General features: G+C 48.7%; 1 protein-coding gene across 2 annotated transcripts; it reads right to left on the bottom strand.

The window, feature by feature from the left end:
* Window positions 1-26,614: 26,614 nt before the first annotated feature.
* pld3 (phospholipase D family member 3) lies at window positions 26,615-55,534 on the bottom strand. Of its 2 annotated transcripts, none has more exons than XM_070867940.1 (12): window positions 55,395-55,534; window positions 47,159-47,226; window positions 43,654-43,722; window positions 42,275-42,438; window positions 40,808-40,991; window positions 36,813-36,930; window positions 35,453-35,580; window positions 33,956-34,156; window positions 33,172-33,311; window positions 31,006-31,171; window positions 29,606-29,705; window positions 26,615-27,999 (listed from the first exon to the last, which is right to left on the bottom strand). In XM_070867940.1, exons 2-12 carry the CDS (start codon window positions 47,183-47,185, stop codon window positions 27,797-27,799), a joined length of 1,500 nt encoding a protein of 499 aa, XP_070724041.1. In that variant the 5' UTR covers window positions 47,186-47,226; window positions 55,395-55,534; the 3' UTR covers window positions 26,615-27,796. The 2 variants fall into 2 exon arrangements, with proteins under 2 accessions (XP_070724041.1, XP_070724043.1); XM_070867942.1 differs by having other exon boundaries at window positions 55,399-55,534.
* Window positions 55,535-72,089: the final 16,555 nt, after the last annotated feature.

The following is a 72,089-nucleotide window of genomic DNA, read 5'->3' as shown; positions in this document are numbered from 1 at the left end:
CGGCAAGACTTATCAGACAGAGGATATACATTCTCGATCGAGCGTACACACTCCCTACGGATAAGTGACGTTACATTGTCAAGGCACGATGGTTATACATTTTCGGCAAAAGATAACAAGATAGGGCTAGAGTGACATCCCAGCTCAGCCCATCTCTTTTGATCCCTCCTTCCCTTTGTCCACTCATAAGCCGACCCAAGCACGGTCCGATTTTAAACAAAGACCTTCTGTCAATGTTTCAGGTTAATAACATGATTTAATAAGACCTTGAGGTTTTTCTGCAAGCTGTGGGTTTTGTTTCAATATGTGTTAGTGTTGTAACATTTCGCAGTCTCGAGTCTGAGATGTCATGGCTATTCCTCCATGAATTGTTTGTTAGCTTATACTGTCCCTATACAATTCCCACGTTCTCAACTTCAATGTCTCTATACATTTTTAAACATTCACATAGTGAGCATGGTGTCTAAGTGGGTGACAGCACAGTCACCAATTCCAGCAGCTACCCTGTCTCGCTCTAAATCTTCATTGTGGTGAACACTCTGAAGCATCTGATGAAGATTTTTTCTGACGATGTCTTTGTCTTGGGTCAGTCGGAGCACTCTACCTAAACACATGTACAGAAAACCCCTCTCTGTTGGATACAGGCGATAGGTGTGAATGCTGTTGGCCATTTCTTCAATAAGCTGGGCGATCTACACCTTATCCGTGATTGCCTCCAGAGTTTGGGACAAAACCCCCAACAGTTTCTCTTCCCACTCATTCTGGAGATTGGACTTGTGAATTCTGCTCAAGAAAGTTACATAAAATGGGGAATTCCTTGTCCCATACTCTCACTGTTGCTGGGTGGATGTCCATTGCCAGGAGATATAGTAAGCCCAGAGCAGGAATACTTCTGCCTCTTCCATGACACAGAGAAGAAGACACAATCAATAGAACAGTGTACGAGGCTCAGGAAGATTTGGATAGTCCTCGTAATTAAGAACAAATTGTGTATCGCTGGCCATCAATCTCTTTATTCCAATGCAGTATGAGGAACCGCAGACTATTGTAAAGGCATACTTCATACTTTTCTGTGATCGCAAACTCCAATAGGTAGGACCAATTGGTAAAGTTCTCTCCATCAATTTCAGCAATCCTTCGCACAATCTCCTTAAATCCTTATCCGTAATCATGGCCGCCATTACGATGCAGAGCTCCTCTTCGCTTTCAGTACTCCCCGTTCTCCTCAGTGGGCAGAGCACACTGTTGGATGCTAAATTCCACAAGCTACTTTCCTCCCTCTAGATCCAAATAATTGTGACTGGCCATAGTGTATGTCACTTGGGCAACTATTAACTTCATTTTTACTCTCAGATGAAAATGCTGGTTGTACGCTAGTCAGAATCTGATTTTTTTGACTCTCCATGTTTGAAGGGACAGTATCGAGAAGGTACTTCAGCACGGCCAGTGCCCCAATTTGAACTTGGTCATTATCAACTGCCAGTTGCATCTGAAGAAACTTTAGTATCTGGTTTGTCAAAGCTGGAGCTAGAACTCTGAAGCAGTAAAGGATTTCCTTTAGCAGTTTCTCAGAAAGAGGGTTGCTGGTTGTTCCATCACAATACAGATCTGCTTCTGTAAACTGATCAGCAGACTCAGCAGTTGTGTTACTAATATGTCACTGTCCCTCTCTACACTGCAGACACTGAGTGACACAAAGATCGGGAGAGGTTTCCTGGTACATGGAGAGAATGGTTCGAATTAAGTAGGGGAGCTCCTTGTGCAGTTTGTTATCAGGTAGTAGGTGGATTATCCAGGCTACTGCTTCTATTACTGCTGTACTCACCTTGGGCTCTTTCATGGGCAGTCATGAATTCAAAAGAAGATCGTAAGCTGCAGAAATCTCATTGAAGAACAACTCCTTCTTCAGTTTAGCTGTTGGGTTCCCCTCTGTGTTGGACAGGTACATTAGAATGCTCTCGCTAAAAAGACTCCATGCAGCACAGAGAGTCCATTTCATTTCCCCATCGGTTATGCTATTAAATATGGGGAGCATGTTTTTCAAAACAGGCTTGAGCCGAGTTACTGTGCAATGCACGTTTGCTCTACACAGTCTTGCCAGTGTCAGCACCATGTATAAATGTTCTTGGGTCCATGACCCAATACACACTGACTATGTGTTTGAAAATTTCAATGGGAAACCCGGCACCCAGACTAACCAGAAGGAAACTTGCCGCTTCCTGATGTTCAACATGCTCTGATCTGGTCATGTCCATCAAAGCCAAGTTGGTGAGTTTTTTAGCCAGCTGTATGTGTAAGTGTTGACTGTTATCCTTTATCACCAGTGTCATAGCCGTTAGTAAGGTCGAACGTTGTTCCGCCGGCAACTTGTTTTTGCTCAGATACTTACGACAGTACGTAAGTACGTATTTATGATTAATCTTTCCTAATTCTTGCAGTGACTCACTTAATCCAATTTGAACAAATTCATCTTCATCAGAAAACAATAAGAATTGTTATATATGTAAACTTGTATTTACTCTGTACAACCACCAGAGGGCTCATTCCCTGGAGTCCCAAGGGATCCCATAATCCCTTGGGAGCACAGGTATTTAAGAAGGCTTCACAGGTGGGAGAGGCACTCTGGAGACCTGCAATAAAAGACTACGGTCACATTTTACTTTGAGTTCACAGTGTTCAGTCTGACTCTTTCTCCATACATAACAACTGATGACGAGATACAGATAGCGAACCCAAAGATGCAGAGAACAGTGGGCATCCTGGAGAAATTTTCAGAGGGAGATGATTGGGAAACTTTTGTGGAGCGACTCGACCTATTCTTCGTGGCCAACGAGCTAGATGGGGAAGAGAGTGCTGCCAAACGTAGAGCGATCCTCCTCACCATCTGTGGGGCACCAACGTATGGCCTCATGAAGAATCTGCTCACTCCAGCGAAACCCAGGGAGAAATCGTACGACGATTTGTGCACACTAGTCTGAGAGCATTTGAACCTGAAGGAAAGCGTTCTGATTGCGAGGTACCGGTTCTACACCTACAAAACATCTGAAGGCCAGGAAGTGGCGAGTTATGTTGCTGAGCTGAGATGCCTTGCAGAACATTGCGAATTTGAAGGACATTTGGAGCACATGCTCAGAGACTTTTTCGTACTTGGCATTGGCCACGAAACCTTTTTTTGCAAGCTTTTGACTTGAGTGAGGCCATAGCGGTAGCACAGGCGTTCATTGCCACCAGTGACAAGACTAAGCAAATCTCTCAGCACACAAGTGCTGCTACAAGTACTATGAACAAAGTGATGTTGTTTTCGAATCGTAACATACAGGGCAGATGACACATACCTGCAGCTACACTTCCACAGATGTCTCAGAGTCCACCATCAAGGGTGATGAATGCAAGGCCATTAACACCTTGTTGGCGCTGCGGGGATGATCATCGTTTTCATTCATGCCGATTTAAAGGATACGTTTGCAAAGGTTGTGGAACAATGGGACACCTCCAACGAGTGTACAGGCGAGCTGCTAAGCCTATTAAACCTGCAAACCACCACGTTGCAGAGGAGGACAGATCCACGGAGGATCACTACGAACCAGAGCCTCAGATAGCGGAGGCAGAGGTACATGGCGTCATGTTTGTAACCTTCACATAACTATAACCTTTATGTAACAACACTGTACACGTATACACCTGAGAAATGCACACCTTGACCGCATGGGGTGAACTTGTGGGAGACACTCCTCATCTGGTCATTCAGGTATATAAAGGGAGGTCCCACGCAGAGTCATCACTTCTTGGTCCTGTGAATGAAGGTACAGGTCACAGAGTGACCTTGTCTCCAGTATGTGCCTCGTGTTGATTTGCTGTAGTGTGTAAGGTCACAACATTTGGCGACGAGAAACAGGAATCAACAACTCGAGAATGGCCACCGGTTGCATGGAGGAACTGTGTTGGTGAGGACTGGGACGATTTTGTTGAGAGGCTCCAGCAGAGCTTTGTCACGAAGGACTGGCTGGGAGCGGTAGCAGCTGACAAGCGGAGAGCGCATCTACTGACCAGCTGTGGACCTAAGACATATGTGCTGATGAAAGGCCTGCTTGCACCTGAGAAGCCGGCGGACAAGACCTTCGAGGAGCTCAGCAAACTGATCGGTGAGCACCTTAAACCGGTGAGTAGTATACACATGGCCCAACACCGATTCTATGCGCACCGACGTCGGGATATGCAGAGCATACCGGACTTCGTTGCAGACCTTCGGCGCTTGGCCAGCCTCTGTAAGTTCACAGACATCTGCAGGGGGGAGATGTTATGGGATTTCTTCATTGAGGACATTGGTCATGCTGGGATTTTTAGGAAGCTAATTGAGACCAAGGACTTGACCTTGGAAGCAGCGGCATTGATGGCTCAAACCTTCATGGCAGGGGAGGAGGAAACCAAGATCATATACGTGCGCAACTCTGCTCCCAACGTGGCGATGGAGCAGAAGGTTAACATGGTAAACATGACTCAGAACCCCGCAGGCAGGCAAGGGCAATTCGACACCAACCAGGCAGTAACAGACTCTAGGGTGGATCCTCAACAGAGACAATGGCAGGTTGAACGGACATTTACACCATCACAAGGGACAATACGTCCCGGGATGGGACCATTGACACCCACAAACAGAGTGCTCAAGAGTAATCAAAGAGACAATCAGAGAGGAATGCCTCCTAACAGCTCTCTTGTTCACAACAATCTCAGCTCATGCTGAAGTGCAGGGACAAACATGCTGCGAAGATCTGCCAGTTTCAACAATTCATCTGCAGAAATTGTAACTTGAATGGACATTTAGCTAGGATGTGCAGGAAGACCGCAGCGAGGCTGGTTTATGAAGTGGATGAACCACAAGAGGGATCTGCAAGGCAGGGGTATGCCTGGGACACAGCAATGGACACTGAAGTTCAGTGGGTTCAGGTGGCAAACATCCACAGCTCATACACAAGAACGCCACCTATGATGATGAGAGTACTGTTGAACGGCATCCCAGTATGCATGGAGCTGGACACAGGAGCCAGCCAGACACTCATGAGTGTCCAACAATTCGAGAAACTGTGGCCACTCAGAGCTAGCAGACCCAAACTTGAACGCATTGACACGCAATTACGGACGTACACCAAAGAGATCATCCCAGTGCTAGGCAGTGCAATGTTGGTGGTCACACAAAATGAATCTCAGAACCGGCTGCCACTCTGGGTTGTCCCGGAAAATGGTCCTGCGCTTTTGGGGTGGAGCTGGCTAGCCGAGATGAACTGGAAATGGGGGGATGTGCACGCCATTTCATCTGTGGAACGAAGTTCATGCTCACAGGTCCTACAAAAGTTCGAGTCATTATTTCAACCTGGCGTCAGGACTTTCAAAGACACCAAAGTAGTGATACGCATCACCCCGGATGCCACACCAGTGCACCATAAAGCCAGAGCTGTGCCGTATGTGATGCGGAAGAAAATTGAGAGTGAGTTGGACAGATTGCTAAGAGAGGGCATAATTTCGCCCATGGAATTCAGCGACTGGGCAAGCCCCATCGTCCCTGTTCTAAAAACGGATGGCTCGGTCAGGATCTGCGGCGACTACAAGGCCACCATCAACCGAGTGTCCCTTCAGGATCAATATCCGCTTCTGAGAGCGGAGGACCTTTTTGCCACGCTGGCAGGCGGCAAGCTGGTCACCAAGTTGGACCTCACTTCGGCCTTCATGACCCAGGAACTAGTCGAAGAATCCAAGCTACTGACCACCATCACCACGCACAAGGGATTGTTTGTCTACAACAGGTGTCCGTTTGGCATTCGTTCAGCAGCCGCTATCTTTCAGAGGAACATGGAAAGCTTGCTCAAATACATCCCCGGAACAATTGTATTTCAGGATGACATCCTTATCACAGGTCGAGACACCGAGAAACACCTCGACAACCTGGAGGAGGTGCTACGCCGACTGGACTGGGTAGGCCTGCGACTAAAGAAGTCCAAGTGTGTGTTTTTGGCCCCAGAGGGTTGCCGCAGATGGGATCCGACCTACTGAATCCAAAACGGAGGTGATCCATCGCGCGCCCAGGCCCGGCAACACATCGGAGTTGCGTTCATTTCTGGGACTATTGAACTATATCAAGAACTTTCTGCCGAACTTAAGTACATTGTTGGAGCCACTACACGTGCTCCTGCGTAAGGGTTGCGATTGGTTTTGGGGGGACTGTCAGGAACGGGCTTTCAATCAGCCGCAGAACCTGCTTTGTTCTAGTAAGTTATTGACCCTGTACGACCCCTGTAAGAAATTGGTTTTGACGTGATGCATCATCCTATGGGGTTGGGTGCATGTTGCAGCAGAGTAATGATGAGGGCCAACTCCAACCTGTGGCTTATGCCTCCAGGTCGCTCTCCCAAGCAGAAAGGGGGTATGGGATGGTTGAAAAGGAGGCACTCGCATGTGTCCACGGGGTGAAAAAGATGCACCAGTACCTTTTTGGCAGAAGGTTCGAGTTAGAAACGGACCACAAGCCGTTAACATCCCTGTTGTCCGACAGCAAAGCCGTTAACATCCCTGTTGTCCGACATCGCTGTATGCGTCAGCTCGCATACAGCGATGGGCTCTCATGCTGGCGGCGTATGACTACATCATACGGCACCGGCCAGGCACCGAAATTGCACTGACGCGCTCAGCAGGCTTCCACTGGCCACCACTGAGGGGGCAGCGGAGCAAAGCGCGGAGATGGTCATGGCTGTTGATGCCTTTGACAGCGCAGGCTCCCCCATCACAGCCCACCAGATCAAAACCTGGACAAACAGAGATCCCCTCCTATCTCTGATTAAGAAATGTGTCCTGACCGGGGATTGGGCGCCCGCACATGGAGCATGGCCTGAAGATGTCAGACCGTTCCACAGACGGATGGATGAACTCTCCATCCAAGCCGACTGCCTACTATGGGGCAGCCGAGTAGTCATGCCCCAGAAGGGAAGGGAAGCATTCATCAGGGAACTCCACAGCGAGCAGCCAGGCATTGTGTTAATGAAGGCCGTTGCCCGGTCAGATGTATGGTGGCCGGGAATTGATGCAAACCTGGAACACTGTGTTCACAGGTGCGCGACGTGTGCCCAGCTGGGCAATGCCCCCAGGGAGGCCCCACTCAGCCTGGCCCACCAAGCCATGGTCACGTATTCATGTAGACTACGCGAACCCATTCATGGGAAAAATGTTCCTCATTGTTGTTGATGCGCACTCGAAGTGGATCGAGTGCATCATATTGAATTCGTGCACGACATCCACCACAGTGGAGAGTCTGCGTGCGGTCTTTCCAACCCACGGCTTACCGGACATCCTAGTTAGCGACAACGGCTATGAATTCCGCGAGTTTATGTCGGATAATGGCATCAAACATGTCAGGACACGCCATTCAAACCAGCTTCCAATAGCCAGGCAGAACGTGCGGTCCAAATCATAAAGCAAGGCATGCTCTGGATTCAAGGACCCTCCCTTCAATACCGTCTATTTCGCCTTCTGCTGGCCTACAGGTCCCGACCGCACTTGCTCACGGGAGTCCCGCCAGCGGAACTACTCATAGAAACATAGAAAATAAGTGCAGGCCCTTCAAGCCTGCACCGCCATTCAATGAGTTCATGGCTTGATCCAGTCTTTCTTGATATATCTCAGTCCCGCCATCCCGGGAATCAGTCTTGTGAACCTTCGCTGCACTCCCTCAATAGCAAGAATGTCATTCCTCAAGTTAGGAGACCAAAACTGTACACAATACTCCAGGTGTGGCCTCACCAAGGCCCTGTACAACTGTAGTAACACCTCCCTGCCCCTGCACTCAAATCCCCTCGCTATGAAGGCCAACATGCCATTTGCTTTCTTAACCGCCTGCTGTACCTGCATGCCAACCTTCAATGACTGATGTACCATGACACCCAGGTCTCATTGCACCTCCCCTTTTCCTACTCTGTCACCTTCAGATAATAGTCTGTCTCTCTGTTTTTACCACCAAAGTGGATAACCTCACATTTATCCACATTATACTTCATCTGCCATGCATTTGCCCACTCACCTAACCTATCCAAGTCACTCTAGCATCCTCCTCGCAGCTCACACTGCCACTCAATTTAGTGTCATCCGCAAATTTGGAGATACTACATTTAATTCCCCTGTCTAAATCATTAATGTACAATGTAAACAGCTGGGGCCCCAGCACAGAACCTTGAGGTACCCCACTAGTCACTGCCTGCCATTCTGAAAAGTACCCATTTACTCCTACTCTTTGCTTCCTGTCTGCCAACCAGTTCTCAATCCACGTCAGCACACTACCCGCAATCCCACGTGCTTTAACTTTGCACATTAGTCTCTTGTGTGGGACCTTGTCGAAAGCCTTCTGAAAGTCCAAATACACCACATCCACTGGTTCTCCCTTGTCCACTCTACTGGAAACATCCTCAAAAAATTCCAGAAGATTTGTCAAGCATGATTTCCCTTTCACAAATCCATGCTGACTTGGACCTATCATGTCACCTCTTTCCAAATGCGCTGCTATGACATCCTTAATAATTGATTCCATCATTCACCGGAAACACGTGGACCAAATCAAACTCAGATTCACGGATTACCCTGAGCAACCCACCTTGGACCCTACCTTTTTTGATCCCCCAACATACACACCAGTGACAATCGACACCACGGTTGACCACGAATCAGAACCCATCATCCACAGCAGCCCTGCAGGGCCCAACACACCAGGCAGCCCAGCAACGCCAGCTGCACAGCAGCCCAGCGAGGGCCCAACTAATGATTCAACATCACCAGATTTCACACCGAGACGATCAACCAGGGCAAGGAGGGCCCCAGATCGACTCACATTGTAAATAGTTACACTATTGACTTTGGGGGTGAATGTTGTTATATATGTGGACTTGTATTTACTCTGAACAGCCACCAGAGGGCTCATCCCCTGGAGTCCCAAGGGATCCCATAATCCCTTGGGAGCACAGGTATTTAAGAAGGCTTCACAGGTTGGAGAGGCACTCTGGAGACCTGCAATAAAAGACTAAGATCACACTTTACTTTGAGCCTACAGTGTTCAGTCTGACTCTTTCTCCATACACAATAATCATAGCCATCGAATGTTTTATTCTGTTCATCACCATTTTGCTGGAATTCAATCAATTCTGTTGTTTCAGACAATGTGTCCTAGTGATAACAACTCTCTGCTTTTACTCACGGATTATCTGATATGTTGTCGATTTGATATTTCGACGTTTATTTGTCTCCGCCCTAACATGGGCTCTTTCTCTCCTGTGAATGGATCTTCCCACACAAACAGATGTCCGTGCTTTTCTTTGTAGATTCCTAATTCGATGGTCTTGAACTAGTTTAATGCTTTAAAGCGTTTGGTTGATTGCTTTGAAAGAATGTCTTTGGAAAACACGCTCCCTCCTTCTCCTCGTGGTCAAACACAATGTTTAATTGCTAGATGACCGAGCAGCCGACAGCTTTATTTGAAAAAGGTGCTGTGTCATTATTTCCTGCTTTTGTGAAGTCACGAAATACATTATGACGTCTTGTGACTCGAGCTGTCACATGACCTGCTAGGTGATGACCTCACTGGTGAAGGTGACCTCACAATTGATTGAGTCGTGTATCTATGGGTTGATTGTAAAATTATTTTTCAGAAAGCTAATGATAAATAATACATATTGAAGTGTAGATTGTGTGAATTTGTGTTCCTGACCGGGTGCACTGACCCTCCATGCCCCAGATTCCCATTTTGAGCTATCAACGGGTGAAAACGGTGGTACTGGTAGGAGTGAAACATTCATGCTGGGGACTAAAGTTTATTAGCCCAGAGCTACATTGACCGTGTAATGCCCTCCTGTGGCATTAGTCCCGGCATCAGTCCTGAAAATGTGTCCAGAAGCAGTGTTGCATTTTCTAACAGCCTCTGGAAGTGAGGCTATGATTATGCTCGGCATTGAAGGACATTAAAAGGGCAATGCATCGTCGTTTGCTTAAAAGGGCAGTGCTCTTTGAACTGATCACAATAGAAATTAAGTTTTAAAAATGCTGTTTTCAGCCCTTGCAGCTCTACTGCCTTTTTAAAAAATTTAACCGTTGAAAAATAATTCCCAAATATAAGTCTTCAGCTCTTAAAGGTGAATCGCCTTCCGCACCTCAAAAAAATGGGAAAAGTGCTGCAGTTGCTAACACAAATGGTTTAGCAAGCCCGGGAATGGGCACCCAGGGTCTCGCACGCAACTTTGTGCAGGGGGTCAGCACTGCAAGAGAGCCCCTCTACCCACAGGGGCCAGGAGGCCCTCCAGAAAGAATGACGTGGGTCCACATCACTGAGGCCGTCACTGCCAGCAGTGTTGCCCCCACCACCTGGCTCCAGTGCCCAAAGAGGTTTCATGGCCTCAGACCACTGGTGAAGGTCAGTGAATGCATCTTCAAAAGCCATCTCCTACCAACTGCAGCACTGGCCTCACACACTGCTCAGTGCGCAACTTACCCCACAATCACTCAGATACCGACAATCTGTATCAGTCACAAATCACATCTCCCTTTCGTAGCTTCACCTCACCCCCTTGGAGAAGATGGTGCAGGCCATTCCTGGCAGGGGCTTGGCTGAGTCCTTGGCCAGCAGCAGAGCTGAAAGGGTATAAGATGCTGGTATCCTCATACGTTCTTCTCCGTCTCACATGCACCTCTTGCTTTCCCGCCCTCCCCTCACCACAACTCCATCCTTCTGCCTTCCTCAGTTTACGCACCCAATATATGCAGCCTGTCCAGCCAGTGGTTGACCAGGAAGAGGGAGAGGACAGTGAATAAGAAGAAACAATATCACTAGATTTCATACTCCCAGCCAGATGCTCCTCAAGGTCGACTAGCAAGGCCAGTTCCAGTGTCCCCTACTGAACATCAGCAGTCTCCCAGCAGCCACGCTGCAGCCACTGGGGTAGCACTGCATGGCATCAGTAGGATAGGCAAAGGCACACACAAGACACACACTAAGGGAATGCACAAGGGTGATGAATTGATTTTTTGATGTAATATTGGATGCATATGTGGATAAAGTTGGATTGGAAAGTTTGCTTTGTGGTGGCCTTTACTTCAGCATTGTGGCCAAGAGCACGCTGTGATGGTCAGTAAAAGAGGGAAGGGAAGGTGTGGGACTATATTGAAAGGGGAATTAGGATTGTGGTGACTGATACCGCAGGCGATGATTCTATCCCGGCCTGAAAGGGGCTGTCTGGATTGCATCCTTCCTTCTGCTTCTCCTCTTCGGCTTCGACTTCTTCTGCATCTTCCTCTTCCCTCTGCGAGCGGATGCTGTAAATCTGAAATAAAAGCAGAAAAAAAAGAAGAAAATACTGGAAATACTCAACAGGTCAGGCAGCATCTCGACCTGAGACTTTATTTCTCTCCCCACGGATGTTGCCTGACCTGCTGAGTAATTGCAGCATTAGAGGCCTTCCTTTACCATCCGAGGCCTTGCAAGCACCCAGCAGCACTCCCTGCACACTTAAAAAACATTTAACATGTATTGCACAAAGCCACCGCTTCAATAAAGAATTTTAAAATCCAATCCAAAAGCTTCAATGCAAACTTACCTGAAAGATGTGTGTGTCCCTTTAAGAAGTGCTGGCAGCGCCTCTGTCAGTCTGCTGGACGCTGGGGTTTCAGAGCGAGTGTAGGACCCAGCACTGAACCCAGCGCTAAGGTCCAAGTTCGCCGAGGTGACGTGATCTCACCCTCTGCCTAATTTAAATTTCTACTGCCATCACTTTTATCGGCAGCGCTGCCAGGCCTCGGACAATGGCGGATGCCGCGGGACCGGTCACCAGCCGGTGAAACAGCAGCGGCCGCCGTTTCTTCCTACTATTTTGCCTGCAACGGGTGGTGGGAAACACCAGAAATTTTAGCCCAGAGAGTAAGGATAAACGGATCATTTTCAGGTGGGCAGACTGAAACTAGTGGGGTACCTCAAGGATCAGTGCTGGGCCTCAGCTATTCACAATCTAGATCAATGACTTAGATGAAGAGACCGAGTGTAATGTATACAAGTTTGCTGATGATACAAAGTTAGGTGGGAAAGTAAGCTGTGAGGAGAACACAAAGAGCCTGCCAAAGGCATATAGATAGACTAAGTAAGTGGGCAGTAAGGTGGTAGATGGAGTATAATGTGGGGAAATATGAGCTTAATAACTTTGGTACGAAGAACAGAAAAACAGAATCATTTTTTAATGGTGCGAAACTATTAAATGTTGGTGTTCAGGGAGATTCAGGTGTCCTCGTACAGGAATTACAGAGAGTTTGCATGGAGGTACAGCAGGCAATTAGGAAGGCAAATGGCATGTTGGCCTTTATTGCAAGGGTGTTGGTGTACAAGAGTAAAGAAACATAGAAAATAGGTGCAGGAGTAGGCCATTCGGCCCTTCTAGCCTGCATCGCCATTCAATGAGTTCATGGCTGAACATGCAACTTCAGTAACCCATTCCTGCTTTCTCGCCATACCCCTTAGACTTCATCTAACTCCTTTTTGAATATATTTAGTGAATTGGCCTCAACTACTTTCTGTGGTAGAGAATTCCACAGGTTCACCACTCTCTGGGTGAAGAAGTTTCTCCTCATCTCGGTCTTAAATGGCTTACCCCTTATCCTTAGACTGTGTCCCCTGGTTCTGGACTTCCCCAACATTGGGAACATTCTTCCTGCATCTAACCTGTCTAACCCCGTCAGAATTTTAAACGTTTCTATGAGGTCCCCTCTCATTCTTCTGAACTCCAGTGAATACAAGCCCAGTTGATCCAGTCTTTCTTGATAGGTCAGTCCCGCCATCCCGGGAATCAGTCTTGTGAACCTTCGCTGCACTCCCTCAATAGCAAGAATGTCATTCCTCAAGTTAGGAGACCAAAACTGTACACAATACTCTAGGTGTGGCCTCACCAAGGCCCTGTACAACTGTAGCAACACCTCCCTGCCCCTGTACTTAAATCCCCTCACTATGAAGGCCAACATGCCATTTGCTTTCTTAACCGCCTGCTGTACCTGCATGCCAACCTTCAATGACTGATGTACCATGACACCCAGGTCTCGTTGCACCTCCCCTTTTCCTACTCTGTCACCATTCAGATAATAGTCTGTCTCTCTGTTTTTACCACCAAAGTGGATAACCTCACATTTATCCACATTATACTTCATCTGCCATGCATTTGCCCACTCACCGAACCTATCCAAGTCGCTCTGCAGCCTCATAGCATTCTCCTCGCAGCTCACACTGCCACCCAACTTAGTGTCATCTGCAAATTTGGAGATATTACATTTAATCCCCCCGTCTAAATCATTAATGTACAGTGTAAACAGCTGGGGCCCCAGCACAGAACCTTGCGGTACCCCACTAGTCACTGCCTGCCATTCTGAAAAGTACCCATTTACTCCTACTCTTTGCTTCCTGTCTGACAACCAGTTCTCAATCCATGTCAGCACACTACCCCCAATCCCATGTGCTTTAACTTTGCACATTAATCTCTTGTGTGGGACCTTGTCGAAAGCCTTCTGTAAGTCCAAATACACCACATCAACTGGTTCTCCCTTGTCCACTCTACTGGAAACATCCTCAAAAAATTCCAGAAGATTTGTCAAGCATGATTTCCCTTTCACAAATCCATGCTGACTTGGACCTATCATGTCACCTCTTTCCAAATGCACTGCTATGACATCCTTAATAATTGATTCCATCATTTTACCCACTACCGATGTCAGGCTGACCGGTCTATAATTCCCTGTTTTCTCTCTCCCTTTTTTAAAAAGTGGGGTTACATTGGCTACCCTCCACTCGATAGGAACTGATCCAGAGTCAATGGAATGTTGGAAAATGACTGTCAATGCATCCGCTATTTCCAAGGCTACCTCCTTAAGTACTCTGGGATGCAGTCCATCAGGCCCTGGGGATTTATCGGCCTTCAATCCCATCAATTTCCCCAACACAATTTCCCGACTAATAAGGATTTCCCTCAGTTCCTCCTCCTTACTAGACCCTCTGACCCCTTTTATATCCGGAAGGTTGTTTGTGTCCTCCTTAGTGAATACCAAACCAAAGTACTTGTTCAATTGTTCCGCCATTTCTTTGTTCCCCGTTATGACTTCCCCTGATTCTGACTGCAGGGGACCTACGTTTGTCTTTACTAACCTTTTTCTCTTTACATATCTATAGAAACTTTTGCAATCCGTCTTAATGTTCTCTGCAAGCTTCTTCTCGTACTCCATTTTCCCTGCCCTAATCAAACCCTTTGTCCTCCTCTGCTGAGTTCTAAATTTCTCCCAGTCCCCGGTTTCGCTGCTATTTCTGGCCAATTTGTATGCCACTTTCTTGGCTTTAATACTATCCCTGATTTCCCTTGATAGCCACGGTTGAGCCACCTTCCCTTTTTTATTTTTACGCCAGACAGGAATGTACATTTGTTGTAGTTCATCCATGTGGTCTCTAAATGTCTGCCATTGCCCATCCACAGTCAACCCCTTAAGTATCATTCGCCAATCTATCCTAGCCAATTCACGCCTCATACCTTCAAAGTTAGCCTTCTTTAAGTTCTGGAGCATGGTCTCTGAATTAACTGTTTCATTCTCCATCCTAATGCAGAATTCCACCATATTATGGTCACTCTTCCCCAAGGGGCCTCGCACAACGAGATTGCTAATTAATCCTCTCTCATTACACAACACCCAGTCTAAGATTGCCTCCCCCCTAGTTGGTTCCTCAACATATTGGTCTAGAAAACCATCCCTTATGCACTCCAGGAAATCCTCCTCCACCGTATTGCTTCTAGTTTGGTTAGCCCAATCTATGTGCATATTAAAGTCACCCATTATAACTGCTGCACCTTTATTGCATGCACCCCTAATTTCCTGTTTGATGCCCTCCCCAACATCACTACTACTGTTTGGAGGTCTGTACACAACTCCCACTAACGTTTTTTGCCCGTTGGTGTTCTGCAGTTCGACCCATATCGATTCCACATCATCCAGCTAATGTCCTTCCTAACTATTGCATTAATCTCCTCCTTAACCAGCAATGCTACCCCACCTCCTTTTCCTTTTATTCTATCCTTCCTGAATGTTGAATACTCCTGGATGTTGAGTTCCCAGCCCTGATCATCCTGGAGCCACGTCTCTGTAATCACAATCACATCATATTTGTTAACATCTATTTGCAGAGTTAATTCATCCACCTTATTACAGATACTCCTTACATTGAGACACAAAGCCTTCAGGCTTGTTTTTTTAACCCCCTTTGTCCTTTTAGAATTTTGCTGTACAGTGGCCCTTTTTGTTCTTTGCCTTGGGTTTCTCTGCCCTCCACTTTTCCTCATCTCCTTTCTGTCTTTTGCTTTTGTCTCCTTTTTGTTTCCCTCTGTCTCCCTGTATTGGTTCCCATCTCTCTGCCATATTAGTTTAACTCCTCCCCAACAGCACTAGCAAACACTTCCCCTCGGTCATTGGTTCCGGTCCTGCCCAGGTGCAGACCGTCCGGTTTGTACTGGTCCCACCTCCCCCAGAACCGGTTCCAATGCCCCAGGAATTTGAATCCCTCCCTGCTGCACCACTGCTCAAGCCATGTATTCTTCTGCGCTATCCTGCGATTCCTACTCTGACTAGCATGTGGCACTGGTAGCAATCCCAAGATTACTACTTTTGAGGTCATACTTTTTAATTTAGCTCCTAGCTCCTTAAATTCGTTTCGTAGGACCTCATCCCGTTTTTTACCTATGTCGTTGGTACCAATGTGCACCACAACTGGCTGTTCTCCCTCCATTTTTAGAATGTCCTGCACCGAGACATCTTTGACCCTTGCACCAGGGAGGCAACATACCATCCTGGAGTCTCGATTGCGGCCGCAGAAACGCCCATCTAATCCCCTTAGAACCGAATCCCCTATCACTATCGCTCTCCCACTCTTTTTCCTGCCCTCCTGTGCAACAGAGCCAGCCACGCTGCTATGAACTTGGCTGCTGCTGCCCTCCCCTGATGTGTCATCCCCCCCAACAGTACCCAAAGCAGTGTATTTGTTTTGCAGGGGGATGACCACATGGGACCCCTGCACTACCTTCCTTGCACTGCTCTTCCTGCTGGTCTTCCATTCCCTATCTGGCTGTGGACCCTTTCCCTGCGGTACGACCAACTCGTTACATGTGCTACTCACGTCATTCTCAGCATCGTGGATGCTCCAGAGTGAATCCACCCTCAGCTCCAACTCCGCAACGCGGTCCATCAGAAGCTGAAGGCAGATACACTTCCTGCACACGTAGTCATCAGGAACACTGGTGTCGTCCCTGAATTCCCACATGGTACAGGAGGAGCATAACACGTGACCGAGCTGTCCTGCCATGACTTAACCCATAGATAAGCAACAACAATGCTAAAGTTTACTCACTGTTATAGAAGAGAAAAGAAGCCCTGCTACTGTTATACAGGGCTTTGGTGAGACCACACCAGGAGTACTGTGCACAGTTTTAGTCCCCTTATCTGAGGAAGGATATACTTGCCTTAGAGGCGGTGCAACGAAGGCTCACTAGACTGATCCCTGGGATGAGAGGGCTGTTCTATGATGAGAGATTGAGTAAATTGGGGCTATACTCCCTGCAGTTTAGAAGACTGAGAGGTGATCTCATTGAAACGCATAAGATTCAGAGGGGGATTGACAGGGTAGATGCTGAGAGGTTGATTCCCCTGGCTGGCTAGAACGAGGGGGCATAGTCTCAGGATAAGGGGTCAACCAATTAAGACTGAAATGAGGAGGGTTGTGAATCTTTGGAATTCTCTGCACCAAAGGATTGTGGGTAGTGAATCGTTGAGATTGTTGAGCATATTCAAGGCTGAGATAGATAGATTTTTGGACTGTCGGGGAATCAAGGGATGTGGGGATCGGGCGGAAAAGTGGAGTTGAGATACAAGATCAGCCTTGATCTTATTTAATGGCGGAGCAGGTTTGAGAGGCTGTATAGCCGACTCCTATTCCTAATTCTTGTGTTATTAAGTGTTTACCCAACTCCCTTTTGAAAGGCATTTTTGAATCTGCTTCCACCACCCTTTCAGGCAGTGCATTCCAGATCACAACTTGCTGCATAAAAATGTTTCCTTATGTCACCTCTGGTTTTTTTCGGCAAACACTGTCAATCTGTTACCGACCCTTCTGCTACTAGAAACTATTTCTCCTTATTTACTCTATCAAAACAATTCATGATTGTCAACGCCTATCTCAAATCTCCTCTTAACCTTCTCTGCTCTAAGGAGAACAACCCCAGCGACTCCAGTATCTGCAGGTAACTGAAGTCCCTCATCCCGGATAATATTTTAGTAAAGATTGAGGAGATTGAACAAAGAATGTTTGGAAAGGCAAGCATGGACATCCCCAAGTGCTTTGAAGTAAAATCATTGTTGCTGAGCAGGTAAATGCAGCAGCCAATTAATAGGCAGCAAGATCTCACCATGATAAGATCATGTGTTTCAGGTGTTGGTCGAGGGAGGAATATTGGCCAGGACACCGGGGAGAACTCCCCTGCTCTTCTTCACATAGTGCCATGGGACATATTACATCCATTCAAACAGACAGATGGGACCGCAGTCTTTAATATCTCATCCAACTGATGGCATCTCTGATAACACAGCACTCCCTCAGTACTCCACTGAATGTCAGTCTGTGTTGAAGTCCTAGAGTGGTGCTAAAACATACGACCACCTCCCTTGGAGGTGAGAGTGCTGCCCAGTGAACAATGCTAACGTGCAGAGAGAACATTGATTGGGACAATAAAAGAGCAACCAAGAGGTTGAGAGTGTGCCTTTTATGGAGAAGGACTATGACAACTGACCCTTTGAAAGACATTAGAGCCTATTTGAGGGGAGCCATTAATGATACCAGTGAGCAAAGGGCAGAGAAATGTAATGAAGTGGTCAGGACTTGGGTCAGGTAGAGTCAAGGAGGCAAGAGTTGGGTCTAATGGAAGAGTTGAGTCTGGTGAGAGTTGGAGTTAATGAGGGATGGGCAACAGAGTGAAATGGGTGAAGAAAGGGCTACTGATGTTCAGGAACTGCAGGCGAGGAGGAGGAGGAGTGGAAATAAAGTAAAAAAAGACTTGCATTTCTATAGTGCCTTTCACACCATCAGACATCTCCAAAGCACTTTACAGCCAATGAAGTACTTTTGTAGTGTAGTCACTGTTGTAATGTGGGAAACGCAGCAGCCAATTTGTACACAAGCAAGCTTCCACAAACAGATAATCTGTTTTTTGTTAGGTTGCTTGAGGGATAAATATTGGCCAGGACACGGGATAACTCCTCTGCTCTTCTTCGAAATAGTACCATGGCATCTTTTACGTCCACCTGAGAGAGCAGACGGGGCTTCGGTTTAATGTCTGATCCAAAAGACACCACCTCCAACAGTGCAGCATTCCATCAGCACTGCATTGGGAGTGTCTGCTTACATATTTGTGCTCAAGTCCCTGGAGTGGGACTTGAACCCACGATCTTCTAACTCATAAGCGAGAGTGCTGCCCCTGAGCCACAGCTGACACTATAGCTGACAGGATTGCACCAATCCTAGAGGCAAAAATATCCATGAGCCCTCGCACTTAGCATTAGAGGAGAGGATGGAATGGGAGGGGGAAGTTGCTCCAACTTTGGCCTTTATTGCAAAGGGGATGGAATATAAAAGCAAGGAAGTCGTGAGAGGCGGGAGTGGCCTATAAAAGGCCCAGCGGGAGATCGAGAGCCAGCGGCAGTTGGCGAGAGGTGGGAGTAGCGTCGGAGCGGCCTATAAAAGACGTACTGGTGCAGCTACAGCGGGAGAAAAAGCAAAATAGAAGTAGAAAGGAATCAAAAGGTGATGTCACAGCCAATGGGGTAAGTGATTGGCTGGTGTATGGTGAGTAGCTTTACTTTTTATTTTTTATATCAGTAAGTGAACTGTAACATTGTTATTACCAATTTAAGGGTATCGAAGGGTTAAGGCATGGCAGGAGAGCTCGGTCACGTGATATGCTCCTCCTGTGCCATGTGGGAACTCAGGGACGCTTCCGGTGTCCCTGAGGACTACGTGTGTGAGAAGTGTATCCGCCTCCATCTCCTGATGGACCGCGTTGCGGAATTGGAACTGAGGGTGGATTCACTATGGAGCATCCACAATGCTGAGAATGACATAAGTGGCACGTTTAGTGAGTTGGTCTTACCGCATGAGAAGGATCCACAGCCAGCTAGGGAATGGAAGACCAGCAGGAAGAGTAGTACAAAGAAAGTAGTGCAAGGGTCTCACTTGGTCATCCCCCTGCAAAACAGATACATTGCTTTGAGTGCTGTTGAGGGAGATGACTCATCAGGGGAGAGCAGCAGCAGCCAAGTTCATGGCACCGTGGCTGGCTCTGTTGTACAGGAGGGCATAAAAAAGAGTGGGAGAGCGATAGTGATAGTGATAGGGGATTCAATCATAAGGGGAATAGATAGGCGTTTCTGCGGCTGCAATTGAGACTCCAGGATGGTATGTTGCCTCCCTGGTGCAAGGGTCAAGGATGTCTCCGAGCGAGTGCAGGACATTCTAAAAAGGGAGGGAGAACAGCTAGTTATCGTGGTGCACATTGGTACCAACGACATAGGTAAAAAAAGGGATGAGATCCTACGAGACGAATTTAAGGAGCTAGGAGTTAAATTAAAAAGTAGGACCTCAAAAGTAATAATCTCGGGATTGCTACCAGTGCCACGTGCTAGTCAGAGTAGGAATCGCAGGATAGCACAGATGAATATGTGGCTTAAGCAGTGGTGCAGCAGGGAGGGATTTAAATTCATGGGGCATTGGAACAGGTTCTGGGGGAGGTGGGACCAGTATAAACTGGATGGTCTGCACTTGGGCAGGAATGGAACCAATGTCTTAGGGGGAGTGTTTGCTAGTGCTGTTGGTGAGGAGTTAAACTAATATGGCAGGGGGATGGGAACCAATACAGGAAGACAGAGGGAAACAAAAAGGAGACAAAAACAAAAAACGGAAAAGAGATGAGTAAAAATGGAGGGCAGAGAAACCAAAGGAAAGAAACAAAAAGGGCCACTGAATATAAAAGGGCTGCAGGAGGGGTAAAAACTAAAAATCATGGTTTAAAAACTATGATGAAAACACTCTACCTAAATGCACGCAGCATTCGAAATAAAGTAAATGAGTTGACGGCACAAATCATTACCAATGGGTATGATTTGGTGGCCATTACAGAAACATGGTTGCAAGGTGGCCAAGACTGGGAATTAAACATACAGGGGTATCTGACGATTCAGAAAGATAGGCAAGAAGGGAAAGGAGGTGGGGTAGCTCTGTTAATAAAGGATGATATCAGGGCAGTTGTGAGGGATGATATTGGCTCCAATGAACAAAATGTTGAATCATTGTGGGTGGAGATTAGAGATAGTAAGGGGAAAAAGTCACTGGTCGGCATAGTTTATAGGCCCCCAAATAATAACTTCACGGTGGGGCGGGCAATAATCAAGGGAATAATGGAGGCATGTGAAAAAGGAACGACAGAGGTCATGGGGGATTTTAACCTACATATCGACTGGTCAAATCAAATCGCACGGGGTAGCCTGGAGGAGGAATTCATAGAATGCATACGGGACTGTTTCTTAGAACAGTATGTAACAGAGCCTACAAGGGAGCAAGCCATCTTGGATCTGGTCCTGTGTAATGAGACAGGAAAAATAAACGATCTCCTCGTAAAAGATCCTCTCGGAATGAGTGATCACAATATGGTTGAATTTGTAATACAGATTGAGGATGAGGAAGTTGTATCAGAAACGAGGGTACTATGCTTAAACAAAGGGGACTACAGTGGGATGAGGGCAGAGTTGGCTAAAGTAGACTGGAAACAAGGACTAAACGGTGGCACAATTGAGGAACAATGGAGGACTTTTAAGGAGCTCTTTCACAGTGCGCAAAAAAAATATATTCCAGTGAAAAAGAAGGGCGGCAAGAGAAGTGATAACCAGCCGTGGATAACCAAGGAAATTAAGGAGAGTATCAAATTAAAAACCAATGCGTATAAGGTGGCCAAGGTTAGTGGGAAACTAGAAGATTGGGAAAATTGTAAACGACAGCAAAGAATGACTAAGAAAGCAATAAAGAAGGGAAAGATAGATTACGAAAGTAAACTGGCGCAAAACATAAAAACAGATAGTAAAAGCTTTTACCGATATATAAAACGGAAGAGAGTGACTAAAGTAAATGTTGGTCCCTTAGAAGATGAGAAGGGAGATTTAATAATGGGAAATGTGGAAATGGCTGAGACCTTAAACAATTATTTTGCTTCCGTCTTCACAGTGGAAGACACAAAAACAATGCCAAAATTTGCAGGCCACAGGAATGTGGGAAGGGAGGACTTTGAGACAATCACTATCACTAGGGGAGTAGTGCTGGACAGGCTAATGGGACTGAAGGTAGACAAGTCCCCTGGTCCTGATGAAATATATCCCAGAGTATTAAAAGAGATGGCTGAAGTTATAGCAGATGCATTCGTTATAATCTACCAAAATTCTCTGGACTCTGGGGAGGTACCAGCGGATTGGAGAGCAGCTAATGTAACGCCTCTGTTTAAAAAAGGGGGCAGGCAAAAGGCAGGTAACTATAGGCCGGTTAGTTTAACATCTGTAGTGGGGAAAATGCTTGAAACTATCATTAAGGAAGAAATAGCGGGACATCTGGATAGGAATAGTGCAATCAAGCAGACGCAGCATAGATTCATGAAAGGGAAATCATGTTTAACTAACTTACTGGAATTCTTTGAGGATATAACGAGCATGGTGGATAGAGGTGTACCGATGGATGTGGTGTATTTAGATTTCCAAAAGGCATTCGATAAGGTGCCACACAAAAGGTTACTACAGAAGATAAAGGTACGCGGAGTCAGAGGAAATGTATTAGCATGGATAGAGAATTGGCTGGCGAACAGAAAGCAGAAAGTCGGGATAAATGGGTCCTTTTCCGGTTGGAAATCAGTGGTTAGTGGTGTGCCACAGGGATCAGTGCTGGGACCACAACTGTTTACAATATACATAGATGACCTAGAAGAGGGGACAGAGTGTAGTGCAACAAAATTTGCAGATGACACTAAGATTAGTGGGAAAGCGGGTTGTGTAGAGGACTCAAAGAGACTGCAAGGAGATTTGGATAGGTTAAGCGAATGGGCTAAGGTTTGGCAGATGGAATACAATTTCGGAAAGTGTGAGGTCATCCAGCTTGGGAAAAAAAACAGTAAAAGGGAATATTATTTGAATGGGGAGAAATTACAACATGCTGTGGTGCAAAGGGACCTGGGGGTCCTTGTGCATGAAACTCTTTTTGGAGTTTATCTGCAAAACAAAACACATTAAACCGTGCCACCCGACCTGGGTGACACACCAGACATTTACAAGGCCCTTTTTTTCCTTTTTTTGGTTTTTTTTTTCTTTTCTTTTTTTGGTTTTTTTTTTGGGCACTAAAATCACAATTTTTCCCCAGTGCCCCCTATAAAAGGGAAGGGGACACTAAAAACACCGGCAATTAAAACAAATTAAACTTTAAAACGTAAAATCAAATTAAAATTTGGTTGCCGGGCATGATGATGCACTCCAGTCCCTCCGGTGCCCACCTCTCGCGGAAGGCCGCGAGCGTACCGGTGGACACCGCGTGCTCCATCTCCAAGGACACCCTGGACCGGATGTAAGAGCGGAAGAGAGGCAGGCAGTCAGGTTGAACGACCCCCTCGACCGCCCGCTGCCTGGACCGGCTGATGGCACCCTTGGCCGTGCCCAGGAGCAGTCCTACGAGGAGGCCTTCGGACCTACCCGCTCCCCTCCGCACAGGGTGCCCAAAGATCAGGAGAGTGGGACTGAAGTGCAGCCAGAATTTCAGGAGCAGCCCCTTCAAATAATGGAACAGGGGCTGCAACCTTGTGCACTCAATAAAAACATGGAACACGGACTCCTCCAGACCGCAGAAAATGCAGGTGGCCTGGGAGTCCGTGAACCGGCTTAAAAATTTGTTGCACGGCACTGCTCCGTGCACCACCCTCCAGGCCAAGTCCCCGACGAATAGTGGGAGGACCCCTGCGTAGAGTGCCCTCCATCGGGGACCCCCGCCTCCTCCGGACGGCAAGATGGTACGCCATGGCGTGTCCGGACGGCAGGCGAGGATGGCAAAGTTGAGAGTGTGCAGGAGCAGCCCGTACAAGAAACCCCTCTGCGCGGAACTGAAAGGCACGGAGGGGATTTCCCCGAGGCGGCTCAAGTTGTGAGGCGCCGGCCCCCGAGGGAGGTTCCGGGGTTTGGCGCCGATGAGGAATTCCGTCCGGACGGGGGTCAGTTCGGACGGGATCTCCCCACGTGCTTGAGCCTCCTCGATGCACCTAACGGAGTCAGGGCCCAGAGCTGTTTTTAGCGACTCAATGGCATCGGCCGCGTGGCGGACGTTGGCAGAATTTAGGCGCCGCGCCAGTGTGTCTGGCGCCATCCAGCCCGCTCCTCCGCCATCGAGCAGGTCCCTGACCCTGGTCACCTCACCAGCCACAGCCCTCTCTTCCGACCGCCACATAAAACCTCGGTCGTGGAGGTACGGATTCCCGAGCAGCGGCTCCTGCAGGACGGCCGCCACTCCAGCCGGCGGAGAGCTGCGCTTGGTGGAGACTTTGTTCCAGACCCTGATGAGTTCCCTGTAAAAGACAGGCAGCTCCCGGAAGGCGGTCCTAGCACCCTCCAAGTTCACAAACAGGAGCTGCGTGTCATAATTGAGGTCGCGCTGCTGGCGGAAGAAATACCTCGCCAGAGCACACCATCTAGGAGGGGGCTCGACGTAAAGGTATCTCTGCAGGGTCTGAAGACGGAAAGTCGCGAGCTGGGCGCTGACGCACACCAACGACTGACCGCCCTCCTCAAGTGGGAGACTCAAGACCGCAGCAGAGACCCAGTGCTTCCTGTTGTTCCAGAAGAAGTCCACCAGCTTCTTCTGTATCTTGGCGACAAACGCAGGGGGAGGGGTCAAAGTGACCAGCCGGTACCACAACATTGCGGCCACCAGCTGGTTTATGACTAGCGCTCGACCCCTGTAGGACAGCACTCGGAGCAGTCCTGTCCAGCGCCCTAGGCGAGCAGCGACCTTGGCCTCCAGCTCCTGCCAGTTCGCCGGCCAGGCTCCCTCGTCGGGGCTAAGGTAGACTCCCAGATAGAGGAGATGGGTCGTGCTCCAGGCAAAAGGCCTGAGCTCCTCCGGCAGGGAGTCCACCCGCCACTGACCCACCAGGAGTCCGGAACATTTCTCCCAGTTGATCCTGGCGGAGGACGCGGCCGGCATGAATCCCAAAAGGTTAGTTTGCAGGTGCAGCAGGTAATCAGGAAGGCGAATGGAATATTGGCCTTCATTGCGAAAGGGATGTAGTACAAAAACAGGGAGGTCTTGCTGCAACTGTATAAGGTATTGGTAAGGCCGCACCTGGAGTACTGCGTGCAGTTTTGGTCACCTTACTTAAAGAAGGATATACTAGCTTTGGAAGGGGTACAGAGACGATTCACTAGGCTGATTCCAGAAATGAGGGGGTTACCTAATGATGATAGATTGAGTAGACTGGGTCTTTACTCCTTGGAGTTCAGAAGGATGAGGGGTGATCATATAGAAACATTTAAAATCATGAAAGGGATAGACAAGATAGAGGCAGAGAGGTTGTTTCCATTGGTGGGGGAGACTAGAACTAGGGGGCACAGCCTCAAAATACGGAGGAGCCAATTTAAACCCGAGTTGAGAAAAAATTTCTTCTCCCAGAGGGTTGTGAATCTGTGAATTCTCTGCCCAAGGAAGCAGTTGAGGCTAGCTCATTGAATGTTTTCAAGTCAAAGATAGATAGATTTTTAACCAATAAGGGAATTAAGGGTTACGGGGAGAGGGCGGGTAAGTGGAGCTGAGTCCACGACCAGATCAGCCATGATCTTATTGAATGGCGGGGCAGGCTCGAGGGGCTAGATGGCCTACTCCTGTTCCTAATTCTTATGTTCTTATGTTCTAAGTCTTGCTACAGTTATACAGGGTATTGGCGAGGCCACACCTGGAATACTGCGTGAAGTTTTGGTTTCCATATTTAGGAAAGGATATACTTGCTTTGGAGGCAGTTCAGAGAAGGTTCACTAGGTTGATTCCAGAGATGAGGGGGTTGACTTATGAGGAAAAGTTGAGTAGGTTGGGCCTCTACTCATTGGAATTCAGAAGATTGAGAGGTGATCTTATCGAAACGTATAAGATTATGAGAGGGCTTGACAAGGTGGATGCAGAGAGGATGTTTCCACTGATGGGGAGACTAGAACTAGGGGGCATAATCTTAGAATAAGGGGTCACCCATTTAAAACTGAGATGAGGAGGAATTTCTTTTCTAAGAGGGTTGTAAATCTGTGGAGTTCGCTGCCTCAGAGAGCTGTGAGGCTGGGTCATTGAATACATTTAAGACAGAGATAAGACAGTTTCTTAACCGTTACGGGAATAAGGTGTTATGGGGAACGGGCAGAGAAGTGGACCTGAGTCCGAGATTGGATCAGCCATGATCGTATTAAATGGCGGAGCAGGCTTGAGGGGCCGTATGGCCTACTCCTGCTCCTATTTCTAATGTTGTTATGTTCTTATGAGTCTGGGTTCTCCACTTTATCCTCCTCCTTCTGATGAAACCATGAGCTATCGCACTATGGGTCATTTCTCAGGAACCTTGAAACAACCCACCCTCCCACAATCCTACAATTAGGGGTATGGTAACATGGTGGTTATATTACTGGACTAGTAATCCAGAGGCCTGGAGCTATGAGTTCAAGGGAAGTCTTGCTACAGTTATACAGGATATTGGTGAGGCCACACCTGGAATACTGCGTGCAGTTTTGGTTTCCATATTTCGATCAGCCATGATCTTATTGAATGGCGGAGCAGGCTCGAGGGGCCATATGGCCTACTCCTGCTTCTATTTATGTTAATCCCAGCACGGCAGCTGGGGAACTTAAAATCAGTTAAATAAAATATGGAATAAAAAAGCTAGTATCAGTAATGATGACCATGACACTCCCAGATTGTCATTAAAAACCCATCTGGTTCACTAATATCCTTTAGGGAAGGAAATCTGCCGCCCTTACCCGGTCTGGCCCATATTTGACTCCAGACCCACTGCCTTTGAAATTGCCCAGCGAGACACTCAGATGTTCATGAAGGTGGCTCACCACCAGCTTCTTGAGCGCGATTAGAGGTGGGCAATAAATGCTGGCCTTGTCAACGACTTCCACATCCCGTGCAGGAATAAAAATAAAATCTGGCTTTTCAAATCCAGTTATGCGTCACCTAACTATTAATCCTGATTCTTCCATGTCATTCCCACTCTTTATAAACTGTGAAGGACTCCAGCACTTTGGGTCCTCGGCCTTGCTCCTGTGTTTCCCAGTTTAAAAGAGTAGCTGTTGCCAATTTAGTCGCATTGAATAAATATTACTGGCTTGGATTAACATCAGTTACCTGTGCAGTGGGATCTGGGGAAAAGCCCCTCAATCAGGGACAGGTTCCGGAGCAAATAAAGAGTTCAGTCTGAGAAGGTCGCACAGGCCTTTGGCGATCGGACATAAACTAGAATTTATTTATAAATTGACAAAAGGTGGTGAACAGTACGAGGTAGCGTCACGTGCATTGGGACTACAGTAAGTCAGGCACCCGCACTCCTGTCCCTCCCCTACACAGGCCCTGCACCTGATGGACAGGGCGATTTGGAAACGATCAAATTACATCTGTGCGACTGCACCATTATCATCTTTGCTATGAATTTTGATGGAGAGATGTTAGTGTTGGAATTGGGACTCAGTACCATTAGCAAACACTCCCAGGGCAAGTACTACATGGATTAGATACAGAGTAAAGCTCCCTCTGCACTGTCCCATCAAACACACCCAGGGCAGGTACAGCATGGGTTAGATACAGAGTAAAGCTCCCTCTACACTGTCCCATCAAACACTCCCAGGGCAGGTACAGCACAGGTTAGATACAGAGTAAGGCTCCCTCGTTTTGCCGCTACAATGTGCCTCAGACTGACAACAGAAGTGTGGCCCATATTGCACCAGTAAGACATCTTTGCCCTTGTTGACCTGCGGGCTCTCTAAAGTCAGACCACCGGGTGCTGAATTAAGGCCAGTTGGTGCTGTGGTTCAAACTCACTTGGACCTTGATTGAGACTGCCCCAAACTCATTGCACGTAGGACGTTACAGCAGTAGACAGTGGATACATTGGTCTGGGCTGGATTTGACTCTTGTCCCAGAGGTGAGAGGCCAGTTTTTCCTGCCCCCGCACCATGTTCTGTCTGGTGACCTTTGACTAACAGAGGAGTGGGGCCAAGGGCACAGTGATAAACCAGGAGTAAAATATTAACGTCAGTATCTCCTTCATCTTCAGATCTTTGTAGGGGTTGAATTTCTGTGAGGGTTCCTCAAATCATCTCCTGCGGAAATCCCGGAGAAATGGCGTTAAGGCTGAGATTTCCATGGACCTTCTACCAAAGTTACGTCAGATGATTAGAGGAACTTCCAACGGAAATTCAACCCCATGCTCTTCACCGTGAGGTCAATGATCAAGTCCTGTGATATCACTTTCTGAAGAATATGGCATCTCGTGAGCGAGACTCAAGACATTCAGGATTCCCAATCCATTTCAAGTTTGTGCTGGGTTTTGGTAAGAGAAGTCCTTGGGCTGGTTAAACCCCCGACCGAGTGAGCAATATCTTCGCTGAGCGGTTAGATATACTTGCAGGTGCTCTTCAATTGCTCCACGTTGTTCATGACCTTGCTGTATGACGAGTTCCAGTCTCGATCGAACACGTCTCGCAGCTGTAGTTTGACCGTGGACCCCGGGGATTGTGTGTGGGAATTGGTCTGGTTTACCACCAGGCCCACTCCTGCTGTATTCTCGAAGTAGTCACCAGACCAGTTGGAAGTCCCTGAAACAGAAAAAACATCTCGTTTAAGCAGAGTCCTGGAGTGGAACCACCGTCAGACACGAGGAGTATACACATGTATATTTGTGCAGCTGTAGCAAAACTTCCTCCTCTTTATATTCGACCCTCTCGATATAAAGGCTCACATTCCATTAGCCTTTCTGATTGTGTTTTTGTCCCAGTCCACCACAGATCTGTTTACATGGATCACTAAATCTCTTTGGGCTGGATTTTCCAGTCCTCTCCGCTCCGTTTTTCGCCCCGGAGCAGTGGCAATGGCAGCGGTGAGGTGTTCTGGCCGGGCAATCAGCCTCCAGCGCCCCGCAGCAATCATCGGGTCGGGTTTTGCGTCGGCGCGGAGCAACACCACCCGGAAGAGCTGCGCCCGGTGTGCAACACCCCTGGTTGTGACACTGGCATGAGTTTGAGCTCCTGTCCGCCCCGCAGCGCGCCCCGCACTGACCACCTGGGAAACCATCTCATTGGCGACGAGGTGAGTAATGGACTCCTAAGGTAAGTGCGATTGTTTTTTCTTCACTTTTTTTTAGCGACTTATGTTGTGGTGGCATGGGCAATGTTTTGGGAATGTTTTTGTGGGGTTTATTTTTAGGTTCCCCCCCCCGCCCCAGGCGTCTCTCAGAGTGCTCCCGGCTTGGCTCTTTAGCTCAGGAGTTTCCCATCCTAACACCAAATGAGGTGTACAACGCCCCCCTTAGCACTGCGCCCCCTGACTCAGGGCCCCGCTGCCCAACTTACCGACTGAGGCGCAAACTGTTCCCGGCCCGGCCATCATTATCGCCCCAAAAACAGAAACGTCTAAAATTCAGCCCTTTGGATCTCACCTATTCCTAACTTTTCAACATTTAATTATATTCACATCTGTCCATTTATGGTCCAAGATGGATGACCTCACACTTACTATTGAATTCCATCAGCCACAGTTTTTCCCTCTCACTTAATCTATCAATATCCCTTTTAAATGTTATGCTCCCGTCTACACTACTTACTATGCCACCAATCTTTCTGTCATCAGCCAATTTCGATATCTGGCTCTTTATTGTGTTATCTAAGTCATTGATAAATATACCGTACATACCCATTATTCATATGCTCAGTCTTCTCCCGCCTCACCAATCTCCTAACCCGGTCAACAATTTGCCTTCAATTCTGTGAGCTTTAATTTGAGCTAACTTATGTGGAACTTTATCGAATGCTTTCTGGGAGTCCATATAAACTACATCCATCGACACTCCCCTTGTCTACTACATTAGTTCCTTCCTCAAAAAATGCAGTTGGGTTTCTAAGGCAGGACCAACCTTTTACAGATCCATGTTGGCTCTCTCTAAACAGCTCAAATGTCTCGGAGTGCTCAGTCCCTCTGTCCTTAATGACAGATTCCAGTAACTTCCACACAACAGGTCTACAATTTCCTGCTTTCTCTCTCACACCTTTCTTAAATAGTTTGCAATTTGCAATGGGCCAGTGGGGGCTCAGAATGCAGTGCGTCATTCCTCAACACTGTCCCCTTCAGCAGAAAAGTCACAATATTAAAAAATTCGAACAAATCAGTCAGTCGCGTGCAGGCTGGGAATGCTGCGCGACTGCTCACCGATATAGGCCACTCTGTCCGTCACCATGTACTTGTTGTGATTGACTCGAGCATATGGGATCCTACTTTGTTCCTCCGTTGCTGGCACAACAAAGATTCTCTGCAAGGAAGAAACAGGAAAGGTTACGATGCATTTCCGTGGCAACACGCCGTCAGCAATGAGAATGCTGGTGTTAATAGCGAAGACTCCTTAATACAGCAATGCCTCAGTGTATACGTCCTGCCTAGTGTCAGCCATGGCTCAGTGGGTAGCACACTTGCCTCTGAGACAGAAGGTTGTGGGTCCAATCCAGAGACTGGAGCACATAAATCTAGGCTGACACTCCCAGTGCAGTGCTGAGGGAATGCTGCACTGTCAGAGAGGTCGTCTTTCGGATGAGATGTTAAAGCGAGGCCCCATCTGCATTCTCAGGTGGATGTAGAAGATCGCATGGCATTATTTGAATAAGTGTTTTGTCCCGTGTCCTGGCCAATATTTATCCCTCAAACAGGCTGGAGAGGCTGAATGGCCTCCTCCTGTTCCTATCACACGGTGAAGGGGCTGAATAACCTCCTCCTGTACCTATTACAGGCTGAAGGGGCTGAATAGCCTCCTCCTGTACCTATCACAGGCTGAAGGGGCTGAATGGCCTCCTCCTGTTCCTACCACAGGCTGAAGGGGCTGAATGGCCTCCTCCTGTTCCTACCACAGGCTGAAGGGGCTGAATGGCCTCCTCCTGTTCCTACCACAGGCTGAAGGGGCTGAATGGCCTCCTCCTGTACCTACCACAGGCTGAAGGGGCTGAATGGCCTCCTCCTGTTCCTACCACAGGCTGAAGGGGCTGAATGGCCTCCTCCTGTTCCTACCACAGGCTGAAGAAGCTGAATGGCCTCCTCCTGTTCCTAGGTTCCAATGGCATTTTCCTCCTAGAAGAGAATTAAAAGCAAAATCCCAAAGCACATAAAAATAGGCCAATCATTTCTGTACAGGGCCCTGTCCTGCTTTAAGCAATACGATTTCAAAATTCTCATCCTTATTTTTCAAATCCTTCCATATCTCTGTAATCTCCTCCAATCCCCCGAGATGTCTGCGCTCCTCTAATTCCACCCTCTTGAGCATCCCTGATTATAATCGCTCAACCATTGGTGGCCGTGCCTTCTGTTGCCTGGGCCCCAAGCTCTGGAACTCCCTCCCTAAACTTCTCCACCTCTCTTTCCTCCTTTAAGACGCTCCTTAAAATCGACCTCTTTGACCAAGCTTTTGGGCAATTGCGCTAATTTCTACCTCTGTGGCTCGGTGTCAAATTTTTATCTCACAATACTCCTATGAAGCGCCTTGGGACCTTAAAGGTGCTATATAAATACATTTGTTGTTGTTGTTGCTGCTGCTCCCACCACCTCATCGATGGAAGCTCACTCACCACTTCCACGTCCAGGGGATGCCAATGGCTTTTCAGAGCTGCCAGGGACTGAAGAAAAGGGAACATGGAGGAGTCAGTGTGGTGCCAACAGCTGATGAGGAGCCGCACCCTCACCCTCCGCTCGTACGCTGCCCTCCGCAGGTGGCTGTCGATGTCCGGCCAGAACCTGCAGGTGAAGATGACATTATTATTAGCCGGTGTCAACCTCGCCAATGGGCCCCCACCGAGAACTCCCGGGGATATATGTGTCCGCTGACCCCCACTCCCCGCCCCCCCCCACCCTGAGGTTCATTTGGTCAGACTGACGTGCCTGTTAGAAAGGACTTGCATTTATATAGCACTTTTCACAACCTCAGGATGTCCTAAAGCACTTTACAGCCAATGAAGCACTTTAAAAAAATGTCACTGTTGTAATGTGGGAAACGCGGCAACGAATTTGCGCACAGCAAGCTCCCACAAACAGCAATATGATAATGACCGGATAATCTGTTTCTTTCGTGTTGTTGGGCGAGAGGTAAATATTGGCCAGGACACAGGGCAAAACACTTTTTTGTGCCATGGGATCTCTTCCGTCCACCTGAGAGGAGACGGGGCTTCAGTTTAACGTCTCATCTGAAAGAAGGATCCGCAGATATGTGGACGCCATAAAGATGGTCACGACCACGGAAGGAGCGTTCACATCGCAGCCTGTCAGACTGTTAATCAGCCCGTGAATCCTTCCACTGCTTCACACTGTTCTCCAACGGAGGGGCATGTAGGTACAGAGCAATGACGTGGTTTGTATTTTCCACAAGGACATTTGTTGTGGACATGACGTCTCCACAGATGAAGATTTGAGGCTCACTCTCCCTGTCCAGTTCCAATGCGGTTGAGAACTGAATAGTTGAATCTGGTTGACGGCCTACAGGGTTACAATTGATGATCAAACAATACAGGGTTCTGGTCAGACCCAGCATGAGCACTGTGTCCAGTTCAGGTCAGACCCAGTATGAGCACTGTGTCCAGATCGGCAAGAAATGAGAGCAATTCAGGCCCTGGAGAAGAGCCACGAGATTGACCCTGACCCCTGGTGTGAGACGTGAGGAAAGGCACAAGAGACCGGACGTTTCAGCCTGGGAATGAGGTGCCCGGCAGGCGATCTTACAGAGGAATGGAAGATAGTCTGGGGAATGGCTAAAGTAAATCCAGAATAATACTTTTAATTACATTGAGGCAGCAGGATTAGGCACAGAAGTTCAACCTACATATAGAGGGTGTGTGAGAGAGAAACAAGGAGAAAAAGGGAGAGACAGAGAGTGACCGAGAGAGACAGAGCGTGAGACAAAGAGAGACGAGAAAATTGTGAGGAGATTTAATCGAGGTGTTAAAATCATGAGGGGTCGTGACAGAGTAGTTAGAGAGAAACTGTTCCCATTGGCAGAAGAGTCGAGAACCAGAGGACACAGATTTAACGTCATTGGCAAAAGAACCAAAGGCGACATAAGAAAAAACTGGTTAGGATCTGGAATGCACTGCCTGAGAATGTGGTGGAGACAGACTCAATCGTGGCTTTCAAAAGGGAGTTGGATAAGGACCTGAAGGAAAAAAAATTGCAGGGATACGGGGAAAGGGCGGGGGAGTGGGACTGGCTGAGGTGCTCTTGCAGAGAGCCGGCACGGGCTCGACGGGCCGAATGGCCTTCTTCCATGCTGTAACCGTTCTATGATTCTATGAAAGAGCTATAGAGTGAGAGAGAGACAGAGAAAGAGAAAGTAAGAGAGAGAGAGACAAAGAGAAAGGGATAGAGAGAGAGAGAGAGTGAGTGAGACAGTTAGCGAGAGAGAAAGACAGATAGAGAGAGACCATGCAACCGAGAGAGTGAGAGACAGAGCGACCGAGAGTGAGACAGTGAGAATGAGAGAGAGAAAGACAGAGACAGAGAGAAAGAGAGTCAGAGAGAGCCCATGCGACAGAGAGAGAGAGAGAGGTAGAGAGTGAGTGAGTCACACAGAGAGACAGACAGCGAGAGAGAGAGAGAAAGAGAGACAGATATAAAGAGACAGAGAGATACCGTGTGACCGAGAGAGAGAGAGAGAGAGAGTGAGTGAAAGAGCGAGGGAAAGGAGAGAGAGAGAGAAAGAGAGAGAGAGAGAGAGAGGTGTACATGGGCACACACTCACACTTTACCTTTTGGGGTAGGAGAACACTGTACTCGGAATGTAGTTCATGACAGCCACATACACAAACTCCTTTGCATCGTCGATGATGCTGAGGATGGAGGCGAGATCGTCAGTCCGACCCTCTGGGCACAGTGCGGGTGGGGAGCTCTGAAAGAGGAACGGGGTCACGACATCAGCGGCAACTCAATCCCACTCGACAAACAGCCAAACAAACAGACGGTTAGAAGAGACAAAAACAGAAAATGCTGGAAGCACTCACTCAGCAGGCCAGGCAGCATCCGTGGTGAGAGAAACTGTTAACGTTTCCAGTCTGAGACCCTTAATCAGAAGGAGCGACAGCAGCTTGTGTAGCTGGGAGCAGGAAGTGACAAAGGGACACAGGCAGACTGTGTGAGTGGGCAAAACTATGGCAAATGCAGTTGAATGTGGGGAAGTGTGAGGTCATGCACGTTGAATCCAAGAAAGGCAAAATCAGAATATTTTGTTAATGGAGAGAAAGTAAAGCTATGGAGGAGCAAAGGGGTGTGTGGGTCCAGGTACATAAATCACTAAAGGCAGGGGGAATGGGGGGGGGTGGGGGGGGGCATAGGGATGTCACGGGTTGTGGGGAGAGCAAGCAGTGCATGAAGCTACCAATTCATGGAAAGTGGGATTAGGCTGGGTAGTTCTTGGTCAGCCGGCGGGGACACGATTGGCCGAAATGGCCGCCTTCTGTGCTGTAAATTTCTGTGATTCAACGATATGATGCGATTGGAAGAAATGGGCGACCTTTGTGAGGAGCAGAAACTTACTGAGAAGTAGACGCTAGCTGGAGCGTTGTTGAGGTTCAATTCCATTGGGGTCTTCTCATTGTAGGATGTGGAGTAATTACTGGGCCATGGGGCCGGGATGCTGCTATTGGGTCCACCGATACTCCAGTACGCCTCGAAAATCTTCCCCAGATCTTTGGCCAGACAGCTGCAGTTGTAGATGATGGCTCCCAGCTCCTTAACCTATCGAAAGCGAGGAACATGATTAAGGGAGCAGATCCCAGGAAACTGTGAGCACCAGTTTATGCCAAATGGCCAAGCGCCCAAGCTCCGATTGAAAAGCACTTGCATCGCTATAGTATGTCCACAGGACATCCTAAAGCGAATCACAGGCCAATTAATTGCTTTTGAAGTGCAGTCGCTGTTGTCGCGTTGACTGCGCAGCAGCCAATTTGTGCACAGCAAGCTCCCACAGACAGAAATGAGTTAAATGGCCCGAGGGATAAAGATTGGCCAAGGCATTGAGAGAACCTCCTGTGCTTCTTTATATTGTGACAGGAGATATTTTACATCCACCTGAACAGGCAGATGGGCCTCAGTTTAACGTCTTGTCCGAAAGACGGCACCTCGGACAGTGCAGCACTCCGTCAGCGCGACACTGGGACCGTCAGCGTAGATTTTGAGCTCAAGTCTCTGGAGTGGGGCTTGAACTCTTTTTGAGCTCGGAATTCAATGCCAAACCCCTTATTTCAGGCACAAAATGGAAGCCTAAGCCTCCAACATGGCGGGCAGCGAGCCCGCACTAATCACGCCTCGGAAACGTGTACCACCATATTGGTAAAGGCATAGAAAAAGGCATCCAGGGCCCATGCCCGAAACAGATGGTTTGCCTTTTTCATGTTCAAATATGGGAACCTCGTGCCTGCTTCAGCCCTCGTATACAAAACTGGGCTGCCTCATCGCAGCTGCACCAGGCCCGTTGCATTCAGGAAACACCGTCTGCATGCGGCCTACCGAGAGGTCCTTAAAGGGACTGCTGGGGCTGCCACCAAAAAGGTGCATTTTAAACAAATGTATATTTACTTGAATAGAGAACATCGCAGGAGTGTTTCTCCCGACTCAACCGCATGCCCTTGCTCCCACATCCCTCCCAATCGCTTCCCCTCCCTCTGCTGATTGCCGCCTCCAATCGCCCCCCTCCCTCCCCCGATCGCTCCCTGCCACCCTCACAATTGCCCTTCCTCCCTGATCATATACCCCCGCCCCACCTGCAGCTCGCTGGTCTGCTGTAAGTGTGGGCCCCATGCCTAATATTGAGTGCGCCCGGGGCCTACACTTTCCGATCCGCGAGCCCAGGTCCTGCTGCCTGACCTATGTCTCAGAGGCTGGAGTGCTGGCACTAGGCTCCGCTGACTGGGCCTTGCCTGCCCACAGCCTCCCTCAGTACCTGGATCAGCGATTGGGCCTTGCCTTCCCACAGCCTCCCTCAGTACCTGGGTCAGCGATTGGGCCTTGTCTGCCCACAGCCTTCCTCAGTACCTGGGTCAGCGATCTCCAGTCCATGTTGGCACTTCCAATGTACAAGTGTTTCTTGTCCACAATCCAGAACTTGGTGTGTAGAACCCCAGTGGTCAGTCTGGGCATGTCCACCACCTTCACCTTGGCTCCTGTTGACACATTAAACACAAGGCCCAGTAACTAAATGTGTTGTGCTGCCCTTTCCCTGTTGAGGCACTGCCTGCTACGGCCCTGGACCCGCTGGTCTTGAATCGCTTACTATGTCGGGCTCCAGTTAACTCCGCAGAGTGCCACTGTGTGATCCAGCTGTACTCTCCGTCTCTCGTTCTTTATCTCAGTACGAAGCAGCCTCATTGCGATCCTGGGAGTCAGCACGACCTCAGGGAAGATCAGCTTCAGAGGATCTCTCCATAGGCATTGCAGAAGTGGGAAGTGGTGAGAAGCTCTGGGAGGGGCACTGCCATTTACTGACATGGCGTCCGCAGTGACCACTCAGCGTTTGCTTGTGATGACAAAGGTGACAAGTATGATCGCTGTCGGGAAGCCGCAATAGTTAAACTCTTTGAACTCCCTAATGATTCTCAACACCAGACTTGTGTGCAGCTGCAAAAGACACATTAAGAGTGTGCAGAATCGAGCGTACAAAACCTGCATTACCATCCACCCCACCCACTGTATGGATTTCATTTTTAAGACTTTGTAGAAATGGAATGTTATTTTTTATTCCAAAGCCAATGAAGCACTTTTCGAAGTGTAGTCACTGTTGTAATGTAGGAAACACGGAAGCCAAATTGCGCACAGCAAGCTGCCACTAATGACCAGATAATCTGTTTTTCAGCGACATTGCTTGGAGGATTAGTATTGGCCCAGGACACCGGGGCGGACAACCATACTGTTCTTCGAAATAGTGTCGTGGGATCTTTTACATCCACCTGAGAGAGCAGATGGGGCCTCGGGTTAACGTCTCATCCGAAAGACGGCTCCTCTGACAGCGCAGCGCTGCACTGCCTAGATTCATGTGCTCAAGTCTCATGGAGCGGGACGTGAACCCACAACCTTGTGACTACCCACTGAGCCACGGCTGACACTGACATGCATCCTCCCTTGGGCGTCAATGAATGATAGAATTGTTAAATGATGCAGCACAGAATGAGGCCATTGGGCCCATCGTGCCTGTGCTGGCTCTTGGAAAGAGCTCAGCAGTCAGTCCCACTCCCCCCTGCACTTCCCCCACCACCCAGCAAACAGTTTCCCTTCTGGTATTTATCAATAATTAATTGTTGCAAACGGTGCAGACCCCAAGCGTTTGTGCAACAGTCAGTGTTTGCATTAACCAAGCTTTACAGAAAACGGGCAGGGCCCACTGTTCACGTTCACTCACCGCTCTTTTCCAGGAGCTCCAGGTCGCCAAAGCTTTGGGTCTTGGAGACTTTATTGAGCACGGCCCGTACAGCCAGCTGCCCGGAGACACTCTGCAGTTCCTTCAAAACGTCTTGACCCTGAGGGGACACCATATTCATCAACGCCAGTGATGGAGAGATGACAATCATAGAGACACAGAAATTTACAGCACGGAAGGAGGCCACGCCAGCTGACAAAGAACTATCCAGTCTAATTCCACTTTCCAGCTCTTGGTCCGTAGCCCTGCAGGTATTCCAGTGCATATCCAGTACTTTTTAAATGTGGTGAGGGTTTCTGCCTCCACCACCCTTTCAGTTAGTGAGTTCCAGACCCCCACCACCCGCTAGGGAAGAATTTCCCCTCAAATCCCCTCTAAACCTCCTACCAATTACTTTAAATTTATGTCCCCTGGTTATTGACCCCTATGCAAAAAGAAATAGGTCCTTCCTTTCCACTCTATCTAGGCCCCTCATAATTTTATACACCTCAATTAAATCTCCCCTCAGCCTCCTCTGTTCCATAGAAAACAACCCCAGCCGATCCAATCTTTCCTCATAGCTACAATTCTCCAGTCCAGGCAACATCCCCATAAATCTCCTCTGTACCCAGTCGGGGGGATCATTCTGTCTCAGTGTGAGGGACCGTGCGAGGAATAGGTGACACCCTCATCCACCCCTCGCCCACCATGCCTTGTGACTCCCCGTTCCACCTCCAGTCTCCTGAAGACCAGGAATCTCCCACAACACCTCCTCTAACTGGACATGAACTCCTCTCAGGAACTTATAGAATCATAGAATGATACATTCGGCCCTTCATGCCTGTGCCAGCTCTTTGAAAGAGCTATCCAATTATCAGACAACCCCACTCTCCCCTCTCCACCAGGTGGCAGGGTTCACTATGGGCAGAGCTATTGTGGGGACACTCTGGGGGCGGGGACTCCTTGGGAGGTGGAGCTGTTGTGGGGAATCCCTGGGGGCAGGGACTCCCTGGGAGTCGAGCCAGGGGCGGGCACTCCCTGGGAGCGGAGACTCCCTGGGGGTGGGGGAGGAGACTCTTGGGAGGGGGGACTTCCTGGGGGGCGTGGACTCCCTGGGGGGCACGGAGCTGGGACAGGGACTCCCTGGGGGGCACGGAGCTGGGGCAGGGACTCGATGGGGGGCACGGAGCTGGGGCAGGGACTCCATGGGGGGGGGGGGGGGGGGGCAGAGCTGGGGCGGGGACTCCCTGGGGGGGGGGGGGGCGGAGACTCCCTGGGAGGGGTGGGGGTGGGGACTCCCTGGGAGGGGCGGGGCTGGGGCAGGGACTCCCTGGGGGGCACGGGGCTGGGGCAGGTACTCCCTGGGGGGCGTGGGGACTCCCTGGGGGGGGGGGGGGGCGAGGCTGGGGCGGGGACTCCCGGGAGGGGGGCGGGGCTGGGGGGGGGGACTTCCTGGGAGGGGCGGGGCTGGGGCAGGGACTCCCTGGATGGGACGCGGACTCCCTGGGGGGCGCGGGGACTCACTGGGAGGGGTGGGGCTGGGGCAAGGACTTCCTGGGAGGGCGTGGCTGGGGCGGGGACTCCCTGGGGGCTTTGTTAACTCTTCTGATCAGCAGAAAGCGTGCTGGTGGTCAGTTAAAATTACTCCCTAGAGAGCGCAAACAGGCTGGAGCTGCCGCCGGGGTCCCTATTCACAAATGCCTGATGTTCCAATTAATCAGCGGGAGCTGTCCGATTTTAATCTTGGGGGGCTCAAGTGGGAAGCAACAGTGAATTTCCAGCCCAGCGCACCAGTGGCTCGGGGACTGAAGAGCCATGTGTAAAATACATTTATTATTCACACCTCGTGAGACAAGGAGTATGGGAGGGCTGCTTTAGGTCCTTCCAGGGAATTCTTGGGCCTTCTCCACCTGTATCACACCATGCCCGGCACACAAGCATTAAGAGACCTATTGACCGCAGCGGTGATGTTTTAAGAACATAAAACTGGGAGCAGGAGTAAGCCATTTGGCCCCTCGAGCCTACTCCACCATTCAATAAGATCATAGCTGATCTGATTTTGGCCTCAACTCCATTTCCCTGCCCGCTCCCCATAACCCTTCACTCTCATCGCTCAAAAATCTGTCTATCTCCACCTTAAATATATTCAATGACCCAGCCTCCACAGTTTTCTAGGGCAGAGAATTCCACAGATTTACAACCCTCTGAGAGAAGAAATTTCTCCTCATCTCAGTTATAAATGGGCGGCCCCTTATTCTGAGACTCTGCCCTCGAGTTCTAGTCTCCTCCATCAGTGGAAACATCCTCTCTGCATCCACCTTGTCAAGCCCCCCTCATTATCTTTCAATAAGATCACCTCTCAGTCTTCTGAACTCCAATGTGTATAGGCCCAACCTACTCAACCTTTCCTCATAAGTCAACCCCCTCATCTCCGGAATCAATCTAGTGAACCTTCTCTGAACTGTCTCCAATGCAAGTATATCCTTCCTTAAATACGGAGACCAAAACTGTATGCAGTACTCTAGGTGTGGCCTCACCAATACCCTGTACAGTTGTAGCAGGACTTCTCTGCTTTTATACTCTATCCCCCTTGCAATAAAGGTCAACATTCCATTTGCCTTCCTGATTACTTGCTGTACCTGCATACTAACTTTTTGTGTTTCATGCACAAGGACCCCCAGGTCCCTCTGTACTGCAGCACTTTGCAATTTTTCTCCATTTAAATTATAATTAGCTTTTCTATTATTTCTGCCAAAGTGGATAACCTCACATTTTCCCACATTATACTTTATCTGCCAAATTTTTGCCCACTTAGCCTGTCTACATCCCTTTGCAGATTTGTTGTGTCCTCCTCACAATTTGCTTTCCCACCCATCTTTGTATCATCAGCAAATTTGGCTACATTGCAGTCGGTCCTTTCATCCAAGTCACTGAAAGCCAGCTGCTGTTAACTGACCCCAGGGTCAGGAGTTGCCATGGCAGGAGTTGGTGTGAGGCTGAGTGAGGTGAGGGGACCGGGTACTCAATGGGCGGTCACCAGACCCATTCGGGGTCGAGGGTGGCTGGGCCCAGCTCAATTATTAACAAAATTGGCTGGCCAATTATTAACAAAAAAAAATAAAGGCTCAGAAATTCCAGAAAGTGCCTGGTGGTCCCGGAGGAACAAACACTTACGCTCCGAGGCTGAGATACGCAGCCCAGCGTAGAGGCCCACGTATCCCAGGAGCATACGCGCATCCTGGGAGCACGTAGGCCTGGACCACCAATCAGTGTAGGATTCCCATTCACAGTAATGGGCGCTCCAAGCTCCCAGCTCCTGTTGCTATCAATGAGAATACCCCTAAAATCTAATAAAACACACATCAATTTAAAAAACACTTCACTTTTTTAAAATTAATAGAAATTGCATTAAATTAAATGTTTCAGAGAAAAATGGATTTTTTTGGAATTTAAAAAAGAATGTTTTAATAGTGTTAAAAATAAACTTACCTTCGAGACAGGGTTTTTAATATAAAAATAAGTAATAACATTTATTTTTTCTATCTATTAAAACTCATGTTGGTAAGAGCAGGCCCCACGCCTGTTTTTTTTTAAAACTAGGTGCAAGAGTTTGCAGGACATTCGCTGGGCAAGAGTTGGGCAAATGGCCCAAACCTCCTCCCATGAAGGCCCTTCTCCCGGGGATGCGTGCAAACTGGCAGACATTTCGACAGATCGCAAGTGCCGGGTACGCACCCGGAGAGACCGCAATCTCAGGATCAATAGGAATTGTCCTCCTCCCCGAGGTCTGGGGGATTGGATTGGGCAACATGCATTGCCTGTCTGTCCTATGTGAATGAGATGCTCTCCAGCTGACCATGTAACCTCTGGCAGAGGTCATCACGGGTGGGGGATGGGGAGCTTCGGTGAGGGGCACGAACACCTTTGATTATATGGAGGATGATTCTAACATTAACAAGCACTGAGACCCTGACATTGAACCTGTCCCTGGGCCATACCTGGCTGGCGCTAGGCTCTTCAGTCTGCGTGTCTATGTTCCGCATTGCCCAGTAGAAGGAGGCGATGTCAATGCTTCTTTCTGCCTCACTCAACAGCTTCATCCAGCCTTCGAAAATGGACGGATTGACGGTGGAGTTGGGCCCAAAATTCATCCCTTCCGGAATACTTTCAACGAGGACGAGACTAGGAACAGAAGAGGGAGCGTAAGAAAGTATCAGCTCGAACATAATCTTGATAAGTCAGCCAGCTCTATCCCATTAGTAGGTTTGATTGCCTCTACCATATTGTCAGCACACGCTACTTTTCTGTTATTCATTTTCGGAATGTGGGCATCACTGGCAAGGCATTTATTGTCCATCTCTAATTGCCCCTCGAGGTGGTGGTGGTGAGCTGCCGCCTTGAACCGCTGTAGTCCCTGTGGTGAAGGTGCTCCCACAGTGCTGTTAGGGAGGGAGTTCCAGGATTTTGACCCAGCAACGATAAAGGAATGGTGATATATTTCCAAGTAGGGATGGTGTGTGACTTGGAGGGGAACGTGGAGGTGGTGGTGTTCCCATGCGCCTGCTGCCCTTGTCCTTCTAGGTGGTAGAGGTCGCGGGTTTGGGAGGTGCTGCCGAAGAAGCCTTGGTGAGTTGCTGCAGTGCATCTTGTGGATGGTGCACACTGCAGTCACGGTGCGGCGATGGTGGAGGGAGTGAATGTTGAAGATGGTGGATGGGGTGCCAATCAAGTGGGCTGCATTGTCCTACTCACCAAGCACCAATCGTTTTGTAAGAGGCAGGCATCTGGAAGGATGTATGAGTGCAAGGGATTGTCAGACATGTGCTGTCACCACTCAGCCCATCTCACCCAAGCCCTCCCGTCTTCAGGAGTGAGATTGAGAGCTGGATGTAGAGACTGACGGACGTTATTAATCCTGTGACCAAATCTCTGTCGCCAGACACATTGATAGTTCTTGGCCCAAATGACCTGAGGAAGTCAGTGACAAATGGAACTGCTAATGGATTTCCCCACATCCTATTAAAACCTGTATTCCAGGCCCCCCTATATTTCTCCCTGCAAGGCCTGACTACATCCTGCACCTTGTGCCCTTAGGTACCTGCAGGGGGCAGTACAGCCCTGTGTCTCTTCATCGGGTAACCATAGGGGGCGTTGTAGGCCCAGTCAATCGCCCAGGTACCTGCAGGGGGCACTGTAGCCCCAGTCAATCCCCTAAGTACCCCCAGGGGGCAGTGTGACCCTAGTCAATCGCCCAAGTACCCCCAGGAGGCACTGTAGGTCTAGGTACCTGCAGGGGTCGGGACAGCCCATGTCAATCCCCCAGGCACCCCCGGGGCGCTGACAATCCCCCAGGTACCTGCAGGGGTCGGGACAGCCCATGTCAATCCTCCAGGTACCCCCAGGGGGCAGTGTAGGTCCTGGTCAATCCCCTAGGTACCCCCAGGGGGCAGTGTAAGCCCAGGTACCTGCAGGGGTTCGGACAACCCTTGTCCAGGTGGTCGGCTGTCTCGCTGGAGGTCCACACCGTCTTGTCGATTTGATGTTTGAATGGGAAGAGCAGTAACTGCACCATCATCAGGAGGATGAGAATGAAGATGACCACCAGCACCAGAGCCGCATCTCGGTAGATCTGGAGGAGGAAGAGGCAAAGAAGGAGCAGGCGTCAGACCATAAGAATTATGAGCAGGAGTAGGCCATTAGGCCCCTCGAGCCTGCTGCACCATTCAATAAGATCATGGCTGATCTTCGACCTCAACTCCGCCTTCCCGCACTATCCCCATGTCCCTCGATTCTCTCAGTTCCCATCTGCATCAACAGTGATGTCCACTCAATGGCCCTGTGCACTCACAGGCTCGAATCAGACCCTCTGCCCAGAGTAAAAGCCTCACGCCCCCTCCCCACCCCGCCCGGGTGTGTTGATTAAAACATTAACCAATGATTGCAAGTCTTTAACGTCAGAAAGGCTAGGAACAGAGGAGGAGACCATTCAGCCCCTCCAGGCCGCCCCATTCAATTAGATCACGGCTGATCTGTATCTTAACTCTATTTACCCCGCCTTGGTTCCATATCCCTGAATACCCTTAACTAATAAAAATCTCAGTTTCACATTTTCAATTGACCCCCCCCCCCCCACCCTCAACAGCTTTTTGGGGGATATCTGCATTCCTCTAATTCTGCCCTCTTGAGCATCCCTGATTATAATCGCTCAACCATCGGTGGCCGTGCCTTCTGCTGCCTGGGCCCCAAGCTCTGGAACTCCCTCCCTAAACGTCTCCTCCTCTCTTTCCTCCTTCAAAACCTACCTCTTTGACCAAGCTTTTGGTCACCTGCGCTAATTTCTACTTATGCGGCTCGGTGTCAAATTTTTATCTCACAATACTCCTGTGAAGCACCATGGGACATTTCACTGCATTAAAGGCGCTATATAAATACAAGTTGTTGTTGTTGAGAGTTCCAGCTCTCCACGACCCACTGTGTGAAGAAGTGTTTCCTGACATCACCCCGAATGTTAAGGTGACGCCCCCTTGTTCTGGACTCCCCACCAGAGGAAATAGTTTCTCTCAATCGACCCCATCAAATCCTTTAATCATCTTAAACACCTCAATTAGATCATCCCTTAATCTTCTACACTCGAGGGAATACAAGCCCAGTCTGTGCAACCTGTCCTCGGAATTTAACCCTTTCAGCCCCGGTATCATTCTGTTGGCATGGAAACGGTCGGAGTACAGAGTACAGCCAGCGTGAAGACCCGCAGACCAATCGGGGCCCTTGCCCTTACATCTGGACTGTGACCCCCCCACCCGCAGGCTCCAGATGAGACACACGGTCAGCGCAGCGTCCATACCTTCTGCATTCCTGGGCTCCGCAGGGTCGAGTTCGCCCTCCCATCGGGGATCAGTGGCGACTGCCTCACCTTCAGAGAGCAAGAACACGGTGTTAAATAGCAGGGACACAGTGACGGGCCCTGAGCCACAACCGCACCCGAGACCGCTGCCGAATTGGCCATTCTTCCAGTGAGCCCAGAGACTGAGTACTGACCCACTGTTTGACTGTGGGAGGCATCACAGCTGAAGCAGATCCTGTCCTTACCTGATGTATACACACACAGACATACACACTGACAGATAGGCAGACAGACACACACACATACAGTGACACACACACACAGACACCTAAACATACAGACACTTTCTAGCAGGGGTCAGTGATCATGGGCAGGTAGCATTGTCCAGCCCAGAGGCGCTGTTTGGCCACGATTACTGTCACACCTGAGCAATGACTGCCCCCACATGGACTCAGCTACCAGCACTCTTGTCTCTAACAGAAGACTTGTGGCTTCAAAACCTCCTTCAGGATCTGAACACATCTAAACGCACACTCCGCTGTGGGAGTGCTGCACTGTCAGAGGTGCCGTCTTTCAGGTGAGCCGTTAAACCGAGGCTCCATCTGCCCTGTCTGGTAGGATATAAAATATCCCACAGGCACTATTTAAAGAAGAGCAGGGTACTTTGTTCCGTGTCCTGATCTACATCACTAAAATTAAATTATCTGGTCGTTATCATATTGCTGTTTGTGGAACCTTGCTGTGTATAAATAGGCTGCCGTGCTTTCTTGCAAAACAGTCTCTGCAATTCCTGAGCTGTGACAGGAGCTGTATAAATGGGCAGATACAGCAGGAGCAGCGAGGTCGGGGCAAAGGAGTGGCGAGTGATCGTAGAGTAATGTGACCGGGGCCCAGGAGAGGTGCGAGTTCGGGGCCCAGGAGAGGCAAGGGCCCAGGGGCAGCAAGGGCCAGCCCAAACTGCGATATGTGTGCGCATTCGGTCCGTGCAGCAGAGCTGGTCTCCAGTCATCCTGGGTAACCCTTGCCACTAGGGCTCTGTCAAGCCCGTGTGGTGGCTGGTGTGCACCAGCCACCACACATTAAAAAAATCCACAGACAGGCATCTTCCACCCTTCAGGATGTAGTTCAGGACCTGGAATATTAGGTCTTTCATTGAAACACCTATGAACTCATCCCCTTTTGGCATGGAAGCAAGTCATCCTCGATACAAGGGACGAGGGACTGCTTGTGATGATGATCAATGGTGGCCCGCCTCACTCTGAGTGGTGAAGTCCCACAGTATCTTTATAAACTGCATTGTTTGAGACGTTAAACAAACAGACTGGGAAAGGACCACCTGCATTTATATAGCCCCTTTCACCAGCTCAGGACGTCCCAAAGCAATGCACAGCCAGTGAACTACTTTTCGAAGTGTCGTCACTGTAGTAATGTGGGAAACGCGGCAGCCAATTTGCGCACAGCAAGCTCCCACAAACAGCAAGGCGACAATGACCCAGATAATGTTTTTGTTGATTGAGGGATAAATATTGCCCAGGACACCAGGGAGAACTCCCCTGCTCTTCTTCGAAATAATGCCACCGGATCTTTTACATCCACCCGAGAGGGCAGACATCAGTTTAACGACATTTAACCTCGGTTCTGAAAGACGGCACTTCCGACAATGCAGCACTGCACTGGGAGTGTCAACTTAGATTTATGTGCTGAAGTCTCTGGACTTGAACCCACAACCTTCAGACTCAGATGCAAGAGTGCTACCCACTGAGCCACAGGCTGGACAGCTGGGAGAAGGGAGTAAAAGGCATTTAAGTGATGACCACTTCAGAAAATTGCATAGAGCCTGGGAAAGGGATAATCACAGAGAAGTGATCACAGTCAGAGTCTGTTAAAAAATCATACGGCACAGCTCAGCAGCTCAATGGTCAGGAGGGACGCTGACAATCGAGTTAGGCTGCAAAAACAGGAAATTAAATTACAGCTACCATGTGGAACTAGAGTAGGTCAGTGGCCTCTCCGCTAACACCAACCACATTCTTCGTTCCCACAGCCCTGCTCACATCCACTCAGTGAGGGAGCTACAGTTAGCCTCAGTGCCCCTGGGTTTGGCGGGGGGAGGGGTGGATGAAGGCGGGTTCCTTTTGCCAATCAGGAGCCAGTGACTCCTGCAGGAAGCTGAGCGGCTGTGGACATCAGCCCGGGATCAGCGGCTGTGATGCCCTCCAAGGTCGAATAGCATAGCGACACTCTCCTGCCGCTTGAGTGAGGTACCGGAGGGGATGGGGGCTGGAACCACGGGGAATCGGTGCCCCAGCAAAGGCAGCGCCTTCGGGGGTGGGGGGAACTGGGGGAAAGAAAGAGCTGAGGGTCCCTGAGCGAGGGAGACGGGGGTGGTGGGGGAAGGTGATTCACACAAATACTGTTTATGGGGGGAGGGGGGAATTAACCCCAACACTGAGCTGCTCGAAGCCCCACACACATCATTCACATGCAGGGCAGGACTAACAGATTGCGACGTGGATGACTCCTCCCTCACGTCAAGGAGGTCAGACATTAACGGCATTGTCCTCTGCGAAGCTGGTGGTGAGCCACCTTTTTGAACCGCTGCAGTCCGTGTGGTGAAGGTGCTCCCACAGTGCTGTTAGGGAGGGAGTTCCAGGATTGTGACCCAGCGACGATGAAGGAACGGCCGATATATTTCCAAGTCAGGATGGTGTGTAACTTCGAGGGGAACGTGGAGGTGGTGGTGTTCCCATGCGCCTGCTGCCCTTGTCCTTCAAGGTGGTACAGGTCACGGGTTTAGGAGGTGCTTTGATTCTCTCCAAAGTCTGCTTCCATCGGACTGTAGCGCTCCTCATGAAGAGCAACCTTCAAGGTTGTAGAGCAAGTTCCCAAACACATGGTTAACACTCTTGTTAACCATGGCCCGTATCGGTGTCAAGCACCCAACCGAGCTTCTCCAAGTTGAAGCTCACAAAGGCATATTTGCGATCGACCATGGGACACCTGCTTAATCGGCACCCCATCCACCACCTTCAACATTTTCTCCCTTCACCACCGGCGCACCGTGGCTGCAGTGTGTACCATCTACAAGATGCACTGCAGCAACTCACCAAGGCTTCTTCGGCAGCACCTCCCAAACCCGTGACTTCTACCACCAAGAAGGACCAGGCCAGCAGGTACATGGGAACACCACCACCTCCACGTTCCCCTCCAAGTCACACACCATCCTGACTTGGAAATATATCGGTCATTCCTTCATCGTCGCTGGGTCAAAATCCTGGAACCCCCTCCCCAACAACACTGTGGGAGCACCTTCACCACACGGACTGCAGCGGTTCAAGAAGGCCCCTAACCACTACCTTCCCAAGCGCAGTTAGGGATGGGCAATAAATGTCGGCCTTGCCAGCGACGCCCACATCTCGGGAATGAATGAAAACAAACACTCACACATACACCTGTGCAGGATCCCTTGGCCCTCCCGCTCCGAGAAGGGGCTTTGTCTAGTTACCTTCTGGTGTATTAGCTGTAGCTTCATGTTGTTATCCCAGAACCCCGGCTTCAACCTCAGTCGCGCCCCTGCAGACAGGAACAACATGGAATATTAGGGCAGCTTTGTCACTCTCACCGGCCCCGTGTGGGGACCGCTCGTCTGATCCGCTGTGTTAAAGTGAAGTCCTGATTCCAGTGCACCTTTCTACTCCCCCCACCCCGCAGCCCATTCCCTCTGCCCCAAGCCCATTTCCCCTCCCTCCCACCCAGCCCATTCCCCCCGCCGCACAACCCAATCCCCCCCCCCCCCCCCCCACAGCTCATTCCCCACCGCTGATTGGCTCTGGGTGAGCTTTGCTTCCACGGATCCCAAACTGCCCTCTTAGAGCACACCTGAGAGGCCAACCTTCCTGCGCGAGCCAAGTCAGTGTCTCTCGACAGGCTATTCGACTACTGTGGCATCACAGTCCTGATAACCGCACACACACCTTCTAGCCGGGGGTCACTGGACGGTGACCAGGAGAGGGAACCTGACTGATTCAGTCCTTTGTGTATAGCCGCTGCTGCTGCTCTGGCCGGGGTCAGTGAGGTCAGTCCAGCCCGTAAATCTGCGTCTCCGTAAGGCCCAGTGCTGGCTGAGGCCCGGAGTTCACATTCCACACATGAACCTCGACGGACCAACAACCCCCGCCATTGCACAGATTCTCTGATTGTCACAGTCTCAGGCAGGAGATCGGGAGTGGCTCGCTGGGCCATTTCAGAGGGCAGTTAAGAGTCAACCACATTGCTGTGGGTCTGGAGTCACACATAGGCCAGACCGGGTAAGGACGGCAGATTTCCTTACCTAAAGGACATTAGTGAACCAGATGGGTTTTTACGACAACCTGATAGTAATGGTGACCATGAAACTGATACTGGTTTTTTAATTCCAGATTTATTTCATTAACTGAAGCTGCTGTGATAGGATTTAATCTCCGGATCATCAGCCCAGGCCTCTGCATTACTAGTTCAGTAACATAACCACTATGCTGCCATACCCCCTGAAAAGAATTCAAGGATGGCATTTTTTGACCAGTGTTTCAAGTTCAATAGATGAACATGTCACCGGCAACAAATTAAACTTTAATTTATAAAATAAATGGTACAGGAACGACCGTACAATGTAACAGAATAATGGCGATGTTAATGTCGTTCATGTTTTTAATTTCTTTAGCTAAAAATTGGTAAAAGAATAATATGTAAGGTACAAAGGAATAATCAGCATGTTGTAAATGTTAAATAAATCTCAATGGAAAAACAGAGAGCTTGGCCCAGTGTGATCTCAAAGCTAAGCAACTGCAGCCTTGGTTAATACTTGGATGAGAGACTGCCTGGAATAACCGATGTCATTGGCTTTCCTGCTATGCGTGAAGTGATTTCCTGTATGGCCTGCTTCTGCACACTCACCCTCGTCTTCTGTCTGGACACACCTCTTGGTGTCCAGGGGCCCTAATGAAGGTCCCTCTGCCTGGGAGTCCTCCCCTGCCCCATTGGGAATCTGGGTGGAGAGTGTTGCATGGAACACTGCCATCGAATAGGTTTTTACCTTATTTTACAGCTTCCCAGGCTGCCTGCAATTTTTGCATCCTGGATGCGTCTGTGTCTCAAGGGTACACGGGGTGCAAGAGGTCGGGCACCTTTTCCATTGTTTGAAGGGGTTCTGCTCCACACCCTCTGACTTCAGTCCTACGCTCCTGATCTTCAGCCACCTGGAGCGGAGTCGGCAGCGGGCGTGGGGGGGAGCGGGCAAGACGGAGGACCTCCTCATGGGTCTGCTCCAGGGCCTTGCCATCATCAAGTGGCTGTCAACAGGTCCAGGTTGTGCACGGCCCGTGGTGGGGGTGCAGGGGGGGAAATCGCTCTGGTTTCCCGCCTCCCTTCCGTGGCCTTGTCCGTGCCCGGGCGGCCTGCAGAAGCAGTGCGCCGTGACCACCGTTACGCTTGAGGCCTTCCGCCACCGGTGGGCACCGCAGGGACTGGAGAGTGTCGTGTAGAAGGGAAGTAAATGTATTATTTCATTTGTTAAGTTTCTTTTCTTTTGTATGATTTGTGTTTTTATTAGTTATGCCCCTCTATAAAGAGGGAGCTTTTCTTAGATTGCTTATATTTGGGTTGATGACATTCCTTATTGGTTATAATGTCTCCTGTCACTCAGTCGCCTCCTGTTACCATGGTTACCGTGTTTTCCACTCAGCAACCTCTGGTCAGAGGCGGCCATTTTCTTTGAGATCTCGCCCTCTGTGACCTCAGGAAGTGTTGCCCATGACCCATGACCCATGACCCACGGTCAGCAGTGATCGAGTTCAGCTCGTGTCATGCCATTGGGAGGGGAAGAATTGGAAATTGCAGGTTGCAGCCTAATGACCAGAAATTTACTACAAACTTGTCTAAGTGGCTCGCTCTGAAGAAGTTGCTCAACAGTTTGACTGAATGCAAGCTGAGTCATAAGCCAATAAGGAGTGCTCCCTGTGTGCCGGCCAACATTCCATCCTCAACCAATACCTTCAAACGCAGATACTCCAGTTTTTCTATGCAGTCTCAAACTGCCTGAAAGGATGGTAAAGGCAGAAACTCTCATAGCATTTAAAAAGTATTTGGATGTGCACTTGAAGTGTCGTAACCTACAGGGCTACGGACCAAGAGCTGGAAAGTGAGATTAGACTGGATAGCTCTTTGTCGGCCGGCACGGACACGATGGGCCGAATGGCCTCCTTCCGTGCTGTAAATTTCTATGATTCTATAATGCAGTCTGCTTCTGTTTGTGGGAGCTTGCAGTGCGCAAAATGGCTGCCACATCCGCCTACATAAACATCAGAGTACTTCAAAGGGTAATTTATCGCCTGTGAAATGCTCTGGGGTGATTCGGCGAGATGTGATAAGACACTCTGCGAATATAAGACTTATTTTTCTTTTTGTGAATATTTGTGGAGGGGGGGGGGGGGGAGGTAACTAGAGAAGAGTTAAAACGGTGTGGTGTTTCTACACTTGGCTCTGAAGGCAATGAAGCTCAGGATCTCAGTCTAACTTACAACCCTTGGGTTCCTTCCTGATTTATCCGTGGGTTGCAGTCACTTTCCCAGAGCCCAACACAACTGAAAGCCCTTTAGGTTATTGAGGGAGGGGGGTGTCCGTAAAATCTGTGACAAATTCATGTGCACAGTTTCGGTCTCCCTATCTGAGGAAGGATATACATGCCTTGGAAGCAGTGCAACGAAGGCTCACTAGGATTGATCCCTGGGACGAGAGGGTTGTCCTATAAGGAGGTTCTCTATCTATGCTACAAAGGCTCACTAGATTAATTCCTGGGATGAGAGGGGTGTCCTATGAGGAGAGATTAAGTAGATTGGGCCTATGCACTATGGCGTTTAGAAGAATGAGGGGTGATCTCATTGAAACTTATAAAAATCTGAGGGGGATTGACAGGGTAGATGGAGGGAGGATGTTTCTCCTGGCTGGAGAGTCTGGAACAAGGGGGCATAGGGGCCGAAATTCAGTTCGGCCAGAAAGCTGGTGGTGTTAAGGCTTTTTTTCCCCCAATTAGCGCCACAAAGTTTGGGGCGGCCATTGGATCCAAATTTAGCTTTTTGACCACAAAAAGTGTTCCAGTCTTATTAGCCCTTCAAACCTGAAAGTTTGCAGTCTTAATTGGGGCGTTATTCCCACGGGAAATTCGCCCTTAGGGTGATGTGGCAGCTGCCATTGCAGCACAGGCGCGAGGAAACGAGTGTATCGGTGCTGCTTTGGAGAGGATGGCAGTGGCTCTGCAAGAGTTGACGGAGCATCTAAGTGCTGTCATATCTGGTGGCTTTCAGACTGTGGCTGCTCACATGTAGTCTCAGCTGGATGCCGCCCGAGACCTCAGTGTTGCTTTCGCGGCTGGGTCCACCACGGGCCACGGGGGAACCTTCCGGTGTGGTGCCTGAGCTCCCTCAGATTGGTGGTGGTGGTACTGTGCCGCCCCGGTGAGTGACTCAGGCTCCTCGGGTCAGGATACGGATGACGCGCTCCCTCCGGCTCACAGCATTCCTGGCCCCAGACCTGTCACTCCGCCAGTGCCTCCACACATGGCCTCGTCCGAGCCAGGTCAGACTGAAACCTCCCAGGAGGGTGTTGACCAGTTTCCAGCCGGCCCTTCCAGGCTCCAAGCTGCTCGAGGGCATCCTAGAAGGACATGTGCAGCTTCCACACAGCAGCCTTCCCAGACCAATGAGGCAGCCACAGGGGGCAAGGAGCCACAGTCTCTGGATAAGGGGTCGACCATTTAGGACTGAGATGAGGAGAAATTTCTTCACTCAGAGGGTTGTGTTTTTTTGGAATTCTCTACCCCAGAGGGCTGTGGATGCTGAGTCATTGAGTATATTCAAGACAAAGATCGATAGATTTTGGAATCAAGGGGATATGGGGATCGGGTGGGAAAGGGCAGTTGAGGTCAAAGATCAGCCATGATCTCATTGAATGGTGGAGCAGGCTCGAGGGGCATGTGGCCTCCTCCTGCTCCTAATTCTTATGTCCTTGTGCAGCTGGGCACAACTGGGCAGCAACACTGGATCAGAAGTTCGTGTCAGTGAGATACCACACTGGGTCTGAATTTAAAAAAAAAAAGAGGAACTTAATCATTTCCACTGTTAGTTGCACTTGTAAAATTTACCAGCAATGTTGCAGAAACTTCTCTCACCCCTCCTCCAAAACCACTAACAAGCGCTTTGAACTTCCGTCACTGGCTACCGAAACCGCTGAAGTATCTATGCACAGGGAAACGCTCCCCAGAGAGCTGGCTGTGGCTAACTCAGAGACGCCCTTTATAAACAGGCTCCTGGCATATGCAGGGGAAGCAGCTCCATTTTAACCTGGCCCCAAATAAAAGGTCTGAGCAACGGAGGCATGATTATCCTGGCTCAGTGGGTAGCACCCCCACCTCTGAATCACAAGTTTGTGGGTTCCACTCCAGCGACGTGAGCGCCTGCCGTAGGCTGACACTCCCAGTGCAGTGCTGAGGGAGCGCCGCACTGTCGGAGGGGCCATCTTTCGGATGAGACGTTAAACCGAGGCCCCGTCAGCTCTCTCAGGTGGATGTAAAAGATCCGACAGCCACTATTTCGAGGAAGAGCAGGGGAGTTATGTTGATTGAGGGATAAATATTGGCCAGGCCACTCGGGGAGAACTCTCCTGCTCTTCTTCCAATAGTGGCCGCGGGATCTTCTACGTCCACCTGAGAGAGGAGACGGGGCCCCTGTTTAACGTCTCATCCGAAAGACAGGAGAAATACTGAGCTTTCAAGGCTGCTAGAAACAAGCTGTGTGTGTTTGGCTCCAGGCTGGGTTATGACCTGTTTATACTCAGCCAGGCTACGGTCCTGTGATGCGGCCTACAGTAATCTCCCAGCCACCCTCAAGACTCATTACCCTCTTGGCCCTGTGACTCTGAACTCCATCCAGCGATCCCCCCCTCTGATCTGTTCTGGGCAAAGACCCTGTCATTAAATACCCGCATTGGGGACGGTAGCTGCTGGGGACCGAGGAGTCCCAACTCTGGTTGGGGGCTTCCAACAAAGGAACACAGGAACAGGAGGAGGCAATTCAGACCCTCGCGTCTGCTCCACCAGTCACTGAGATTATGGCTGATCTGCGACCTAGCTGCATACAGCCGCCTTTGGCCCAATTCCCTCATTACCTTTGGTTAACGCAGATCTATCAATCTCAGATTTAAAATTAACAATTGACCCAGCATCAATTGACGTTTGTGGACGAGAGTTCCAAACTTCTACCACCCTTTGTGTGTAGAAGTGTTTCCTAATTTCACTCAACAATAACAAACTTGTATTTATATAGCGCCTTTAAAGTAGTGAAATATCCCAAGGCACTTCACAGGAGTATTATGAGACACATAAGGAGAAATTAGCACAGGTGACCAAAAGCTTTATCAAAGATGTAGATTTGAAGGAGCGTTTTGAAAAAGGAAAGAGAGGCAGAGAGGTTTAGGGAGGGAGTTCCAGAGCTTGGGGCCCAGGCAACAGAAGGCAATTCCTGAAAGGTCTGGCTCTAATTATTAGACTGTGTCCCCTCGTCCTCGACGCCACAACCAGTGGAAATAGTTCGAGGGAACACAACCGTAGTTTGTGTAATCGCTGCTCGTCATTTAACCCCTGAAGTCCAGGGATCGTTCCAGTCAGCTGTGGCTCAGTGGGCAGCACTCCCGCCTCTGAGTCAGGAGGGGACCTGAGCACAAAAATCAAGACTTACACTCCCAGTGCAGTGCTGAGGGAATGCTGCACTGTCAGAAGTGCCGTCTTCTGAATGAGACGTTAAACCGAGGCCGTCTGCTCTGAGGTGGACATAAAAGATCCCACGGCACTATTTAGAAGAAGAGCAGGGGAGTTATTCCCAGTGTCCTGGGGCCAATATTTATCCCTCAATCAACATCACTAAAACAGATTACCTGGTCATTATCACGTTGCAGTTTGTGGGAGCTTGTTGTGCACAAAGTGGCTGCTGCGTTTCCTACATTACAACAGTGACTACACTCCAAAAGTACTTCATTGTAAAACGCTATGAAACGTCTGATGGTTGTGAAAGATGCTACATAAATGCAAGTCTTTTTAACCCTACGCTGCACTCCCTCCAAGGCCAATATATCCTTCCTAAGGTGTGGAGCCCAGAACTGCTCACTGTACTCCAGGTGTGGTCACACCAGGGCTTTGTACAGCTGCAGCATAACATCTACCCCTGGAGGTATTATCATGTGACCTCCCGCCTCGCACTACCCCGCCACTGGTCCATCCTCCGGCACACCGTCTTCCTACGGCCAATGAGAAATGGGATGGACTCTATTACCCAATTGGATTCATCTTAACTGTTAGAGAAACAGACTTCACCCCCCACCCCCACATCTCCAATATTTTTGTAACTAATGAATTACAATGATAAAAACACAATTTTGTTCAATGACCCGTATGGTTTTTCTCCCCGGCTTTGTGCACAGCAGTATCCTGCAGATTGAGCAATAGCTTGTCCGACAACCAGTATTGGATGAGCAGAAATTTCCTCCAATTTAATATAGGGAAGACCGAAGCCATTGCCTTTGGCCCCTGCCACAAACTCCGTTCCCTAGCTGTCACTCTCTAGTCCTTTAAAATTCTCATCCTTATTTTCAAATCCCTCCATGGCCTCGCCCCTCCCTGTCTCTGTAATTTGCTCCAGACCCACAACCCCCCAGATGTCTACGTTCCTCTAATTCTGCCCTCTTGAGCATCCCTGATTATAAATCGCTCAACCATCGGTGGCCGTGCTTTCTGTTGCCAGGGCCCCAAGCTCTGGAACTCCCTCCCTAAACCTCTCCACCTCCCTTTCCTCCTTCAAGACGCTCCTCAAAACCGATCTCTTTGACCTAGCTTTTGGTTCTATGCCCTAATTTCTCCTTATGTGCTCGGTGTCAAACTTTTTTTCTTATAACACTCCTGTAAAGTGCCTTGGGACGTTTCACGACATTAAAGGCGCTATATAAAATGCAAGTTGTTGTTTAAGACGCTCGTTAAAGCCTACCTCTTTGACCAAGCTTTTGATCATGTGTTCTAATATCTCCTGGTGTGGCTCGGTGTCAAATTTTGTTCGATAATGGCTGCTGTGAAGCGCCTTCGGATGTGTGAGGCGCTATATAAATGCAAGTTATTGCTGTTGTCTCCGCACTCCTGACATTTCTTGCAGCGTGGAAGCGGCACCAGATTCCTTGCGGACAGCACCCAGGGACTCCAAGCTGCGGCATTCTGTGAGCACCTCCTGGGGCTGAGAAACACACAAGCTCTCTGCGGCCCAGGGTTTAATTATTCCTCTGCCCACCAAGCGCCGACCGAAGCTCTCTGTCTCACACACTGAAGGAGGCAGCGAGCCGCAGAATCAGAGAATGATACGGCACAGAAAGAGACAAATCTGTGCCGGCTCTGTGGAAGAGATTAGTCTCACTGGCCCCAGTACATTTTCTACTTATCCTTTTGAAAGTCAATATTGAATCTGATTCCACAGCCCTTTCAGGCAGCGCGTTCCAGATCACAAGAACTTCAAAAAGGTGAAGCTCAGTCCTTCTATATGGTTTTGTCTGCTGCAGAAAGGGCTTGTATAAAGTGGAAAAGGCCCACAGAACGGGGAGCAATGAATGGATTCATGGCTGGCCTCGTTCTCTGTTAGCAGTGCGAGAGAGACTCAGTGAACGAGCCCATTACTCACCGACCTTCGCTCAAGCAGACCTTGTGGCTTGTAATTTCCTTTTGTGTGTTTCTCAGGCACAGGAAGACCTGTGTCTCTGCAGCTTCTCTCTCCGCCAGTAGCTTGGTGCTCGCAGTCCTGTGTGTGTGTGTGCAGCTATCTCAAATTACAACCCCTGACATCAGGATCACCAGACTCTTGCCTATCAGCAAAGCACCGATCGGACCCGCCTCCTGTCCCTGGAAATTCCTGTGTCAAAACAGAAAGACTTGCATTTCTATAGCGCCTCTCACAACCTCAGGATGTCTCAAAGTGTTTCATAGCCAATGAATTACTTTTTGGAGTGTAGTCACTGTTGTAATGTAGGAAATGCGGCAGCCAGTGTGCGCACAGCAAGCTCCCATAAACAGCAATGTGATAATGACCAGATAATCTGTTTTTGTTATGTTGATTAATGGAACAGGACACCGGGAATAATTATTCTTTTACCCCAGGGGAACACCACCGGATACAACAATAACAACTTGTATTTATATAGTGCCTTCAACATAGTGAAATGTCTCAAAGCGCTTCACAGGACACAATATTTGACACCGAGCCGCAAAAGGGGAAATTAGCGCATTGGTCAAAGAGGTAGGTTTTAAGGAGCGTCTTCAAGGAGGAAAGAGAGGTTTAGGGAGGGAGTTCCAGAGCTTGGGGCCTAGGCAACAGAAGGCCAGGGTGAAATAGTGCCAGGAATTTTCACGTCCACCTGAGAGGGCAGACAGGGCCTCCATTTAATGTCCCATCCAAGAGATGGAAGAAAGAGCTTGGTGTCAGGGTACAAGACCTGCAGCTTGTCATCCAATCAGAGCTTGCGTTTCAGTCGAAAAGAAAGTACTTGCATTTACTGTCTGTTGTTAATTCAAAGATTTAACTAAAAGCACTGGATATTTGGACGAGTTTGAGTTAACAGTAGATTGTACAGAACAACTTGCATTTACATAAACCCTTTATCATAATAAAACATTATTGTGAAAGATTGTGATAAAATCTAACTGTTTCTAGTGGTTATGGGGTCTAGAACGAGCAGACGTAACTGTAAGATTAAATAAAGGCGATTAGGACAGCGAGCGGGAGGAACCAGGTTTGTACACAGAGGGTTGGGAGGCGGTGGAATTCATGATCGGAGCTACTGATTGAAGCAGAGACCTCGGCTGGACTGTTCTGGGGTGGTAGCAGGCGCGAGAACCCGCTGCCATCTTGCTCCCACGCATCTTTCCCCCGGCCCATCTGTCACCGCAGACCCGGCCCGAGCGTCAGCCGTGGGGGACCCGATTGAGATCATTATCAGGTCATCTACAGGCACTCGAGAGCCATTTTTTCACTCACTTTTTTAATTTCCCTGCATGGCCACGGGATTCACGCAGCTCGGGAACCACATCTGCCAACCTGAGGCGGGAATACCGTGCCCATTGCTCCAGCTGAATAGTTGACAGCTTCAAATGTTCAGAGAAAGCTCCCAGCTGACAGATGATCACTTTCCTCAGGCAGAAGCCATTTCTCAGTCCATTTCCAGAACAGATTCTGCAGGCTGCAAATCTTTCCAGCAAAGTCTCCATCCAGTGTCACCTCATTGAAATAACTCTCTCACCATTGACAGATCACTTCTGTCATCTGTATTTCACCTGCCATCTATTCCCATCAACATGGGTGCTCTTTATACTGTCTCTCCTTGGTCTTCAAAATCGGACCACGATCAGCCCCAATACCAGCAGCACCAACAACACCAACCTTCTCCGCAATCACCTGATGCTGCACAGGACACAGGGCATCAGCACCTGACCACATTGCTGCCCGAGAGGCCAGTGATGACCTCATCATGGTCAGATTTACTTCACTTGATGCTGTGCACCCTTGTTGTCACATGATGCGCCAGGTTGGCACCACCCCACACCAGCTCCATAAAGCATCCCTGCAATGCCCAAGCCATTCTTTTCACACTCATCACCATTGCGGAGAGTACCGTTATGTCTCACCATTTATTGCAACTCACTAAACCACTTCCAAAGGTGCCCACAAATCTAAGACCCGAAAGTGTTGAAAATATACGTTTGAGAGGACATTAACTAAAACTTTACATAAACATTGCATAAAACACCCAAGTGGCTGCCCTTGCGTGTTGTTAGTTGCTATAGATACATAGAAAATAGGTGCAGGAGTAGGCCATTCGGCCCTTCAAGCCTGCACCACCATTCAGTATGATCATGGCTGATCATTTTTGCAACTTTAGTACCCCATTCCTGCTTGCTCTCCATACCCTTTGATCCCTTTAGCCGTAAGGGCCACATCTAACTCCCTTTTGAATATATCTAATGAACTGGCCTCAACAACTTTCTGTGATAGAGAATTCCACAGGTTCACAATTTTCTGAGTGAAGAAGTTTCTCCTCATCTCGGTCCTAAATGGCTTATCCCTTACCCTTAGACTGTGACCCCTGATTCTGGACTTCCCCAACATTGGGAACATTGCACGAGGATGAGCGTGAGTGTGAGGGGTGGCTGGTGAGATGGGGATATGATAATGTAGATAGAGAGGGAGGGATGGGTGGAGGTGCAAGGTATATTGGTGTGAATAAGGATGTGCAGGAGTGGGGTAGGGTAGGCAGAGTGATGGGGATGTGATGAGAGGAGCAGCAGGATGAGGTTGAGTGCGACTTTGTATTAACGTTTCATGATCCAATGAGATCATTGAAAGGTTTGCGCCACTGCACCCAGGTCCTGCTGAAGACATCCCTGCTTGTACCCTCCTGTGCTGCACTGATCTTCTAGGGAGGTCTCTTCAGCCTATCGGAAGGGACGAGGATCTCCCTGTATGCACTGACTCCCTCAATAAACATATGGAGGGAGTCATAGGAGAGCCTGGGTGCAGGCCTGCGCCTCTGTGCAGGCATTGTCAGTGTTTGCAGCAGCTCAATGCTGCAGTGCATTGACAGCACCCAAAGTTACTTTAAATTTCAAATGTAATGTGGCCATGGTCCCTTTAAAGAACCCGGCAGAAAACACGTCACCAGACCCACTCCATAGAAAATAGAAGCAGTAGTAGGCCATTCAGTCCTTCGAGTCTGCAACACCATTCAGTATGATCATGGCTGGTCCTCTTATGGTCTACCACCAAGCTCATGATCTACAGGGCTGTAGTAATACCCACCCTCCTGTATGGCTCAGAGACATGGACCATGTACAGTAGATACCTCAAGTTGCTGGCGAAATACCACCAGCGATGTCTTCGCAAGATCCTACAAATCCCCTGGGAGGACAGATGCACCAACGTTAGCATCCTCAACCAGGATAGCATTGAAGCACTGACCACACTTGATCAGCTCCGTTGGGCGGGCCACATTTTCCGCATGCCAGACATGAGACTCTGAAAGCAAGCGCTCTACTCAGAATTCCTTCATGGTAAACGAGCCAAATGTGGGCAGAGGAAATGTTACAAGGACACCCTCAAAGCTTCCTTGATAAAGTGCAACATCCCCACCAACACCTGGGATTCCCTGGCCAAAGACCGCCCTGAGTGGAGGAAGTGCATCTGGGAGGGCGCTGAGCACCTCGAGTCTCATCGCCGAGAGCATGCAGAAATCAAGCGCAGGCAGCGGAAAGAGCGTGCGGCAAACCAGTCCCACCCTCCCTTACCCTCAAAGACTATCTGTCCCACCTGTGGCTCTCGTATGGGACTGTTCAGCCAACTAAGGACTCATTTTAAGAGTGGAAGCAAGTCTTCCTCGATTCCAAGGGACTGCCTATGATGATGATGATGGCTGATCCTCTATCACAACACCATATTTCCGCTTTTTCCCCATATCCCTTGATGCCTTTTGTTTCTAGACATCTATCTATCTCTCTCTTAAATATATTCAGTGACGGCCTCCACAGCCTTCTGTGGTAGAGAATTCCACAGGTTCACCACTCTCTGAGTGAAAACATTTCTCCTCATCTCGGTCCTAAATTTCCTACCCATATCCTGAGACTGTGACCCCTTGTTCTAGACTTCCCACATCCAATCTATCTAACCCAGTCAGAATTTTATACATTTCAATGAGATCCCCTCTCATTCTTCTAAACTCTAGTGAATACAGGCCTAGTCGACCCAATCTCTCCTCATACAACAGTCCTGCCATCCCAGGAATCAGTCTGGTGAACCTTCGCTGCATTCCCTCTATGGCAAGTATATCCTTTCTTAGGTAAGGAGACCAAAACTGCACACAATACTCCAGGTGTGGTCTCACCAAGGCCCTGTATAACTGTAGTAAGACATCCTTGCTCCTGTACTCAAATCCTCTTGCAATGAAGGCCAACATACCATTTGCCTTCCTAACTGCTTGCTGCACCTGCAGGTTTGCTTTCAATGACTGGTGTACAAGGACACCCAAGCCATCACCATTTAAATAATACTTTGTCCTTATGTTTTTCCTGCCAAAGTGGATAACTTCACATTTATCCACGTTATACTGCATCTGCCATGTTTGCCCACTCACTCAACCTATCTAAATCACCTTGCAGCGTCTTTGCATCCTCCTCACAACTCACAATCGCACCTAGTTTTGTGTCATCAGCAAACTTGTAAATATTACATTTGGTTCCCTGATCCAAATCATTTATATATATTGTGAATAGCTGCGGCCCAAGCACTGGTCCCTGTGGTACCCCACTAGTCACTGCCCGCCACCCCGAAAAAGACCCGTTTATTCCTACTCTGTTTCCTGTCAGTTAACCAATTTTCAATCCATGCCAATACATTACCCCCAATCCTATGTGCTTTAATTTTGCACACTAACCTCTTATGGGACTTTATCAAGGGCCTTCTGAAAATCCAAATACACTACATCCACTGGTTCTCCCTTATCTATTCTGTCAGTTACATCCTCAAAAAACTCCAGTAGGTTTGTCAAACATGATTTTCCTTTCATAAATCCATGTTAACTTTGTTTAATCCCGTTAATATTATCTAAGTGTGCCATTATCACATCCTTTATAATAGACTCCAGCATTTTCCCTACTATTGATGTTAGGCTAACCGGTCTGCAGTTCCCCATTTTCTCTCTCCCACCTTTTTTAAATAGTGGGGTTACATTTGCCACCCTCCAATCTGCAGCAACTGTTCCATAATCTATAGAATTTTGGAAGATGACAACCTATGCATCTACTATTTCCATTGCTACCTCTTTTAGTACTCTGGGATGCAGATCATCAGGCACTGGGGATTTATCGGCCTTCAGTCTCACTAGTTTCTCCAGCACTATTTTCTTACTAATAATCATTTCCTTTAATTCCTCTTGCTCAGTAGACCCTTGGTTCCCTAGCATTTCTGGGATGTTATTTGTGTCCTCTTCCGTGAAGACAGAACCGAAGTATTTATTTAATTGTTTTGCCATTTCCTTTTTCCCCATTACAAACTCTCCATTTCTGTCTGTAAAGGACCCACATTTGTTTTCACTAATCTTTTTCTTTTTACTTTTGCAGTCAGTTTTTATGTTCCTTGCAAATTTAATCTCATACTCTATTTTTCCCTTCTTAATCAATCTCTTGGTCCTTTTTTGCTGAATTCTAAACTGCTCCCAATCCTCAGGCTTGCTATTTTTTGTATAACTCCTCTTTGGATCTAATACTATCCTTAATTTCTTTTGTTAGCCATGGTTGGGCCACTTTTCCTTTTGTGTTTTTACGCCAGAAAGGAATGTATAACTGTTGCAATTCATGCATTCGTTCCTTAAATGTTAGCCGTTGCCTATTCACCATCGTGCCTTTTAATGAATCTTCCCAATCTATCATAGCCAATTCATTCCTCATACCTTCATATTTTCCTTTGTTTAGATTTAGGACCCGAGTTTCCGATTGGACTACTTCACTTTCCATCTTAATAAAGAATTCAATCATGTTATGGTCACTCTTCCTTAAAGGACCCCGCACAACAAGACTGTAATTAACCCCTTCTCGTTACACAATACCCAATCTAGAATAGCCTGTTCCCGAGTAGGCTCCTGAACATACTGGTCTAAAAAAATCATCTCGTACACACTCCAGGAATTCATTTGCCACAGTAATATTACTAATTTTGTTTGGCCATTCTTTATGTAGATTAAAGTCACCTACGATTACTGTAGTACCCTTGCTACATGCATCTTTAATTTCCTGTTTGATGCCGTCCCCTACACTAGCACTACTATTTGGAGGCCTATAGACAACTCCCACCAATGTTTTCTGCCCCTTAGTGCTACTTAGCTCCACCCAGACTGATTCTACATTTTGATTTTCTGAGCCAATATCCTTTCTCACTATTGCTCTGATTTCATCCTTTACTAACAACACCACACCACCCCCTCTTCCTTTTTGCCTGTCCTTCCTAAATATTGAATATCCTTGGATATTCAGTTCCCAACCCTAGTCACCCTGCAACTATATCGTATCTGTTTACATCTATTTATGTTGTTAATTTGTCTACCTTATTACAGATGCTTCATGCATTCAGATACAATGCTTTTAAATTTGTCTTTTTAACAATATTAGACATCTTAACATTATTTTGTACTATAACCCTATTTGTATTATCACTATTTTTTCTTACCTGGACCCTATTTGTTAGTGCACTCTTTTGTTTGTATGCTCTGTCCCTTCCTGATATAATCTGGTTATCCTTACCACAATCACTTTCCTGCATTGCTTCCTTTTCTTTTCTCTTTAGCGTTCTAGATTGCTCTCTACTGCGACCGTCCACCTTAGTTCAGGTGTAGTCCGTCCCCACGGAACAGCTCTCTCTTTCCCGAGTATTGGTGCCAGTGCCCCACGAATCGAAACCCACTTCTCCCATACCAACCTCTGAGCCACGCATTCATCTCCCTGATTCTATTGACCCTATGCCAATTTGCTCGTGGCTCAGGTAATAATGCAAAGATTACCTTTGTGGTTGTGTTTTTCAATTTAGCCCCTAGCTGTTCAAACTCTCTCAGCAGAACCTCTTTCTTAGTCCTACCTATGTCATTGGTACCTACGTGCACCACGACAACTGAATCCTCCCCCTCCCACTCCAAGTTCTTCTCCAGCCCGGAGGAGATGTCCTTTACCCTGGCACCGGGTAGGCAACACAGCCTTCAGGACGCATGCTCTTGGCTGCAGAGAACCCTATCTATCCCCCTAACTATACTGTCCCCTACTACAACCACCTGCCTCACTACTCCCCCAACTTGAATGGCTTTCTGCATCACGGTGCCTTGGTCAGTCTGCTCTTCCACCCTGCAGTCTGCACACTTGTCCTCAAGGGTTGCAAGAGCTTCAAATCTATTGGACAAGTGCAGGGACTAAGGCTCCTGCAATACTTCCTCCTGGATCCCATTACCTGCCTCACTCACAGTCACACCCTTCTGTCCCTGCCCACATGTCAGTTCTAAAGTATTTAATCTAGAGGGTGTGGCTGCCTCTTGGCGCAAAAGGTCCAGGTAACTTTCTCCCTGCCCGATGTCTCGTAAACTAATTAATTAAATAATGGGAAAACAGGAGATGTGTTGCTGATGCAATATGTCGGAGCTTCTGGATGTTTTGGTCCAGGATGACTACATCTGCGGTAAGTGTCTGCGGCTCGATGAGCTTCTATATAGTTTATTAAATTAGTTAAACAAATAAAGATTAGTTTTTAATATTTAGTTATATGCTATATGTTAATTTAAAGAAAAACTCAGCCCACAATCACTACCAATCACTTACCTGCCTTACCTGTGATGTCACACAGCAGAGTTCTCCTCACCCGGAGCTGTGCGATCTCCTGGGAGAGGCAAAAAAACAGATAAAAACCCAGGCTGATTGGGGAAAAAAATCTGGGAAAATTCCTCTCCGACCCAACCAGGCGATCGAAACCAGTCCAGGAGATCCCACTGGCCATATACTGTGGTCTGCTGTGGCTTTTATCCCCACTCTCGGGCCTCGGTCTGCTCCAGCTCAGGTACGCCGCCGTTCTGCCGAAAAAGTTAGGAACAACAAGGCAAAGCAATACCTCCCGCCCCCACTTCACCGAACTCTCCCACTTACCAAACTCTTGTTTTCTCTCTTGGAGCCGATGCACTCCATCGCATTGGGCTGGGTGTCGCTCTGGGCGGGCTTAAGGTAAGTTTGTTTTTAACAGCAGGATGGAGCCAGCAGCGGGGTCGTGACCCGACATGGGCCCGCTGAGGTCAGCAGATTTCCTGCCCACGTCAACATTTCGAGAGGAGGTTGAAGTTAAGGGGAATAAAGGGATACAGAAATTGGACGAGTGCACAGCCGGCCCACCAGCCTTTCAGTGAGAAAAAACCCGCATGCGCTGTACTCTGAATGGGCCGTGCACCCAAACAAAGCATTAATGTGAACATTGAATGGGAATTAGTATTACATAAAACATAAGAAGATAGGAAAGAAAGCAGGAGGAGGCCATTTGGCCCCTGGAGCCTGCTCCACCATTCAATAAGATCATGGACGATCTGATCCTGGCCTCAACTCCACTTCCCTACCCGCTCCCCATAACTCTTTACTTCCTTATCGCTCAAAAATCTGTCTATCTCCACGTTAAATATATTCGATGAACCAGCCTCCACAGCTCTCCGAGGGAGAGAATTCCAAAGATTCACGCCCTCTGAGAGAAGAATTTCCTCCCCATCTCTGATTGCTTCTCACGTGAAGGATGTTCAACAGCATGGACTGGTTGGGCCGTGTTGTCATTGCTGTGTCAGGCACTGCGCGAGGTGTTGGACTGAGTGCAGCCTCCCACCCCCACAGACAGGAAATAAAAATGACTGGAAGTGTAGGGCAGCCCCAGAAACCCTGCTGCAGTCACCAGGAAACACTGGAGCCAGACTTACTCCTGCAAGTGTGATCCTGAGCTTCTGGTCACTCACCACTTTAATCCTCCATCCCACTTTCATCCCCACCTTTGGCCTCCTCTGTTATGTCTTTAGACGCTCTGATAATGACTCCATGAGGCAATGTATTGTACTTGAACTGCAGTGACCATAGTCCATTTAATATAACTCCAGAGTGAGGATCACACATGGTGGCTTGCCTTTTATACTAGGCCAGGCACATCTGTACAGGTAACCTACAAATCTCCCACTGCAGTGCCCTCTGGTGGCACACCTTAGTGACCATACAGCTGGTGTACAAGTTTCCCATAGTAGTGCCCTCTGGTGGCACATCATATGTAATAGTACAAGCAGTAAACATGTCTGGATACATGACATCCTCTACTGTCCCAACGAAGCTCAACGAACAGCACCTCATCTTCATATTAGGCACTTTACAGCCTTCCGGACTCAACATCGGCTTCAACAATTCCAGACCATAATCACCACTTCCATTTCCTCTTCGTCATTCTGTATCCATCTCCACCTCCCCATGACCCATCTTTTGTTTCTTCACTTGTCCCAGTTATCAACCACTTGTCAAACATGGCTCAGTGGGTAGCACTATCGCCTCTGGGTTAAAGTCCCACTCCAGGGACTTGAGCACAAAATCTAGGCTGACGCTCCAGTGCAGTGTTGAGGGAGTGCCGCACTGTCAGGGGTGCCGTCTTTCAGATGAGACGTTAAGCCAAGTGTAGTGATCGGAAAACCCTGAAATGCAAGTTAGTCACCCGTCTTCCAACCCGCCTCCGTTAAAAGTCAGAGGCTGAATTTTCCAGTCTGCAGGAATCAAAGACCAACCTCCAAGACGTTGCTGAGCACAAAACACAGGAGATAAATCATAGGGGCATGAGGCAAAATTGTATTTTTATCATTTTCTTTGAACAGTTCCTTTTATTAGTTATAATAATATTGGACATGGGGAAAAATGGCTGTTTCTCTGACTGTCTAGAATCATCCAATTGATTCCCTTTCCCATTGGCCAAGGGAAGGCTGTGGCACCTGGAATGTGGGCCAATGACGGGAGGGTGGGGGCCAGGGGGGGTTCAAGGTGGGAGGTCATGTGATGAAAGCTCCAGGAATACCCCCGACCAGAATTGGTGACCGGGATGCCCCACTGCCAGTCTCAACCAATGAAAGGCCCTCACTGCCCAGGCTGAGCACCGATGGCACGGAGCCTGTTGGTGTTGTGATGTCAGGCAGTTCCTGCCTCCGTGAACATAGATGACCTGGAAGAGAGGACAGAGTGTAGTGTAACAAAATTTGCAGATGACACTAAGATTAGTGGGAAAGCGGGTTGTGTAGAGGACACAGAGAGGCTGCAAAGAGATTTGGATAGGTTAAGCGAATGGGCGAAGGTTTGGCAGATGGAATACAATGTCAGAAAGTGTGAGGTCATCCACCTTGGGAAAAAAAACAGTAAAAGGGAATATTATTTGAATGGGGAGAAATTACAACATGCTGAGATGCAGAGGGACCTGGGGGTCCTTGTGCATGAATCCCAAAAAGTTAGTTTGTAGGTGCAGCAGGTAATCAGGAAGGCGAATGGAATGTTGGCCTTCATTGTGAGAGGGATGGAGTACAAAAGCAGGGAGGTCTTGCTGCAACTGTATAGGGTATTGGTAAGGCCGCACCTGGAGTACTGCGTGCAGTTTTGGTCACCTTACTTAAGGAAGGATATACTGGCTTTGGAGGGGGTACAGAGACGATTCACTAGGCTGATTCCGGAGATGAGGGGGTTACCTTATGATGATAGATTGAGTAGACTGGATCTTTACTCGTTGGAGTTCAGAAGGATGAGGGGTGATCTTATAGAAACATTTAAAATCATGAAAGGGATAGACAAGATAGAGGCAGCGAGGTTGTTTCCACTGGTCAGGGAGGCTGGAACTAGGGGGCACAGCCTCAAAATACGGGGAAGCCAATTTAAAACCGAGTTGAGAAGGAATTTTTTCTCCCAGAGGGTTGTGAATCTGTGGAATTCTCTGCCCAAGGAAGCAGTTGAGGCTAGCTCATTGAATGTATTCAAGTCACAGATAGATAGATTTTTAACCAATAAGGGAATTAAGGGTTACGGGGAGAGGGCGGGTAAGTGGAGCTGAGTCCACGGCCAGATCAGCCATGATCTTGTTGAATGGTGGAGCAGGCTCGAGGGGCTAGATGGCCTACTCCTGTTCCTAATTCTTATGTTCTTATGTTCCGTGGGGAGGGGGAGAGGAGGGGAGCACCCGGGCCTCGGTGCAGTACAACTCTGCATCTGGGCATTGGTCCAAAACCAGCTGTCAGTGGCATGGGACAAAACCGCTTGCACGTTAATCGAAAACTTACGTTGCCAAACAGAATCTGAGTAGAACGATCCCAAATAAAACAACAATGCAGCGAAATTCTACGCTGTAGCGACAGAAGTTGAGGCCGGTTTTGTTCCAAAATATGGCAGCCACCTCACTTCCGCCGCAGGACACGGCAGCCACCATTTTGGAGAGGTCGGCAGCGCTGCCGTTGCCTGTGCTCGCCTCAACCATGCAAACGTGCATGCAACGCCTGAAGATGCACGACTGCGATTCTGGCCGTTGCTGCGCCCCACACTGCGCTCGGAAGCAGTTGTCCGGAGACGCTTCTCAAAGGGACACACACGGCATCTTTCAGGCAAGTTTCGATTTCAGATTTCAGCGTGGTTTTTTAATATATTTTTTATTGGAGTACTGGCTTGGTGCAATCCATTTTAAAAGTTGTTAAAATGGGCAGGGAGGCGCTGCTGGACACTTGCAAGGCTTTGGATGTTAAAGGAAGGCCTCTGAGAGCACCACTTGCTCCCTGTCCTGGAGACACTAGTTGCCATCCCCCAAAAAGGTGTTGAGGCTGGGGGTCAATTGGGGGTCATTTCAAAACTGAGATTGATAGGCAAAGATATTAAAGGTTATGGAACCAAGGTGGGTAAATGGAGTTAAGATACAGATCAGCCACGATCTAATTGAATGGTGGAACAGTCTCCTATGTTTCCACATATCTGATAGCTGAATAATAGCACTCATTTTAGATCTGATTTTAACTCGGGATAGGGGTGCAGTGGGCCGGGTCGAAGGTGGAGCAAAACCATTGTGAAATTACAAAATGCTGCAGTACAGAGAGACCTGGGGGTCCTTGTGCATGAAACACAAAAAATTAGTATGCAGGTACAGCAAGCAATCAGGAAGGCAAATGGAATGTTGGCCTTTATTGCAAGGGGGATAGAGTATAAAAGCAGAGAAGTTCTACTTCAACTTTACAGGATATTGGTGAGGCCACATCTGGAGTACTGTGTACAGTTTTGGTCTCCGTATTTAAGGAAGGATATACTTGCATTGGAGGCAGTTCAGAGAAGGTTCACGAGGTTGATTCAGGAGATGAGGGGGTTGTCTTATGAAGAAAGGTTGGGCCTATACTCATTGCCGTTTAGAAGAATGAGGTGATCTTATTGAAACATATAAGATACTGAGGAGGCTCGACAAGGTAGATGCAGAGAGGGTGTCTCCCCTCATGGGGGAATCTAGAACTAAGGGGCATAGTTTCAGGATAAGGGATCGCCCATTTAAAATGGAGATGAGGAGGAATTTCTTCTCTGAGGGTTGTAAATCTGTGGAATTCTCTGCCCCAGAGAGCTGTGGGGGCTGGGTCATTGAATATATTTAAGAAGATAGACAGATTTTTGAGCAATAAGGGAGTAAAGGGTTATGGGGAGTGGGCGGGGAAGTGGAGCTGAGTCCATGATCAGATCAGCCATAATTTTATTGAATGGCGGAGCAGGCTCGAGGGACAAATGGTCAACTCCTGCTCAAATTTCTTATGTTCTTATGTCAATGCCCACACAGTCAGTCCCCAGCCAGTGCCACGGTCAATGCCCGAAGGTTCACCCCAGGACCTGGTTCTTTGGCCCCACAGGAGCAATAAGGGTGATTACAGCTCTTCATCTCTCCGTCTCTATCACAAAACCTTGGCAACGCTCATTTCACCCCCTTCCTTCTGAAGAATTCCCTCGACTCCATCGCATACAATCGCAATAACAATGTAACATCTTCCGCTTTTGCCACCACAAGCTAACGACATTCTCTGATCATATCTAAGCACTTGCACAATCATCTACTCCTTCCCTAATTCAAATTACACACACTCCCTTTAACATTTATCATTTCCCCATCCTCATTCCATCTTGCTCCTTGCTCCTTGTCCACTCTATGCACAAGCTCCACACATCTCCATTCACCTTTAAGCAACAGCCACTCAGCCCCTCGAGCCTGTTCTGCCATTCAATGAGATCATGGATGATCTGTACCTTAACCCTATTTACCCACCTTGGTTCCATATCCATTAGTAACCTTACCCAACAAAGATCTATCAATTGTAATTTGGAAATCTTCAATTAATCCCAAGCCTTAACAGCTTTTTGGGGGACAGAGTTCCAGATTTCCACTACCCTTTGTGTGAAGAAGAGCTTCCTGACATCACCCCTAGCTCTAGGCCCTTAGGCCCAGCTCTAATTTTAAAGTTATGCCTCCTTAAGAACTTAAGAATTAGGAGCAGGAATAGGCCATATGGCCCCTCGAACCTGCTCCATCAGTCATGAAATTTGACCTCAACTCCACTTCCCTACCCCATCCCCATAGTCCCTTGATTTCCCTAGAGTCCAAAAATCTAGCGATCTCAGCCTTAAATATACTCATCGATTCAGCATCTACAGCCCTTTGGGGCAGAGAATTCCAAAGATTCACAATCCTTTGAGTGAAGAAATTCCTCCTCATCTCAGTCTTAAATGGACAACCCCTTATACTGAGACTGTGCCCCCTGGTTCTAGACTCTCCAGCCCGGGGGAAACAACCTCTCAGCATCTACCCTGTCAATCCCCCTCAGAATCTTACATGTTTCAATGAGATCACCTCATTCTTCTAAACTCCAGAGAGTATAGGCCCAATCTATTCCATCTCTCCTCATTGGACAACCCTCTCGTCCCAGGAATCAGTCTAGTGAACCTTCATTGCACCTCCTCCATGGCAATTATATCCTTCATTACTAAAGGAGACGAAAACTGTGCACAGTGCTCCAGGTGTGGTCTCACCAAAGCCCTGTAGTTGTTGCTTCCCCCAACAGAGGGCGCTGTCTCTCCGTATCGACCCGATCAAATCCGTTTAGCAATTGAAATGCCTCAATCAGATTACCCCTCAATTTCTTCACAGGGGAATACAAGCCTCATTTATGCAATCTGTTAATAGAGGCATAGAGTACAAAAGCAAGAAATGTTATGCTAAACCTTCATAAATCACTGGTTAGGACCCAGCTGCAATAGTGCGTCCAATTCAGGCACCGCACTTTACGAAGGATGCGAAGGCCTGAGAAAGGGTGCAGAGGAGATTTACCAAAATTGTACCAGGGATGAGGGAGTTCAGTTATGTGGAGAGACTGGAGAAGCTGGGGTGATTCTCATTATAGCAGAGAAGGTTAAGAGCAGAGGGTAGAACAGGCAGTGTGATGGCCGCAACTGAGAGAGGATGTCCGCGATTTTTGCGCAGACTGTCTGGTGTGTGCAGCGAACAACCCCGATCCCCAGAAAAGAAAGGTTCCCATGGGACATACGAGATGGGTAGCAGTGAGGAAGGAGCCCGTGGTGGTGGTGGTTAGGAGGAGCAGCAGGATCCCTCGGCTGAAGGCGTCGTGGTCGTCTCTTTACACACCGCTGAGGAGCATTAAAAGGCCCAGGGTCGTAGAGACCTAGCGGGGCCATCCAGAGACGGGTGGCGATGTATATAATTTCCTTCTCAGTTTCGTGTTTTAAAGAGTGTTTTTTTGATGAAGCCAGACCTGTGGAGGTATACCCTCTCACAGAAAGGTTGTTGTTTCTCTGTATCTTCACAGGAAGCCGAGAGAAAGATGGAGACAACCCTGGTAATCATTCTTTGGAGCTTGGCCAGAATAGGGTGCAGCAGGAGGGGGTGACGCCGACTTGTCTTTCCTCTACGGCTGTACTGGGGGGAAAGGACCCACCATGACACAGGGGGGTAGGACACGGGACATGGACAGGATGGCAGCCTACTTCCACGAGAGAAGGTGGCCAGGGTGGCTGGGGTCGAATTCGACGAAATACTCCAGCCACGGCGGGTTCACACACAGGGAGGCTTCCATACCGTGTCCCAGACTGAAGGTCACGGCCACACGCGTTAGGGTGACCGAGGGCAAGCGCGTATGCTTGAAGTACACGGGACACATTCCCCTGGGATGGTGGTAGTGCCTCAGGAAATTGAGTCAGGACACGGGGAACCAGACAGCGGACTGGGAGAGACTGGGGAACGATACGTACCTTCAGATTATGGGGAAGTGTGCTGGGACAAGTGGTGGAAGGAGGAACAGGGAATTTGTGTGTGTATGTGGGGGTCGGAACGGATCTGCCCAGCAGGTGTGTCGATTGTCTTTTCGAGGCAATGGCAGGACGTCGGGGCTGGGATCAGATGGGATCAGAGTATGGACTCCTGCGTGATCCGAGACCCTCCCAATACAATAAATTCCACGGAGCTTGTAGCACACAAGAGGAAGCCCCTGCCCACAGCCCCACCGGTACAGGCGACAAAAGTTAGGTGTCCCACCACCACACCAGGCCCAGGGAATGGTTTAGTTTTAGTCCCGATCTGGAAGGTTTCATTCCAGGGGATGCATTAGGTGGTCGCGTTAGTCATTTTAAACTTAACCGGGGTACATCTGCCCGAGTGGTGTCCAAAAGAAACTGAGCAGCTGTATGAGGTGCTCATTAAAGAAATGTTCTGCCAGTTCTTTGAACTCAGTTACGGGGATGGTAGTCGGGAAAGATTGTACGCTATGGGAGTGTACGATAACGTTGGTCCGGGGAGGCAGAGGCGAGGTCTGCTCAATGATGCTGCTATGCCGTTTAGCGCAGGTAAATAAAAGCCGTTGAGCTCTCGCAGAAACATTTCACACTGGAACATACAAACTGGGACACAGGGGAAAGAATTAAAGGGATAAATTGCCCGCCCTGGTGGGACCTTGGTATAAGTGTGGAGGTTCCTCCATGGATCCGGATATGCTCAGATGCTCTCGTCATTGTACAGTTCTTGATTGTGATGAACCGTTGTGTATTTCTTGTAAAAAGAGAAGTCAGGTGCTCCGGAGTCGATGGGAGGCTGTAGTTAATGAACCTTGAATGTAACTTTCTGTATCTATATGGTAACAGTGCGATGCACAGTTGTATTTCCAGGATGTATATTAAAAGTAAAGTAGATAGGGTTGGTTGGACCACGATGTGTTTTCACCAGCGAACGTTTGATATTCCAGAAATATTCTTGAAATATCATAGGGGCGAGTGTAAGATTCGGCGAAAACATCAGCGTGAACTTTTGGACTTATAAGTTTTGAACTTTGCTGGGACACATTCACTGTACAGCAGAAGAGCTGACCTGGAGCAGGTCCAAACATGTTTAAGTTGAATACACATCAACTGGGCGGGAATGAGAATGGCTGAAAGCAGGAACATCATGGTTGATGAGTTTCTTTTGTCATGGAATGGGAACCATCAGTGAGACATTAAGTAAAGTGGCCGAGGTTTCAGGCCATCGAAAGACAAAGGAAAGCTACTTTGATCACAGACTCAACGGAGCCACCCATCGAGGGACAGCCCAGTTGACATAGGGGCAGGCACAGAGTGGTTTTTGCTTTCCAGTTGGACAGCCTCAGGCGGGAACGACAGTTGGATTTTAAGCAGTTTTGCAAGTATAAGAACGGTAGTTGGAAGCTATCGCTCTCTGTTAAGACAAGAAGGGAAAGGAGGTGGGGTAGCT

Source organism: Pristiophorus japonicus, chromosome 26, assembly GCF_044704955.1.
Source record: "Pristiophorus japonicus isolate sPriJap1 chromosome 26, sPriJap1.hap1, whole genome shotgun sequence".
Taxonomy (NCBI): domain Eukaryota; kingdom Metazoa; phylum Chordata; class Chondrichthyes; family Pristiophoridae; genus Pristiophorus; species Pristiophorus japonicus.
The sequence above is the reverse complement of the archived record's forward strand: the minus strand, read 5'-3'. Positions and strand labels throughout refer to the sequence as shown.

Bases quoted from the DNA above. Each gene is read 5' to 3' on its own strand.
- pld3 (XM_070867940.1), bottom strand. From the start codon at position 47,185: ATGAAGCTACAGCTAATACACCAGAAG. The intron at 36,931-40,807 runs GTATGGCCCAGG...GTGTCCCCTCAG, and splicing joins AAGAGCCTAGCGCCAGCCAG to GGTCAAGACGTTTTGAAGGA. The intron at 28,000-29,605 runs GTGAGCAGTCGC...TTTCTGTTTCAG, and splicing joins GGACAGAGTGGCCTATATCG to GGACTTCCAACTGGTCTGGT.